General features: G+C 38.1%; 3 protein-coding genes and 1 pseudogene across 3 annotated transcripts; 1 reads left to right on the top strand and 3 right to left on the bottom strand.

The window, feature by feature from the left end:
* The first annotated feature begins 11,626 nt into the window (after positions 1 to 11,626).
* Positions 11,627 to 14,888, top strand: LOC150049370 (ADP-ribosylation factor 4 pseudogene; annotated as a pseudogene).
* Positions 14,889 to 20,248: 5,360 nt separating this feature from the next.
* Positions 20,249 to 21,121, bottom strand: LOC150049369 (arylamine N-acetyltransferase 2-like). Its single transcript, XM_090353792.1, has one exon. The coding sequence runs from the start codon at positions 21,119 to 21,121 to the stop codon at positions 20,249 to 20,251; it is 873 nt and encodes a 290-aa protein (XP_090209918.1).
* An 11,959-nt stretch (positions 21,122 to 33,080) lies between these two features.
* Positions 33,081 to 38,202, bottom strand: LOC150049368 (arylamine N-acetyltransferase 2-like). Its single transcript, XM_090354240.1, has 2 exons — positions 38,118 to 38,202; positions 33,081 to 35,162 (listed from the first exon to the last, which is right to left on the bottom strand). Exon 2 carries the CDS (start codon positions 35,154 to 35,156, stop codon positions 34,284 to 34,286), a length of 873 nt encoding a protein of 290 aa, XP_090210366.1. The 5' UTR covers positions 35,157 to 35,162; positions 38,118 to 38,202; the 3' UTR covers positions 33,081 to 34,283.
* Positions 38,203 to 41,187: 2,985 nt separating this feature from the next.
* LOC150049367 (arylamine N-acetyltransferase 2-like) lies at positions 41,188 to 44,160 on the bottom strand. The gene is made up of 2 exons (XM_090353791.1): positions 44,078 to 44,160; positions 41,188 to 42,345 (listed from the first exon to the last, which is right to left on the bottom strand). Exon 2 carries the CDS (start codon positions 42,340 to 42,342, stop codon positions 41,470 to 41,472), a length of 873 nt encoding a protein of 290 aa, XP_090209917.1. The 5' UTR covers positions 42,343 to 42,345; positions 44,078 to 44,160; the 3' UTR covers positions 41,188 to 41,469.
* Between the last annotated feature and the right edge of the window lie 27,929 nt (positions 44,161 to 72,089).

Below are 72,089 nucleotides of genomic sequence, written 5' to 3'. Positions count from 1 at the left end.
TGGCTGTCCTGTTTTCCATTGCTTCTAGCAACAAATGGGAGTTCTTGTGGTACTTAATGCATGCCAGAATTTGGTGGTCTCTGTCTTCTAGCTGTTGATCACAAGAAACAAATGTGTGTGGGTCATTTCATTGTTTCTTTCCTTAGCATCTTCCTAATGATATATGTCTGAAGTACCCTTCATATATTTATTTTACATTTGAACATCTTCCTTGGGCAGATATCTGTTCAGGATTTGTACACATTTTAATAAGAACACATTTCTGTTCTTCTTGTTGAGTATGAGAAGTTCTTTGTATATTGTGGATGGCAGTCCTTCAGCAAATTTTTTCTACAGATATTTTCTTCCCAGTCTCTGACTTTCCTTGTCATGCTCTTGACAGTGTCTTTAACAGGGGAGAAAAAAATAACTTTAATAAAGAACAAGTGACCAGCTTAACAATTCTAACACACACACACACACACACACACACACACACACACACACACACACGAAAAGTTTTTGAAAAGATTACTAAACTGACTTTCATTAAAATTAATATTTTTAAATTAACTAATTGGAATCCATTAGTTGATTGAAATGTCTATAATGTTTTCATGAAAAAGTCATTGCCAAACTTAAGGTCATCTAGATTTCATTCTATTTGATCATTTAGAAATTTTAGAGTGTTGGCATTAGGATGGCTCAAGGACTCTTTGCTTTTCATGAGATAATTGGAAATTCACATTGAGTTGAAAAATGACATCGACCCAAGACAGGGGGTGGGTGGGGGGGGAGGGTGATGGGTACCAAGACATGTGAAAGGGTATCAATGTATGTGAATTAATGCACCTTCTATCTGGCAAATATCATGTAACCCTTTTATTAATTACAATAAAAAATTATAAAAAAATAACAAAAAAGAATACAGAGTAACCTTGCATGCATATTCCTTAGTTTCCCCAGGATAACATCTTATGAAATTATAGCACAGAATTACAGCCAGGATATTGGCATTGCCTCATATTCAGGTTTTCAAGTTTTACTTGTATTGCTTACGTGTGTGTGTGTGTGTGTGTGTGTATAAACACACACACGCATGTGTTCAGTTTTGTGCAATCTTATCATATGCATAGGTTTCAGATATAGCACCACAGTCAGCATATAAAGCACTGAAGTTGCCACAAGACTTGTTTTGTGTACAAATACACTGCTGGAGAAATGGACTCACACAGTGATAACCTTCACTTAATATCATTAAAGGTGTATCCAAGTTGGTTCTACATATCAATAGTTTGGGCTTTGAATTTCTGAGCAGTAAGTGCTTCCCGGTGTGGGTCTATCCATTTTTAGATCAGTCACTTATTCTCCCTGCCTATTCACTACTTTCTTTCCCTACAGGCTTCAACCCAGTTTTCTGCTCTGGCCCATTTTCATGGGTTGGTTTAGAGCAGTTCAGTTATTTCTGGTTTTTATCTGTTATTGTAACAAGTTTCCTGTGAACATTTATGTACAGGTGTGAGTGTGTGTGTGTGTGTTTCTCTGGGATACATGCCAAGAGTGAAATCACTGGGTGTTATGCTATTTGCATGTTTAGTTTTATAGAAGCTGCCAGATTCTATTTTCAATAATAAAACTGTTCTGAAATACTTGCAAGTATAAAAAATGGTAATATCTTACTGAACATTATTTGTGTTATTTGCAGCACAAATAGCTTCTCATTGTCCTTTACTTTTGTAAGGCCTGCCTACGAAGTCCAGTAAACAGAATTGTGTTCCTCTCGCTGCTGTTCTTGGCAGGAAGAGGAGAGGGTGGAAGGAGGAAATGTGTAAGGCGGTCCATAGCCACAAGAGTGTAATCTGGAAATTCCCAGAACTCTTGAGAAGCTCCTGGAATTCTCACAAGACCAGGGGCTGTGTCAACTAAGTGATAGCCCTAAAGCACAGGGTTTTCTGTTTACATCGGACTTCCAGCTAAAATCCTACAATGCTTATTCGTCTGTTCTCTAAACTTTATGATGAAAGGTCACATTTCTTCAGATTTTTCCTTTACAGCTGAGCATATTAAACCTAAGTAACAAACTCAACTAACACTTTAAGACAAGAGAAATAAAGAAGATATGTAAAGAGGATAGACATAATGTTTTATTACATAGATTAAAATGCATCTATGACATACAAACCCTCAGCCTAATTTTAATTATGTTCTAAAATCTAAGTGCCAGTGATTATATATAGAGATTCCCTTCTTGAATACTTGTTTGTTAAATGTGTTATTTGAAATGTGATGTAAAAATCAATGTTAATAAATTCTTTAATAAAAAAAGAACAAATACAAAAAAATTTAAAAAGAAGATATGTAAAGAGGATAGATGACAATTTTAAATAGTTGCACATAATGTATGAATGGAAAAAGTAATTAAGTGGAGAAACATAAAACAAGTAACAGGTTTTAAATTTGCCAATGAAAGGTAAACCTTAAACTAAAATTGACAGTCAACATTAGCACAATAAAATAGAAATTATAATGTAATATATATCATTCACAGTAGTAGAAAAAGTTATAAATATATAGAATTATGTTTTCATCTTTAAATTTTTTATTATCCTTAGGTAGTTCTACAAAGAGGTTTAAATCGTAAAACTAACTCTTTGCAAAGAATGCATAGGAAAGCATTTGTAATTGTTATCCCTTTGCACAGCAACTTAAAGATAATAAAAATAAAATTTAAAAAATGTCTATGAACACATGAAGAAATGCTCAACATCTCTGGCCATAAAGGAAATGCAAATCAAAACAACTTTTAGATTCCACCTCACTGCAGTTAGAATGGTCAATGTTATTAGATCAAGAAATCTAATAACAACAGATGCTGGCAGGGATGTGGTCAGGAGAAATCACTACTGCACTGTTGAGCTCCCCTATGACCCAGAAATCCCACTCCTTGGCATTTACTCAAATGTCCAGAAACAAGGACATACTATAGCCACTAGCACAATGATATTTACTGCAGCAATATTTACCATAGTGAAGATATGGAATCAACCCAGATTACAGTCAGTAGATGATTGGATCAAGAAAATGTGGTATTTGTATACAATGGAATTCTATGCTGCCATCAGAAAGAATGACATTGCCCCCTTTGTAAGGAAATGGAAAGACTTGGGAAAAAGTCATATTAACTGCAGTAAGCCAGACCCAAAAGAATATAGGCTCAATGGTTTCCCTCATTTAGGCCCCTAGATGTGTACTCTAGCAGAGGATTACAGTAGCTCAAAACCTAGGTACATAAGGTCATATAGGATGAGACTAAATGAAAGGTACTCTAGGATATGGAAACAAGAGCTTTATCTTGAATGATTGTGGTTCTTAATGCACTAGGTTATTTCTCTTTTCCTTTGTTTCCCTTTGGTTAATCTCATATTGTTACTGTATCTGACTTTGTTACCTGATATATTGTATATACAATTTATTTGTTTATTTAAAATAGGAAAGGGAAAGGGGGAAAACAAGATAAGTGGGAGGAGTGGGGGAGGGAAATGGGGCCAAAAACATGAGAAAGGGTATCAATGTGTGAGACATAATGCACCTACTATCTGACGAATGTAACTGTAACCCCTCTATACATTACCTCGATAATAAAAAATGAAATAAAATAAATGTCTATTTAGAAGTTAGAATCATATTACCTAACTTGGAATGATTGAGCTATTGGCTTTTGCCACTCTGTGTGTGTGTGTGTGTGTGTGTGTGTGTGTGTGTGTGTGTGTGTGTGCATGCGCACGTGAGAATGCACATAAGTGGGTGCTGGGAAGTGACCCCTAGGGCTTTGTACATACTAGGCAGGCATTCTAACCCCGAGTTACCCCCACAGCATAGTACAAAAGCCCTTGGATGAGTAACATTCAGTTGACGACTTTGTGAAACTCTCACTTCTTTACACTTCAATCTGTAATGTCATAGAGCCACAACAGCAAGTCTAGATCTTTCATGTTCTGAATTTATAACCTATTTCTAAAATACACATAGTGGTGCAGATAAGTTATTTTTTTTAAACCAGAAGACAGTGTCCTAAAATAGACTAAGACATGTTATAAAGTAATAATTAAAATAAGTTTGACAGTAGGATAGAAACAAGAATACCAACCAAGTAAAAAATAAAAGATAGTTAATATATGAATTAAATTTGTTGCATTATAAAAGAAGAAGGCAGGGCTGGGAGTTTGGCCTGGTTATAGAGTGCTTGCCTAGCATGCATGATGACCTGGGTTCGATTCTTCAGTGCCAAATACATAGAAAAAGCTGAAAGTGGCACTGTGGTTCAAGTGGTAGAGCTCTAGCCTTGAGAAGGCACAAGGACAGTGCTCGGGTGCTGAGTTTAAGCCCCAGGATTGGCAAAAAAGAAGGCATAAACCACTGAGTAAAAGGTGGATTGTTTCTCAGAATATTGGACAAAAAGGATCAATTTTATAGATAAAATTGATTAAGATAGGTTATACTCATAACCTGACTTATGGAATTATAACATCTTTATACAACTACTTAAAAAATTAAAGTTACGGTTGGGAGTTTGGCCTAGTGGTAGAATGCTTGCCTAGCATGCACGAAGACCTGGGTTCGATTCCTTGGTACCACATACATAGAAAAAAAAGCTGGAAGTGGTGCTGAGGCTCAAGTGGTAGAGCTCTAGCCTTGAGAAAGTCCAAGGACAGTGCTCAGGCCCTGAGCTCAAGCCCAGGACTGGCAAAAAAAAAAAATTAAAGTTAGATCCTTGCCTTCCACTTTAAATGGTGACAATTTCCAGATAAATGGAAACATAAATATGAAAATAAAATTAAGAAGTAATAGAAGTAACCATATAAGAATGATTTTATGACTTAAGAGTATGAAAAACTACTGAAATGGGACCAAAAACAAAATTCAAGTTAATGTGAAAAATTATAGACCTGATTACATCAGAACTGATTCAATGATGATTAATTTGATAGCAGGTTAAGGAAAATAGCAGGTTAATGATTGATTTGATGGCAGGTTAATGAGTTCTGTGTCTAAAATTAAAAATTATAATTAATTTATTATAAATAAAATTATATTCATAATTAATCCAACTCAAAAGAACTAAATCAAACTAAAAATAATGATGAAAGGAATATAAAAAGGATTGTATATGGATTGGTGAGGGTGGCTCTTCATTTTGATGTCTAACAAACTTTCTTTCTGATGGGCCCACCAGTTGTTCTAAGTCCTTAGCAAACAAATTTCTTGGGAGGATTATTGGGCAGAAACTTTGTGCGAAATTTAGGAGGTTCATTTCTCCATGATTTCTTCCTCACGGTTTCTCCTTCCTCTTGGTCTACTCATTTGTGATTTAAACTACTCCAGTGTAGATAATAGGGAGTCATCTTCAATATCTCTATTATCTAATGCCAGCAGCCTGATGCAAAGAAAAAGAATTTAAGTACATTTGAAATTTGCAAAGTTCAAATAAGTTTATGTGCGATTTAAGTTTCAATTCATTTAGGTAATGAACTGATTTTCATAATTCAGAGTTAAATTAAGATTTGGTAATTTCAAATGATTATTACAACATTTACATGAGGAAGTATATGATTATACCCAGGAGTCTGTCATTTATAATTTATCATTTTGAGGTACCTGCAATTTAGATATCTGTAATTATTTCTCTAATGGGAAATCCCCTTCTCTGTTATATGAGTGATCTGGAATTTTTAAATTAAATGTCTATGTTTCAGATTAGCTTCATCAACATGGTACTGATGATTTCATCAATGTATAGGTCATATTGTTTTAATGAAGAAATTTCAGTGGAAGGAGAATTTGTCTTTTTTCTTATATTACATATATACACATTCACACATATGTAAGTATTTTAATTTAAAATTAAAATACGCAAGTAAATATATACATTTGACCATACAAGTGTATGAATTTGGGGCTTTACACTTGATATCCAGGCTCTCTATTGATAGCTTCTTTTGCTTTAATTATTGTTGGGATGAAGTCTCTGTCTTTTCTTCACCTGGACTGAAATTCTCCTGTTTGCTTCTCATCATAGCTAGGCTAACAGGCATGTATCACCCAGCCTAGAATTTTCTCCTTAGATGAGATCTCATAAACTTCTCTCCCCATTTATGTACACATGGAACTGGAATCCTCTCCATTCCAGCCTCACTCATAGCTGACAAGTACACACTGGTATGCCCGACGGGGGATTGAAATAGAGTATGGAGCAGTTTGTCACTGAGTGAGAAGAACCTCATTTATTATTTTACTAATTTCCTATGGTGTTATAACTCATTTGATGTTGGTTATTAAGCCCAAGGTAAATGTGCATCTACCTTGCAAGGTAGATTGAGAAGAGCCTGGAAGGTAGGGACAAAAGATGAGTAGGAATTGCTTCTAGGGACCTCCTAGGGCAAATTTGTTATCTTCAAGAGGACAAGGGCTGGAGTAACTAAATATGTATAGAATGACTACCTGGTTCATTATCTGTGGTTGGATTTTCTACATGAAATAGGATATTGGGCTCAAGAAACCTCCGATATCTCTTCTTGTAGGAAACTGAACTATCTGTAAACATTTTGAAGAAGACTTCTGAGAAAACTTGTCTCAGAAGAGGAGGAATATGGAGGTGTGATCATAGTTGGCAATTATGCTGGGAAAGTGCAATTTGTGGATGCCTTGGTGATCTTAATGTGTAGTCCTGGAGAGACACAAAGCCATTGTGCCCACTCCTGCCCACTCTTTTTAGGTTACCACAAGCTGGAAGAGTATAGAACTCCACTGTAAATATTGCCTGGAAGTGAAGAATAATGTGTGACACGGTTCAGAAGATGCTATTAGATCCTCGAATGTCCACAAAATTAGGCAGATTGCCTGGCTGCTGAATTATCACTGAAGGCCGGACTTCTGGTTTCTGAATTTTAGTTGTCAATCCAGAAAAAACTGATAGTCTTGTCTTCCTGTTTTGTTGCCATGGTTATTCTGATAGTTATTCATTTTGTGTGTTTTCATTCCTCCTTCCCCGGCCCCTTACCTCCTCCATACATCTCTTTCTTCTCTTCTTCTCACTAAAGGAATCAGAGAGGGTGCTTTCAAAGTAGACTATGTTTCGAAGGGAAAGGTCTACAAGTGGAAAAATTACAAGAAGACTTTCAGATTTTGCCTTCTCAGAAGGGCTATTACGATGGAACTAACAGACTTGAAATGGATGTTCAGATTGTGTGGCTGAATGTGCACTCTTTAACAAATACCAGTCAGGAAATATCTTTGGAGGTGATGTTGAGGTGAAGGAATTAATTTGGGAATACCTTGTAAGCAGATGAAATAAAATAACTCCTTGCTTTGTCAACCTTTGATCCATGTAAAAATCATAGTAATGGTTGTTTATGGTTTGAGCCACAGAGACTAGCTTCACCCATAGTAATTAGTCTGAAAGGTGTGTCCGTGTGTCTGTATGTGTGTGTGTGTGTGTGTGTGTGTGTGTGTGTGTGTGTGTGTGAGAGAGAGAGAGAGAGAGAGAGAGAGAGAGAGAGAGAGAGAGAGAGAGAGAGAGAGAGAGAGAGAGAGAGAGAGAGCAAGGGGAGAGAGAGAGGAGAGAGAATTACAGGAGGTGGTGGTTAATTTTATGTGTCTACTTGGCTTCCTGGATACTTGGTCAAACATAACTTTAGGTATTTTTGTAAAGTTTTTACATGTGATTAGCATTTAGCCTCAATAAACCAGATTGTCCTCCCTGATGTGGGTTATCTAAACAGGACAAAATGACTGCCCTAGCCCCCCAGTAAGGGAGAGAGTCCACTTTCAGACTTCATCTATCTAGACCTGTAGCAGTTCCTGACTGTGTAGCAGATTGCCTATGCCCACTGCCTGTAAAGTATAACATTGATTCTCCATGTTTGCACTTGGCAAATTTCGGACTTGTCAAGCTCTGTTACCAGTTTGGCAAATTCCTCTCTCTCTCTCTCTCTCTCTCTCTCTCTCTCTCTCTCTCTCTCTCTCTCTCTCTCTCTCTCTCTCTCTCTCTCTCTCTCTCTCTCTTTCTTTCTTTTCCCCTGCCTCTCTGTCATTCTGTCTCTGCACATAGTTACTGAGGTAACATTATTAATCTTGTTTCACAGACAAACTGATGCCAGCCAGGCTGTAGTAGAAATAACATTCAATCCCAGTGCCATCTGACTTTAAAGCTTGTGCCCTCACTGAAAATGAATCATAAATCACCAATCAGAATTCTATCATCAATCCAGTCTTTTTAAAGTATTGGCTTTCATTTCTAGCTTATGTCTTGCCTCTCAATCTCCGCCATGTCTCTCTGTAATGTTTATTTATGCATTTTGTTCGGAGACACAGGATATGTAGAGTCAGTAAGGGAGTTCTCAGTGGAGAAGTTGCGGGCATCTTTTGGTCTTTTCCTCACTGGAAAGGCTTGTATATTGAAGGAATCTGCCTACTCTGGAGGCTGCTCCCATACACTCTTGTCTCTGTAATCTAGATAGACACTGAAGGAACCACTCTCCAGCATTTCAGGGCTCAGTGTAACCTCTGTGAGGTTATCAGCTAAATAGTCTATTTGGTTTTCAAATCAAGGCATGTATAAAAACCAATTTGTCAGGCTAATAAATTCAATTCTGAGTCACAAAGCTCAGAGAGAAGATTGGATCTTTGAAATCTTATTTTTAAATGTTTCATCTCCAGCCCTGAAAGGAAAAGCCCTTTCCACCCCCTCAAGGGTGAGATTGTCTCATTTTTTCTGATTCATATGCATCCTTCAGATACAAGGTTTTTCATGGCTCTTCTCCTTTGGAATGTGGGCGTCCTTTTTTTTTAAGTCTCGGATTTGAACAAAAACTTTATATCCACAGTGCTTGACTCTTTGGGGGAAATCTATTTAATTTTACAAACAAGTTATCAAAGCATTCAGACTTGTACAATTTTTATTTTACATCTCTAAAAAATTATTTCTACTTGAAATTTGAATTTAGATACCTACACACCAATACCTGGAATAGTTAGAATTGTGAGTACTGTTTCTTGGTGGAAGAGTACCTATTTGACCAAAATACTTTTTCATTCATGTTCACTTTTGTAACATAAGGGGGAAATAAACATAAAACTAGAAAATGACTCTCCTTTCCAGGTTCTTTGGTTTGCTAAATAATGGATGAAAAGGATCTCAGATTATCTAAATGAAGGGAAGCAACAAGAAATAGTACAAAGATTTATGAGACTGTTAAATCATGAGGCCCACCACGGATTAAGTGGGCTTATTACTACCTCCACTGCTCTGCTTAAAATCTGATGAATTATGTCTTAGTCCAGATACCAACTTCACTCCTTAAAGCAAAAGGACACTGCTGCTTGTCTGGCAGCTCCTGTATATGAAGGAAGAGTTCACTTTTCAGAGAAGCTTTAGTGATTTTGAAAGAGCTTTTTGTCTGTTTAGGGAGACATGGGATTTGCATTCACTTCAACCACTCTTCACACCTTAAGATGAAGCTTTGAGATTTCTCCAGCCCTTAGTCTTCCCCACTTTGTAGAATGAATTTGTGCCTCTACAGCTCTCAGCACCAATGCCTGACATGGCAGGGCCCACAGATGTACATACCATGTCAAATATTGTACATATTTTATGGTTTCCATTTACAATATTCCTATAGACAGAAGCATCTTCCTTCCTTATTTCCTTGGCAGTTATAATGGCATATGTATGTGGGTGAATATACATCTACATATATAAAATATATCATTATAATATCGGATATATTTGTATTTGGTTATTTGAAATTGGATAGGGAACAGGGGAAAACAAGATGAGGAGTGGGGGGGGGAGGGAAATGGGGACCAAGACATGTGAAAGGGTATCAATGTATGGAAATTAATACACCATCTACCTGGCAAATATCATGTAACCCTTCTATTAATTACAATAAAAATATATGAAAAAGAAAAAATATATCATATATATAGTATATAGTAGCAGATTTAGTATAACATCTGATTTTGGTTTTCTTTATCATATGGTACTTATATTTTTATTTTATTTTTTGAGGATCATCTATATACTGATTTTCATAGTGACTGATTTATTTATTTATTTGTTTGTTTGTTTTCGTGGGTCATGGGGCTTGAACTTGGCCTGGGTGCTGTCCCTGAGCTCTTCAACTCAAGGCTACCATCCTACCCCTGGGCCTGGCATTGTCCTTCAGCTCTTCAGCCTAAGGCTACCACCATACCCTTAAGCCAACCCCCACATCCAGTTTTCTAGAAGTTAGTTGGAGTTAATTGAGTCTCAGGTACTTTTGTGCCTGGGCTGGCTTTGAACCTTGATCCTCAGATCTCAGCCCCCTGAGTAGCTAGCATTACAGGTGTGAGCCACTGTGCCCAGCAACTGTTTTAATTCATACCATATTAGGTCTCCTTTCTACATATCCATACCAATACTTTTTTCATATATTTTTATTGTAATTAATAGTAGGGTTACATTATATTCACCAGCTAGAAGGTACATTACTTCATAAACATTAATATCCTTTTGATAATAGCCATTGAAACAGGTAAGAAGTATCTCACTGTAGTTTCAATTTACATTTCTCTGATGATTAGTGATAGTGAAAGATTATTTTTAATAAAATGTTTGTCATTTATGTTTTGAGAAATGTCTATTTATTGCTCATTTGTTGGATTATCATTGTTATTATTGCTATATAGAGGTTTGTTTTGAAGTCTGAGTATAATTTGGTATTAGTGCCATATCAGGTCTATGATTTGCAAATATTTTCAATTGTTAAATGATCTAAGAAAATAATTACCTAAAAGTCATTGCAACCCACATATTATAATCAGAACATAAAGTACACTGTGAAATTGTTGAGCATCCCGGAAGCTGGTCTGGTTCTCGAAGGGGATAGATAAGCTCTGGTTGCTGCGAATAAGAACGTCACTTTCTTCAACTTGAATTACAGTCTATTATCCTTGCATTCATCTTGCTTTTAGAAGTATCTGAGCATTTTTGGAACTGAATACCACTGATTTGTTTCCTGTGTATTCTTTTGTTTCTTCCCTTTTCTCCTTCCTTTCTTGTTTCTATAATAATTGCTTTTTGAAGGCAAAATGTCAAGGAGTATTAAAGGATGAAAGTTTGATTACTGAATGATTTAGGTGATGTAATACATATAAGAAATGTTACTATATTAAAAATCTCTGGGGAGCCTTCTCGCCTCCTCTGGCCTTTATTCAAAACAGGAATTGAAAGCATTACCTTATCAAATCAAATCTCTCAGGATGAATCACCTCTATATAAATATTTTCCTGCACTGAAGGAAGAGGGTATTATAGGCAAGGGAGAAAAAACATGAAATATTGCTAGGACAAGAAGATTAGATGATGGTCAGCCTGCCTCAGAGGTGAACTCTGAGCAGGGATGTAGAATTCTAATTGTGGACAAATGACCTTACTCTCTTACAGGACAATCAAATAATGAGACAAATACAGACCTCCCACCACCATGCGAACTTCACTAGCTATCTAACTACAGAATTTGTCCTGATCTCAGACTAAGTATTTGGAACATTGCAGCTTCTAGCTGTTAACCAAAAATAACAAGTTAGTGTCCATTTTACTGTCAGTCATGTCCCCAGCCAACAATATGGCCTCATTGTCACACTTTCAGGTGAAACCATCACGGATACTCCCACCACTGTTTCTAGAATTCCCTTCCATGTACCAGACCTGTGATCTCACTAATTAGCTCTGTCTTCTCAAGCTTAAAAAATGGTCTTGGACAAGCAAAGTTCAAGTTTATATTTCAAGTTTCGAACTTGTTGCTAACTTCTAATGCCTTGTTCTTAACTCTGCACTAGACATCAATACCTGAGACTCCTGCTGGATTATGTCTAAATCACAGTGCTTGCTCAGTCTGCCCCAAAGCAGCTTCTCTTCCTTGTGGACCTCATCAGCTTCTTCTCTGAGTCACCTACAACCAGAAATGCTAAAGGAATTTACCTTTAATATTTCATATCTCCAGCAGACCTCAGTCTAGGACTGGACAGCAGTCCACCATAGTGTGTCCTGTACTGCTTCCCTGTAGATTTCCACCACTAACCACCTGTTTCTGAAAGAAGTATACAAACACAGAAGGAGATAGTATAGCAGTAAGGTGAGTGGGAAAGTTATCTGGCTTTGCTTCCATACCGCCAGACCCCTCCTCGCATATTTTCAACCTAAGTCAATGACATTGCCATAGAGAAAGAAGAAACTTGATGTCATAGTTTTCCAGGCATCAAATCCTGTAGATCATTCTTCTTAAATAGTTCTTTTTTTTGCCTTCAAATTAGGTAGGTAGTTCCTTAGAAAGACAAAATCAAAGTTCAACTTGCCTAGAAAGTGGGTACTGGAAAGGGGTCGGATTGGGTCAATGCTTGGTTGGGAAGGATGGGTGAGAATGTTGTAAGGAGTGACATTGACCAAGGTGCATTGTATTTCTAAACTTCTTTATTAAATGGCAACTCCTTTGTACAACTACTTAAAGATAATAAAAAATTTAAAAGTTATACCATATGTAACTTTAACCCCTCTATACATTATACATTATCCCAACAATAAAATATAATTAAAAGGACAAAAATATAAAGAAAAAGTTGACAAGGGGCAAGTTGACAAGTTGATGCAATTTGAGAAGTAAAGATACTAACTTCCACTATTTTCCTGGGGGCAAAGGATAGGAATAAACATACTGTGATCAGCGACTGATTCTTAGTGGAGAATATGTCTCTCTCCCAGGAAGCTGAAAATTCCTCTGGGTTCAATGTCAAGGCCTGGAATATAGGGAAAATGGACCTTTCCACTGTTTTTCATCACTCAGCTTGCTGGAGAAGCCAGGATTCAATGACAGCAGAACTGGAGAAAAGATGGAGGCCAGGAGGCTCCGACGGCAGGCCTTGCTAATCCAACCTGGGGAGATGTTTTAGTTTGGTTTGTCTTTTTCTGCTGAAAGGAAAATTCCATTAATGAATTGAACATGACTGTTTCTGAGAAGAACAACCTAAGATTCTGTGTGAGGCAATACACCTAAATCCCCAAACAAACTCCTGGCACAGCTTTCACCAGTGATCTGTGAGTGCTTTAAAACCACCCTGTGGATTTTAGACCATAGGCTGTTCTCTCCTTGGTCCCAGAATTACCTGTGGGCTCCATGAAACCATGTTGCAGCCTCCAAGAAGAGGAGGAAAAGACATCACTCTTGAGGATCCAGAGATCACAAAGGCCCCGCAGTAGCTGTAAAGAACAGGAAATAGAACCGAAGAGGAGTAGCCTTAACAATTAAAAGCTGGTGGAAAGAAAAAGAATGGCAAACAGTACAATAGAAAACTTCTTGTTTCCATTTCTTAGCATGCATTTTGATGAGCATCATTTTATACGATCATACTTACATAGCTATTTAGCTCTTGTGATCCTCTCCTAAGAATATCCTCCTTTGTTCTTAAATTTATCATCAGGATGATGTACAGAGGAGTTAATGTTACGTAAGTAAGCTAGTGAATATATTTCTTCTCAAACATTGTTAACCCCTCCCACATTTTTCTCCCACTTTTCCTCCCTCTACCCCTCCCCAAATTGTAAAGTTCATTTCCAACATATTGTCTTGTGATTATCACTGTTAAATTAGTTCACCCTTTGTCCTTTGCCTCATCATCTTGTTCTTCCCATCCTTTCCCTAATTCAAATAAATGTATATTTAGAGTGCTATTTAATTAATCATATCTAAGTGTAATTATTTGTCTTTCACTAACCACTGGGTTTTCTTGTAGATTTATAGGCATATTCTAATTATTACAAAGGAAGGGAACCATGCAGCCCATGTTTCTTTGGTTCTGGCTTACTTCTCTTGGTATAATTCTTCCCAAGTCATCCCCTTTCCTTACAAAGGGGCAATGCCATTCTTTCTGATGAAAGCATAGAATTCCATTGTGTATATAAACTTTATTTATTGCTAGTTTTGATTTCTGTATCCTTGGTCTTGTATATAGGTTTATCTGATTTGGGGCATGAAAGGGGAAGCACAGAAATAGTGGGACAAAAGATGAACCAGTCTAGAACGGATACTCACTAGACACTGTTGGAAATGAACTATGCAACTTGGGAGTGAGTGGGGAGGAGTCAGGAAAGGAAGACTGGGAGAGGATAAAGGAGGAGGTGATACCGTTCCAAAGAAAATGTACTCATTACCTGAATTCTGTAACTGTAACCCCTCTGTATTTCACCTTTACAAGAACATGTTTAATTTTTTTTTAAATGAGGCAGAGCAGGTCTCTTAACGCCAGGGCTGGACCCCTTCTCGTGCCCATCGCAAGTGCCACCCCCAGCATTGCCCCACCATCTCCTCTCTCTTCTCCTGCTTCCTCGACAAGAACCAGCTGCACATTCTGATGGCTGGATTGGATGCTGTTGGCCAGATGAGCATTCTGTACATACTGAAGTTAGGAGAGAGAGTCACCACCATCCCTACCAGTGGTTTTGATGTGGAAACAGTAGAATATAAGAGCATTTGTTTCACAGTCTGGGATGTTGGTGGTCAAGATAAAAAGTAGGCCTCTCTGGAGGCATTACTTCCAGAATACCCAGGGTCTTGTTTTTGTGATCGCCACTAATGATCGTGAAAGAATTCAGGAAGGAGCAGATGGGTTGCAGAAAATGCTTCTGGAAGACGAGCTGCAAGATGCAGTCCTGCTGCCTTCTGTGAACAAACAGGATTTGCCAAACACTCTGGTCATCAGTGAAATGACAGATAAATGAGGTCTGCAGTGTCTTCGTAACAAGTCACTTGTGCTTCCCAAGGAGCTGGTCTGTATGAGGGACTTGACTGGCTGTCAAATGAGCTTTCAAAACTTTAAGTGAAAATGGATACATAGCCAAGGACATGTTTGATATAAGTGCTCTTCACTTGTTACAACAAAATTACTTTGCATCTTGGTTATTAAACAATATGTGAGACTGGTTTGGGCACAATATTACAGCCTTTGAAACTTGTTTTGTTGCCAATTATTGTCTGCCAAGTATGATATTGCTCTTTACCAATATGATTGGTTTTAAAAAAAATTCTTCTTGGGGAAAAAAATAGTATCCTTTTAATTTTACTTCCCTTAAGCTGAAATGCCTGCACATAGTTAATGTGACACCTTTAAATTAAATCTGGTTTTTGAACCCACCACAAATAATGTTTTAAAGTTATCCCCTTTCTACTCTACCAATATCTTTATCATTCCTAGGACAGTTTGCTGATTTAAAAATGTAGCATTCCATTTGTATTTATTTCTATCCCTTGCCAAAAAAGGTTTTCTTTTCTTTCTTTTCTCTTTCTTTATTTTTTTAATTAAAGAATTTATTAACGTCATTTAAAATATGATGTAAAAATCAACACGTTTAACAAACAAGTGTTCAAGGAGGGAATCTCTATTTATAATCACTGGGACTTAGTATTTAGAACTTAATCAAAGTAGGCTAAGGATTTGTATGTCATAGAAACATTAATTTATGAAATAAAACATTATGTCTATAGAGTCATAGGTTTTTATGTCTATATAGTTATGTTTGTATTTCCATTACCATGTCCATAGCTTTGGGTATGCAGTTATTGAGTCCTTGCTCTTGTACTCTTTGGATTTAATAGCCACATATTAAGGATGCCATGCGCCTTTTGTTCCTTAGGTCTTGACTTGTCTCACTCAACATGATTCGCTCTAGATTCATCCACTTCCCTGTGAATGCCATTATTTTATCTTGTCTGTTGGCTATGTAGAATTCCATTGTGTATATATATATATATACACCACATTTTCTGTATCCATTCATCTGCAGTAGGGCATCTGGATTGTTTCCATTGCCTGGCTATTGTGAATAGTGCAGACATGAACCTAGCTGAGCAGGTGTCCTTATAATATCTTGGGTCATGATGTTTAGGATAGATGCCCAGGAGAGGTATGGCGGGATGGTAGGGAAGGTCTATTTTCAGTTCTTTAAGGAACCTCCACACTGCTTTCCAGAGTGGCTGAACTAGTTTACAACCCCACCAGCAGTGCAGTAGGGTTCCTTTTTCTCTACAACCCCACCAGCATCTGTCATTGTCTGAGTTCAAAATCTTGGCCATTCTTGTTGGGGTAAGGTGGTATCTTAGGGTTGTTTTTATTTGCATTTCCTTTATGACCGTAGATGATGACATTTTCTCATATGCTTTTCTGCCATTTTAATCTCTTCTTCTGATAAGTCTCTCTTTAGTTTCCTTGCCCATTTAGTGAATGGTTTATTGGGTTTGGGGGGACTAGTTTCTTAAGTTCCCTGTAGTTTTTTTTTTTAATACTGCTTGTACCAGCCAGGGAACTATTCCAAAACACTATTCAGTCTTGCACTGAGGAAATTTTTTTTTCCTCCCTATTATTGACTCCTGGCCTCTGTCAGCCATGCTTACTTTGATGTGGCTTGGATTTGATAGTTAATTCTGTTCTGGTTGTGAAGAGTTCATATTAGATTTTTTGTTGTTGTTGTTTTGTTTTTTGACAGTCCTGGGCCTTGAACTCAGGACTTGAGCACTGTCCTTGGGCATATCTCAAGGCTAGAGCTCTACCACTTGAGCCACAGCACCCCTTCCAACTTTTTTTTCTATGTATGTGGTACCGAGGAATGGAACCGGGTCTTTGTACATGCTAGGCGTGCACTCTACCACTAGGCCAAACTCCCAGTCCCATATTAAATGTTTTTTTAACAGTCAGCAGATTGTCTTCTTTTATATTGTTATCTTTTTTATGTTACATGTTGCTTTTGGTATTAGCCTGACTCTGCCCAGTGTGTAATAGTTCTGCTGATGTGTTATTATTTTTTGGTGAATATATCTTCATGAAGAATTTTTGGAAATTTCATCAAAATCAATGAATACATTTTCTTCATAACCCATTTGGAATTATTCCTAATAAAATGATAAAATACAAAAAAATGGAAAAATGAAAAAAGTAGGTGTATTTTACTTTAGCTTTGGACTTGCTTGAGATCCCTTTCATCTATTTTTTTCATTTTGGAATGAAAGCATATTACTCTATGTTGATTCAATACATGCAGCAATCAGATAATAGTTGAAGAGGAATTTGCCTCATGTTACCTTCCAGTTATGCACATGATTGGACAATATTTCTGTGAGATTTGAGACTATATTTTGACACTAGAATGTGTTGAAACTTTTTTTTGCATACAAGAAGGACATGAGTTTTGGGAACCAGAGGGCAGAAATGTATGGGATGAATTGTATGCCCTCAAATTCATGTGTTAAGTCCTTATAATACTACCTCAGGACATGCCTATATTTGGAGAAAGGTCAAAGGTAAAATGAACTTCGGTAAGAGAAAAGTCATTTATAAACCAAGGAGAGAGGCCTTAGAGGAAATCAGCCTAGCAACCTCTGGATCTTGGACTTTAACAGAACAATAATAAGTTTATTGTACATGCTGTTCATGTCTCTAAATTTTTTTATTGTTTTCTCCACCCAGTGTGTCATATTGTGCCCTAGCATGCAAAGAATACCAATTAGAAACTATGATAGAATTTACAATGTAGCCAGGACTTCTGGATTCTCAGCACAATACTCTCGAGGCTTCACACCTGAAGCTGTTGTGGCAGCCTAAGTTATTCATGAGACAATGCATCAGCTTTTGGTCTTGGCTCTGCTGGGAGACAGGATCAGAGTTCCTCTGGGGTTCACTCATCTTCTATTGTCATTTCAAAGTCATCTGCTCAGGGACTTGCCCTGCCCAAATCTCTCATCTCTGGAAGAAAGCATTGTCTCTCATATTTGTGAAACGGCAAGGTCTTGTAGGTTATTTCTGAGTTGCTCCCACAGGAGTCTTGAAGTTCAGGCTTGGATGAGGTGGTGTTGATGAGGTTAAAAAAATACCAACCGTGAGTGTGCTTTAGGGACACCAACGTGGTTATATCTTGTCGTCCAACCATATTCCCTACTCCTTGGCATCTGAGTTTGGAATAGGCATTTGTAGACTCCAGGATGGCACTACCATGGCCTCATCACAGGGCAATGAGTTGAATAGACTGCAGACACTTAACTCTAATGAGGAAGAATATAGCATTTCTTTTTTTATTATTGTAAAAAAAAATCCAACAAACATCAGCAAACCCCAGGAGTTAGCTACGTCAGCTAACCAAGACATTTGTTATTTATTTCAGTTAAGAACCATGGATGTGCAATTTCTTTCACTGGTAGGAGCAAGTCAGGTGCTTTCCTGACTAGTAAAGGAGGTTGGCACTAAGTAGGAATCAGATTTTGACACTTCCTAGATACATGAACTTGTATTTTGTGTCTTAAAACAAGTTCCTTTTGTCTTGCTCAGGAAAGTGTCCATCAAGAGGCAGTCCAGGCAGAAGTCTCAGGAATTCATCATTTTTCACCTCTGTTTATGTTGATTCTCCTCTTTGCCAACAGCTCCTAATCCACTTCAGCTCTCTGAAGCCTCAGGTTTTCCAGATATTTCATACAGTTGGAGATGTAAAATACATGACCTGTGACTTTTTGTTTGTTTGCTGTAGCATAATGCTTTGAAGTTGTGCTGTGGTGTGGCTAGTACATGTTTCTCCTTTTTCTAGACCAATCTGCTGTGTTGATTTCTTCACATGGGTTCATCACTATTCCATTTTGTTCCACGTGGTTAACACTCATTAAGTGACAATACAGCTATGTTACCCAAGAGTAAGTCCCATTCCCAGGGATTGACAAGGACTCTCAGCAGTGTGTTTTCTAGGATTGGAGTATGTCCTGAATGTGACCACAGGTATTGTTATGGATCCTCTTATGAAGTGTGTGCCCGCCCCCAGGTCCTTTGCCAGGAAGACAGAAGGAACTGAAATATCAGTTCCACCTTTCTATACACAGGCCATTTGGCTACCAACTTACCATTCTTGAGGTCCTAGTACAACATGGCCTATTCAAGTGTTCAGGAACCCACAAAAGAAGAGAAAGCACGTGGAATAAACAAATGCAAAGAATGGACAAACACCTTAAAACCCTCAGGACACTCTTCTCCATTCAATAATCATCACTGTCTAGTCAATATTCAGGTCTCCTTCAACCATTTTGGAGTCTCCTGCAAAATATTTTGCTCTTTGTTCTTTGAGTATAGGCTAGACATACTCAGGGAAAACTGACAGAAGTTGTTTAGAACATTCACCATATGAATTAACTTTACTGATGCATTGTGGCAAAAACTGCAAGGTTCTCCACAAACCCTTTCTTAATTTGTTCAGTGATGTTTGCTAGTGGTGGGATCTCTATCAGAGTATGAGAAAGTATTGTGTATTCATGAATAGCAGAAGTGAGTTGACATTGTCAAAAGAAAAGCAGAGGTAAATAAAGCCAACAAGTAAAGTAAGCAAAGGGGAATCATGTTCAACTGAACTGTATTTCTTTTCATCCTCCTGACGCAGGGCCGGTGTCTGGTTTACCTCTGTCAGGATCTTTTTAACATCAATCATGGGAAAATTCACGTGGAAAATTTAATCTTTGAATGAATATTCTTCATTTCTATTCCCTATTTTTCAAATTATTTTCATGAGTACAAATGCAGTAAATGGAAATCTGCAGTTTCAATTGTAGCCAGGATATTGAAATAAAAAAACTGAAAACCTGAAATCCTAAGAAGCAGGAAAGTGAAAATTCATGTTCTGAAGTGCAACAGTGCTCTGTGATCTTGAAAGTCCTGATGTTGATGCGACTAAGATTTCAAGAGGAGAAGAAAGCAAAACGAAAGGAGAACTTCTATTGGATTTCACCTACCAAAAAATTATGAATATTGTTCATTCAAACTTGTGTGGATGGATTTGAGAACATAATTGTGAAACCAATATTGAATTTATTTTTATCATCAATCACTGAGTCCCAAACCAAGCATATCGTGATTAAAATACTTTAATTATGATTAAGTATTTAAACTGTCATATGTATAAAATATATACATATATATAGTTAGCTTAATTTTTAAGCTGATACTCTTATAGATGATTTATACTTGAATAGATGATTTCATTACTCAGTTTTCAACATATCACAGTATCACAGGCATTAAGTAAACCATTGGATTTGGGGGTGATGATTATACAAAAGCATATTGTTCATTTGTCTCCTTTTTTTACACATTTTAATTTTGTTATGATTCCATTTAATTATCTGAAGTAACATTAAACACCACAAGTCGTCATGATTCTAAATGGTAAAATATTGTTCACCATGTTTGGGCACAAGCTTTCCCTCCAAAGAAATACCAAATATAGTTTTAAGTAGTTCTTCTATTTCTTCTTCTTTTACAGTCTCAAACACTACCAGATCTACATTGTCCTTATAATTAAATTTTCTGTAGGTGAAGGTGTAGCCCACTAAAACATAAACTCCTTCTAAGGTCTGCAAAGAACAAAATGATGTGTTCTTCAACAGAGATGTGGGAGATTGCTGAAGGTAACTATTCACTGACTCAAATTCTTCCATTTCTCGAGGTTCAAGAGTAAAAGAAAAAAGTTTCTGATATTTCATCTTGTCAAGGAGTTCAGAATTGACAAATTCTTCATTTGGCACATATTGTTCTGTTCTGATTTGGTCCAGGTACCAGATTCCATTCTCTTCTGTCAGTCGGAAGACGGAAGGCACCTGAGGCTGGTCCTTTCCAGAAACCAATTCCAGAGGCTCCCATATCTGGTAGGAGCAGCCAAATGCAGCATCAACAATGTAGCTTTTGTCACTGAGGGTCACATGAAGTAAAAGGTGAACCATGGTGCTGCTATACTTGCTGACTGGGGGGACATAAACATATGCTCCCAATATTCTGGTCTCAAAACCCATTGTGGTCAGAACCCAGTAGAGAAGCTGATTGGACTGGAGACACCACCCACCCCGGTTCTTCCTCACAATATCCTCAAAAACATCTTCCAAGCACATATTCATGGGAAGTCCACAATGAATATTAAAGTTTTCAAAGGGAATGGCTTGGATATGATGCTGAAGAATGCCAGTTAATGTTTCCAGATCCAATCTATTCCTAGAGTTCTTATAGCCGATTTGGTCAAAATATGCTTCAATGTCCATGGTTCTCTGAAACAAAACTAACCAAAACAAGACAAACACTAGTACAATTTTACTTGGAAATCCAAGTGTAGTTAATCAATTACAGATATGGGAAAACAAATTGAAACACATAGCTACAAACATTGTATATTTAATTTTGTTGGTTTCATGCTAAATAAATGTTTAGGATTTGAGTTACTCAAGTTTGGTTTGGGATGCTTTTCAAAAACATAATTTGTAGTCTGGGGCCAGTGATTGTCACTTGTAATCCTAGCTACTCAGAAGATTCAGATCTGAGGATCATGAATTGAAGCTAGTCTGGGCAGGAAACTCCATGAAACTCTTATCTCCAGTAAACTACTCAAAAAAGCCAGAAGTAGTGCTGTTGCTCAAGTGATAGAGTGCTTACCTGGAGCAAAACAAAGCTCAGGGATAATGCCGGGCCTAGAGTTCAAGCCCCAGGACTGGAAAAAGAAAAGTCTTCTGTTTTTGCCTGTGGTTAATTGTGGACAATAATCCTCCGATTATGTCTTTTTCATTTCTGGGATTACAAGCATGTGCTGCCATGAATGGCTCATTATTAACTGTTGCCAGAGCTAGCTCTAATCTGTGATTTCTTCCTCTTCAGTGGTACGAATTATATAGATTGAACTATAATGCAAATTTTATTTGGAAATTTTATTTCTTTTGAAATACTGTTGTATGTTTTAATGTTTGTTCCCTCCTCCACCTTGTATATAGTTCCTCTCCATTTATCTCATCCTCACCTCTTCTATCCCTTGTATTTTTTTTTAAAGATAAAGTGGAATTTAGTAACTACAGGTCCATTCAAATTCTATTTATCTTTGTTATGGAATTTATTATTAATGATATACTATGCCCAAAAAGTTCATAGATTATTGTGACTAAACATAAGAATTGTTTCTTAGTAAAGCAAAAATGAAAGCTCACTGAAAGCAGTATCTACATTCTGTTTTTGCAGCCTACTGTACAATGAAACCATTTCCTTGAACTTGATCATCAGCACAAAAGAAGACTTAAAAAGTGGCAGAGTGAACACTTCAAGGATCACACAGAATTCTCAGAAAGGTGTTTAACCATTGTTCCTAGGTTGATTGTCAGCTTTAATTCATAAGTAGGATATTTCTTTTATGTGATGCACATTCTAGAAATAAAGGAAGGGATGGTTTTCAAAAGAAGGCTCAACATAGCTTTGCTTGAAACAAAGTATACTTTCTGGAACAAAGGTTATCAAGAATATTGTAAACGGGACATACATAGGGAAAAGACTTTATGAAGTTACACAGGAAAGGGTTTGGAAAGGACCACAGTAGAAATTGGTGGAACTAATGGGTTCTAAGTCTGCAGGTGGTGGAGGCTACCAGAAGTAGGCCCGAAAATTTTCAGGAACAGCAAAGAGCCATAAACCATGGCCCGTCTTCCCAATTGCTATGGAAGTATGTACAAAACACATGAAAGACAAGTCATAAATCTTCACTCAGGATTCTCTACACATTGCAAATAACACAATGCAGCAAAACAAAACATTTTGAACCTTGAGGAAATTCTTGATCATCTACTACAAGAAGAGCAGGAAAGTTAGGAGCTTGCTCTCTCTGGTATTACCTGGCTCCTTTGCTACACACAGTGTTGGATAGGAAAGATGATAGACATCATTGTTTTAACAATCCAAGGTAGCAATCTAGTAGAAGAATTTTCCTGAAATGTCAATGTCGGTTAATAATACCTACAAAGCTTCACAACAACCCTTTCAAGAGGTCACCAAGTATTACCTCCTATTGAAAATACATTTTAAAGAATTTAAATTACTAGTTCAATTTCTTGCTGCTAGTGTGTGATATGGTGGACTGAAAAAAAGCATCTGTTACATTCACCTTTAGTCTACTAATTACTGGCAGTATTAGGTTCCAGTATGTGTCTCTGTTCAGGAAGAGAAATCTGAAACAGAAAAATCTGAAAATCAGTGATGAGCTAGAATCCATTCTCCTGCATTCCATTTTGAGATGGAATAAAAGTACAGTGCAAATCAGGTATGGCTTCGCTTACCTGCTTATCTGGTGCTGCAACCTGAGACCACACTGGTGTCTGTCCTCTCTGCTCCCAAGTCTGCAGAAGAGATGCTCTTATTGTCTTTGGAAATTGCCCCACACCACACGATTATATCATCAACAGAGGAATCTCTGTAGAAATGCTCTGTGGCCACAGGCTGCCCTCTACCTCTTTTCAAATACTTTCTGTGAAAAACAAAATACAGGATTTACATCATTCTCATGCCTCTGGCAGGGAAAGGCATGACTTTAAATTTCACATGATTCTTGTTGTCTGTGAACCAGAGGCCACACTTCCCACATATGTTGTGGAAAGATTTCTTCCAGATTTAGTTACTGAAATAATGGAAGCTTTGAATGGCATTTCTAGTTTGTGACAACTCTCTTCATTAAGTGTGTGTGTGTGTGTGTGTGTGTGTGTGCGCGCGCGCACGCGCCCACGCACGAGCACGCATACGTGGGCACGTGCATGCTTGTGCAAGGGATTGAACTCATAATCTAGATGATGTACCTCAACTTTTTCACTCAAGCTTACCACTCTACCACTTTAGCTATACCTCTACTTCCAGATTTGGGTTGGTTAATTGGAGATAAGTGTCTCATGGACCTTACTCGGCTAGCTTTGAACCATAATTCAGATCTCTACTTCTTAAATAGTTAGATTACAGGCAAGAGACACCAGAATTTGGCACATTCATTTCCTTCAAAAGCCTGTATGTTTTCATTTTTCTTTTACTTTTTGTTACCACACGTGGGTTCAGAACCTCTACATGGAAGCCTAATACTTGAAAGAACGGTAACAGGAGAAAAAAAATGAGATTTACTGTGGATATTCATAACAAGCAAGGAACAAGATATTTGCTATCTAGCATCTGCTTCTTTGGGGAGGTGGGGAAATGTCATGAAAATCAGGTAGAACCTATTTGAGAAACCAATGTTTGACTAGATGGCCAGCAAATACAGCCTGTACCGGTGATGGCAAATTCTTCATATGACATTCTAATTCTAGTCAGTCCAGTGTGAAGTGAAGTCATCTCATAAAAAGAAGAGCAAGGTCTTGGGGATAGAGTGAAGGTCATGGTCTAGGAATCAGAGAACAGAAACCAAGTCCCTAGTTCCCTCCTTACCTTCACACATATCTACCTCCTTGCCAAAGTCTGGTGTTCAGCCGTGTTTGTGATGCTCTTGTGCCCTGTAGTAGGATTTTGTTTTACTTGTGTTTTTGAAACATCGGGGTATAATTCATGCTGCTTCTTGGATGAATCCTTTTATTCTATATCCTAAAACCTTTCTTCATAGAGGAACGGTTCCAAAATGGTTGATCATAGTCACCTACCAGCTCCCCATTTCCTTAACAATCCAAAACAAAATCTCAAGGACATGGCTACAAGAACTCTGGGTAATTTACAAAGGCAAGAGTACATACCATAAAAAGAATAGATAAACAGGAGAAACTCAGAAATATCAAACTTGATATTTATGAAAGTAGCAAAGGAAAAACTTTGCTTGAATAGAGCTCAGAGAGCACTGAGATAAAAGTCTGTGATAAGGCACTAATCACAGAAGCAGACAATCTATGTCAAGTACTTTGTGATCCATCCTGTCCCTTTGCTTCATTCTGTTTAACTATGTGGCAAAAACAAATTACCTGTGACCACAAACCCATACAACCACTGCTACTTTGCAAACAGCCTCTGGTGTGCTAGAGAATAGCTGGTTAGTCTTACTGCAGATGATCCAGAGGAACATAATGCCTTTGAATTCTCTTCCCAGGGCAAGGTGTGGATATGAACAACCTTAATCAGGCTCGCTCTCAATGAGTAGCCATGCATGGACTCTATTATCAGTAATCTTATCTGCTGACCCATATACAGGGAACCTTATGAGAGCCAGTGGTCCAGACAGCTCCATCTTCACAGCTGATCCATCCTCTATAGTTTCTTCTACTTGACAGGACCTGACCCTCTTCCTGCAGCCATAGTCCCTGACCTAGAACCATAGCTGACCACCAGAACCAGGTTTCATCCAAAAGAGATGCATTAAATCCTTATCCCATATGGGGACAAGAGGACATACCAGAAAAACCAAGTTGAAAATGGAATACCAGAGACTGGTGACACATGGATGAATGAAAACATTCAAAGAAAAATGAAAGTAAAGAACAAAGGAAACGTCTAAGTACACCAAGACTCCACTTAAAAGACAAAAAACTGTGAATGATAGTGACAGAAGAAGTGAAATCTAAAGACATAAAAATCATAAAGTAGCACCAGAAAATTTCCTTAATCTTGAGAAAGAGATAGTCATCCAGGGATAGGTAGCTTTTGTGACTTCAAATAGTCACAGTTAGGAAAAGTTTCCTTTAAAGGATAATATAGTTGAAATGTTAAATATACAAAGAATTATTGAAAGTTGCAAGAGGAAATCATTAAGCCACATACAAGTCAAGTCTATCAAAATCAAAGCATATTTCTAAGTGAAAACAAAAGCTCAGAGACTAGAAAATTAGTCCAAGCACTAGAAGAATATAAATGCAACCTAGACTACTGTACCTAGGCAATCTGTTCTTCATAACTAGATAAAAAATACAAAACTTCTATGATAAACAGAAACCAAATGAATTCACAAGTACTCAGACAGCACTGCAGAAGATATCTGAAGGAATCTTAAGACTTTTGGAAGATCAATACAGTTATGAAAATATGTGATAATATATCCCTAGAAACAAAGAAGGATTAGAAAATTATAAATTATTCCAAAACAACAAACTGACAGGAACTACTAAATCTGTTTTATTAATTGCTCTGAATGTCAATGGTTTTCTAATCAGAACACAGATATGGAGATTGGATGGAAAAAAAAGAACCATCAATTTGTTTCCTACAGTAAATGAACTCAAGATTAAAGTGAAAGGACAGGGGGAAAGGCTATGTCAACAATGGAACCTGAAAGGAAGCAAAAGCAGCAATACTCATACCTGAGGAGGCTAACTTCGAACTAAAATTACTCAAAGGAGAAAGGTCACTATTGTTAAAGGGAAGAATCCATTGAGAGGAATATAATCATTGTAATTTATTTGCACTGAACGACAGTGGATCTAATTTCATAAAAATAAACACCAGCAGACATAAAATCAAGGATAGTGGGTGACTTCAGCACTCTACTCCATTAGTAGATAGGTGGATTATCCAGACAAAAAAAATCAATAAATAAAGATCAGAATTACCTGGCAACCAATATTGAATTAACAGACATCTACGGACGATTCCACTTGGCAAGTATATAACACAAATTCTTAGCAGCCCACAGGTAGACCATAGGTTAAGACATAAAACAACATATAAAATTGAAATAACCCCCTGCATTTTATCATGCTTCAATGGACTAGAAGTAGAAATAGTGATTAATAACCAAACAAAACAAAATGAAATATATAGCACGGAACTCTTTGCAAGTTAAGTGAGCCATCAAAAAAAAATAAGGGAAGAAATGAAAAAGGAGGATTTTATTTAGACCTAAAGAAAAAATAAAGTCATAAATAAGACTGTGAATGTAAAAGATGAGATATTTTTAAGGTGGGGTAGAGGAAATGAGAGGACAAGGAGACAGTGAGAGGGATAAATACAATCACAAAGTAAAACACAATCACTGCATTTATGACACTGTTGATGCCGTGGGCTACCATTTTGGCATCTACTGGCCTAGTTCATTCCTCAGGTTTCCTGTTGCATAACCTGCAACTCTCTATCCGAAGGCTTCCCACTGACATATGCTTAGGTGGGCTGGATAAACATGCATAGTAACTCCATTATTGCAACCACTCAGCAAGGAATGGTGCAAATTGGGCACATATCCTCATTTTCTATCTCAAGTGGGATATCTCTGAACTAGGAGCAGCTCAGCTTCTCACTGTTGTCCAGAGTCATACTCCTTCTTCCACTGGTAATCTGACAACCACACACCTTTTGTTAATTTTCCTGCTTCCTTAATACTTTTAATCCATCCTTCCTCCTCACACCCGGCTTCATAACTACCTCTTGCTAGAGTAGCCTTCCTCAACCAGTTTCCCCAACTCACATCCCTATCTCTGCCAAATGCACAGGCAACATCATAACCTCTTTTCTTTGTAAATGTTTCTTCATCTCATTCACATTTCCTTGGAGAGGAAGCCTTATGTCATAAATTGGCATTTTATACTATATCCCTGACATTGAAATCCATACATAGAAAGACAGAGTTATAATGAAAAGCAAACCTTTAGATTCTGTAAAACAAACGATGCATTTAGTGCATGAACAGCTGCTATCATGATTTCATCAAGGAGGAAGCAGGCAGCTAACAATTGAAACAGTGTTTTGAGCTAGAGAGAAAAAAAGATGGAAAGAAAATTTCCATGAAATGCTCACCTACCACCGAAGACATTGCTCACTGTATCCCTTCATTGCTTTAGCCAATATTCACTGAGAGTTTACTCTAGATCTGCCACTGAATTATGTCTCTAATAACCCCATTTTATCCTGAGGGATCAGAGCCATAGATTTAGCCTGTGAAAAACACCTTAGTACCTACAACAGTTTTTCCTCTAATGGGAAAACATGGAAGATATAAATGTACACTTTTCCACCTGTAGATTTAATAATTTTAGCATAATCTGGTAGTGAGCAGGTACTAGGAAAAAGGACACATAAAATATATTACATGCCTACGGCATGGGCCATTAAACTCAAAAGTGGCAATACAGATGAATCTCATTGAGCTTAAAGAGATTGCAGAAAGGGCTTCAATGGGAAAAGAATTTGTCCAGACACTATGGTTGAGAATAGAGGGAACATCAAGCAAAGATAGTCTCATATTTACATGAAGATTTCCAGATAAGAACCACCAGTACTTACTGCTATTTGAGCAATATGTCACACCTCCAAACTCCTCTTCCTGGGGAAAACGATTTATCCAAGGAAGATGAAATATTAGATAGTATAGTAAGGGCTCGTGTGTGTGTGTGTGTGTTTACACACCAGTGAAGTTGAAAGTATTGCTTAAACTGGGATGGTAGCAGTGGGAATCTAATCTAATCTAATCTGTTGTCAGGAAATCAAAATTGTATTTGATTCAGAATAAGGGGTAAAAGGTAGACTCTGAAGATTTGTATGCAGCACTTCTGACTGTAGGTTACTGTGAGAATGTGCTGCTATTAGATGAAGGCTGATTAGGAAGAGGACTGATTTGGGGAAGACTAAAGAGGGGCTGATAATGGCTAGTCTTGCTTACAGATGACAATAAAATGGACTTGCATCAGCAGGCTGTATTCAGAGAAGTTGCTCTCTAACTGGTGACTTTAAACCTTAGGTGACTCCTGATTCTCTTTTCTAAGCTCATTCCTGTCCACCTGTAGCCACATGCTCATGCCCATTTTTTCCTTTAGTCATGCATAGACAAGGAGCTCGGTGAGAGGTGTAATGTCTCCAGGCCCCTCATGGCGAGGTCAAGGTGAGCTATGGTTAAGAAGTAAGCAGAGGGTTGGTAATGATATGGCTGTGTTTCAGTGACAGCTTCTTGTGCTGGTATGTCTTTAGTGGGTTTTATTCTTTAAGCTATTTTTGGTTTCCTTAGGTGTGTGAGAAATTTATGCTAAGATAGCCTGCTGAGAGCTGGCAAACCATTCTTCATAATTTTGCAACTGGATTCTGTTACTCCCATGTTTGTATTATCTATGCATTAATTCCATCCATTCATTCCAACATGAATCAGAATTTCTTGTGATATGTAGTTGTGGACCACATCACCATCTTACTTCCCCTATCTCATGCGGCCTCATGGAAAGATGGTGATGATACACTGAAGATGTTGAACTCCTTTCATACTTCTTACTTGTGCCTCTGTAGGTAGACAAAAGATCAAAGATACTATACTCACATCCAACCCTGAAATTGTAGGCCAGATGGGAGAGAATAATGGAAGATGTGACACTGATCAAGACCCATTGTAAATATAAATGGATTTTTAAATTGAAATCTCTTTGTAGAACATATCTATCTATCTATCTATCTGTCTGTCTGTCTGTCTGTCTGTCTGTCTATCTATCTATCGTCGGTCATGGGGCTTGAACTCTGGGCCTGGGAGCTGTCCCTGAGTTCTTCAGCTCAAGGCTATATAGCTCTACCACTTGAGCCACTTCCCCACTTCCTGTTTTCTAGTAGTTCATTAGAGATAAGAGTCTCACATTCTTAGTGCCCAGGATGGCTTTGAACCATGATCCTTCTGAGTACCTAGGATTACAGATGTGAGCCACCATATCCAGCTTAAAAATACTTTTTGAAAAGGTAGGTCTCCTGTGAATTCTTTTTAATCTGGTTATGTAGGAAGCACCTCTTTGTGTATCTTACTCTTCTGTGTCTTCTTACCAAACTATGAACCTGAAGGATGGAGGTCCAGTAGACCTATATCCTGAGGAGACAACATATTAAGTGCTTTGAGAATGGAGAAAACAGATGGAGGGAGCCCATGCATTTATCATAGTGGGCAAGAGGCCACACCAATGCTGGGTCTCCAGACTTCAGACTTCTCTTTGGGACAACACATTCTTAATTGTAGGAAACAAAGGTCACCAACTACCTCTATAAAGTGGCTTATAGTAAGGTTAGTAAGTTATTCACTTTATTACAGATAATATAGCAATACAGAAAATGTTTTTAGGCTTTCTGCAGACATAATTTCTGTTGCAATGGCTATACTCCCTTTACAGTGGTAGCAGATACAGACAATACGTAATTGAACACAGGACAATGTTCCAGTCAAACTTTATTTTCCCAAAAAGGGTACCACCTGGGTATGGCTCCTTGCATTAGCTTATATCAACTGCTTATTTAAGCACTGTTAGTAGTTCTGTAATATTAGCAGCTGAACCGAGTCCCTCATTTTATAATTTGGTTTTCTAAGGCTGCCATAACAACCAACAACAGACTGGGTAGGTTCAACAACAGAAGTTTATTTCCTCACAGTTTTGGAGGCTTCATGGCCAAGGTCAAGGTACCCACAGTGCCAGGTCTCTCGGAGGCCTTTCCCTTGGCCAGCAAGTAGCAGCCTTCCTGCTGTATTGTAACATGGCGTTCGGCTGTTTGCACACTCCTCATGTCTATTTTGTTTTCAATTTTCTCTCACAAGAACAATAGAATTCTGGCTAACGGCTCATTCTAATAGGTGCTATCTCATTGTACATACACCATTTCAAGTAGGGAGGGTTGAGCTTCAACTTAGGAATTTAGGAGTACATACAGTTAAGCCCATAACAGCAACTGGTGTTAACTGACCATTATCTTTAATAGCTAGCTATTCTAATTTGGGCAAATTGGTCTCTGTGAGTTCAGTATTTTCTTGTTGGAAACATAGGTAAAGGTATGTATTTTTTTCAGAATTTATAGAAGAATTGGTGTATGAAACAAAACTGAGTTTTTATTGAAGGCCTACACCACACCCTAAGGCAGAAAAGAGGAGCAGGCATGCATAAAGCAGAGAAGCATGGGATAGCGGGCTTATTCTGAGAATGCTGTGACTGTAGCAGGGGCTTCTGGAAGCAAAGTTTTTCTTACTAAAGATGAAGAAGGAATCAACAAACCTGTATCTCTAAAGATGGCACGGTTAGGGAGAAAGAGTATCAAAAATGGAATGCCCAATACATCTAAAATCTTCTACTTGACTACTGCTTTGCTCTAAGTAGCTTGAAATCTCAAGTTTTGCTGTGGTGAGCAGTTTCCTGTGAGTAGGTAACAGATGCAAGCATGTGAATGGGCTAGGATTTCTAAACGCACCTCTGATGTCTGTTGGATCATGGAAAGATACTACTGACACACCCTGCATAAGAATGGATTCCTTGCCCTCCAGCTGAGAATGTGTCAAGTAGGAGACTGACAGATTGATGGAGGTCAAAATTAGAGTCCATAATAACAAAGGCCAAATAACAAAAGGAAAATAACAAAGGCCAAATAGCCACATCTATTCATCTTGAAAATCCTTCCTGGCTGACAAACATAAGGAACTTCAGTCCATACAAGGAGGACTTTTTGCTACTGTATTCTTAGTCCTATATAGTCAAAGGAATGCTGAGGATTCACTTTACCTATAAATGAAATTGGAGTATTTGATTATAGTGACAGGGGAGGAAGAAAGAGAATTGTTTTGCAGTGCCCATCTGGGCCACACAATATCCTTTTTCTCTTACCCACGGTTGTATTAACATGCTTTCTTAGTAGTAACTGAAATTCACTTTCAGAGACTGGCAATTGGCACCTGTAATGAGTATATCGGAAGAATTTTCATGCTTAAAATTAAGAGTTTTGTTTATGTATCTACAACTAATTCACTAGGCTACATCTATTAGGATATTCTTTCCTAAAGGAACTCATAATATACTAGCAAAAACAGAACAAGTGAGTGGGAAGCCATTCTCTGGGGATGAGCTGGAGAAGTCAGATGGTAATGGAAGGAGTGTCATAGAACTAATGTCTTGCTTACCTTGTGTGTGGGGGTGGGGGGTGGGAAGAGGGTGGTACAGGTTTCTCCTGGGACATTGTTGCCTTGGAGCACTGAACTAGGAGGAAGTGCTGATGTTCCATGCCTGGTACCTGTGTGGGGAGGTGCCTAGCTCTGTTTTGTTGTTTAAGACTCCAGGATGCTTCCTTCCTCTCCTTAGCAGCATGGACCAGGAAAATCATGTCAGCAGCGTTCTCTCCGATCAGTTCCCAGCACTGGCCGCTGGCCAACTGATATTACTGCTGAAATGTAGCCCTTTTCAATTCCTCCACGATGGGTATTTAGTCTCCATTACTGTTTCACTCTTGGTCATGGTGGAAATGAAATAAGGCCAGGAGTGTGGCATAGGAGTAGAGTGCTTGCCTAGCAAGCATGAGCCTTGGGTCCAATTCCTTGGTACTACATACACAGAAAAAGCCAGAAGTGGTGATGTGGCTCAAATGGCAGAGTGCTATCCTTGAGTAAAAGTGTTCAAGGGAAGTGTCCAGGCTTTGAGTTCAAGCTTCAGGACTGCCCCCCCAAAAAGAAAAGAAAGTTAATAGTAATAACAACAATAATAATGGAAAAATTCAAAAACATTTCCTTGTATACATAAGATCTTGTTTTCAGAAGCTAACAAAGACAAGGATTCCTGGGTTACAACTTTTCCAACACCTTTGGAAAAACCATTCCTGCCTTGTGGGTAGGGGCTTTAGCAGGAAGTATGATCTCTTGTACAACCCTTTCCATGGGGGCTGTGCAGGATGAAGGTTTGTTGTGACAAAGGCAGTCTCCCATCACATCCTGATGTGCATATCTCCTTCTGGTGATAAATCACGCCTTTTGACCTCATGCATCATTCAACAAACACACTCTAAACCCAACAGTATATCAGAAGCTGCAGATCAACATTCATTTACTTATCAAATATTTGTTCCATGCTGATGTGATAAATACTAAATAAGGCCAAGTCTCTGCTTGCCATAAACCTGGTTGAACCCTTCCCCAGGACAAGAAATTTCCTCTGTACCACATACATAGAAAAAGCTGGAAGTGGTGCTGTGGCTCAAATAGTAGAAGTCTTACCTTGAGAAAGCCCAAGGACAGTGCTCAGGCTCTGAGCTCAAGCCCCAGGACTGGCCAAAAAAAAAAAAAATCTGAAACTAGAAGTTCATTGAGGTTTCTGTAAGTCCCCCTTCCTGCTGCTACAATGGCAGCTATCAATCATCTGATGGGGATCCTTATACAATACCCACATATGATTATGCATGAAGTGCGAATTATCACCATTGGTGAGTTCCTGATGTTCATATTTCAACAAGGATGAAGCAAGAAAATGACTAGTGTGGGAATTCAAGTCAGAGGGGAAAATTCAAGGTAGAAGAAACATGCATAGAATGCAATAATGCAAGATAGCAAGAGAACTTTTATTGAATGGTAAACTACTACTCCAAATATTGTGACTTGGTGATATTATTTATCTCTGCAATATTTTCAGCATTTATTCTAGATTTGGAACTATAAAAGTGATGACGGTTACATAAATCAGGTAAAGATTACATTTCTTTTTGGACAATGTGACCCCTTCCCTTATTCTTTCTGTTTTCATTAAATAAGTTTTTCTTTCTTTTTTTTTAATGTGTTTATGGTCATATGAAATAAGTTTTTCTAAATAATACAGACAACAAATAATTTAAAATAATTTTAGACATAATCCACTTAAATCTGTAAGCTGAACATTTTAAATAACAGTGTCCACATATTGTGAAAAAAAGGTATATAAAAATAGTGTCTATAGCTGGGCACTGGTGGATTACACCTGTAATCCTCGCGACTCATAGCTGAGATCTGAGGATGATGGTTCAAAGCCAGCCCAGGCATGATAGTCCATGATACTCTTATCCTTAATTAACATTAGACAACCAGAAGTGGTGCTGTGGCTCAAGTGGTAGAGTGTCTTGAGGTGACGAGCTTAGGGACAGCTCCCAGGCCCAGAATTCAAGCCCCATGACCACCACTAACAACGAAGGAAGGAAGGAAGGAAGGAAGAAAGAAAGGAAGGAAAGGAAGGAAAAATAGCTTTGGAAGAAATTACTAGCGTTGTCACTGCATTAGCAAATAATCATATACTCCTATATATTGGTTTCAGTATTTTTTGAGGAATATTAAGTTATGTAAAACAAATCTCATTCCTCATTCTTCTTTATAACATTCTCATCCTAATTCATCAAATGGAAACAGTTTTTCATCATTCCTTTTACTCAATTACCACGACACACGCTATATGAATTCAACAATAAATGAATGTGGGAAAGATTTTTATGGTTGTTAAGATAACTGCATAATGATTAAAATACTTTCACTTGCTCAATTTTGAAAAGTTTTGTGGTTATGATTCTTCAAATAACTCGTTTAGGGTTATTCCAATGTTTTTATAGGTAAATAGTAGAGGCAAAGAGGATAAAATTAAATGTTCAGTTAATCATTGATGAGACTGGTGAGGAGTACATCAGACTTATTCTAGTCCTTGTAATTGCACATGCTTGAGACTTGTATAATTAAAGTGCCAGGACACATCACGACACAGAAGACTATTGCTGCTGCTTTTTCTAAATTGTAAAATATAGATCACCATATCTGGGTGTGAGTTTCTTCTCTAAAGAAATACCAAATATCGTTTTCAATACGTCTTCTATTTCTTCCTCTTTCAATGCCTTAAACTCCACCAGATCTATATTGTCCTTGTAATTGAATTTCCTGCACGTGAGAATGGTCCCCACTAAACAGTGCACCCCCTCTGGAGACTGCAAGGAACAAAACGATCTGTTCATGAATGTAGATGCTGGAGATGTCTGGAGGAATGTGTTTGCAGATTCAAAATCTTCAATTGTTCTAGGCTCAAGAGTAAAGCAGTACAGTTTTGGATTTTTATTAGTTTCAAGGATGTCAGAATGAGCAAATTCTTCATTTGGGGTGTACTGCTCTCTTCTGATTTGGTCCAGGTACCAGATTCCATTGTCTTCTGTCAGTCGGAAGATGGAAGGCACTTGAGGCTGGTCCTTTCCAGAAATCAATTCCAGAGGTTCCCACATCTGGAAGGAGCGTCCAAAGGAAGCATCTACAATATAGTTCTTGCCACTGAGGGTCACCTGTACAAGAAGGTGGATCATGCCTGTGCTGTATCTTTTGGCTGTAGTATTATAGACATAGCCGCCTAACATTGTAGTCTTAAAACCCATTGTGGTCAGAGCCCAGTAGAAAAGGTGATTAACCTGAAGGCACCATCCACCCCGGTTCTTCCTCACAAGTTGATCAAAAGTGACTTCCAAATCCAATTCCATGGATTCTCCACAATGAATATTTAGGTTCTCAAAGGGAATAGTTCGAATCTGATGCTGAAGAATTTCAGTTAAAGTTTCCAAATCCAGTTTGTTCCGAGCATTCTTATAACCAACTCTTTGAAAATATCTTTCAATGTCCATGTTTCCCTAATCAAAGGACAAAAACAAGAATTAGCGCTACCGTTTTTTATACTTGGATTTAATGAAACTAATATCAGACTTTGAAATTAAGACATAAAAAGTTAATATATGGTAAGTGAAAAGTACCATATAGATATGTCAGTAATCAAATTACTTACATAGCTTGAATGGTTGCTATTCGTAGGAAACCCTAATGTAAAAGCAAAGCCATTCTAAAAATGAAGTTAAATATTTGTACATAGAAAGTGATCAGACAATTCATTTGTTGCTCCTGTAGAAGAGAATTCAAAATAATCCTAGAAAACAATCTGATATATTTCCCCAAAATGAAGCAGAAATCAGATCTGAGAAATAAAGAAGAGGATGTTCTTGGAAAAATTGATCTTAACATGCATAGCATTGAAGTATCTTTCTTATTAAGTAATTAAAATCCAAAATGCAAAAGAGAAAGTCTTCAATCATCTGACAGGGAAAAAAAGTATTTCATGAGGAAAAAATATCTATTTGGCAATGACTGTGGTCTACAAAAGTTGCAAAGTTTGGAGGGACTTTCATATGTTCAGTGAACATTGAATCAAACATAAATGAACTAGACAAATGCAACAACTCAGAGCTGTCCTGATGAAATATTTGCTCTCTAAAGGCCGATAAAGAAATAAATCAAAGGCAAACTAAGAAATAGGCCAGAGTGATGAGCTACCATGGGCGCTGGCTTCTTTTACTACAGAATGAAGATTAGAGAAAGAATGAACATTATGGCTACTGGACAGATCAGTTAAACTTATATGAAAATAGAAACAGGAAGTTAAAACCTAAATCTTAAGAGTGTGAAAGATTGGAAGTAAGAGGATTTAATTAAGCTATATAACGTGTGATTGTTGTTCTTAATGTACTATGTTATTTTGTTGTCCCTTGGTTATTCTCATATTGTTACAGTATCTTACCTTGTTATCTGGTATATTGTATATACGTTTATTTGTTTATTTGAAACAGGAAAGGGAAGGGGAGAAAACAAGATGAGGGGAGGAGGTGGGGGAGGAAAATGGACACAAAAACATGAGAAGGGGTATCAATGTGTGTGAAATAATGCACCTTCTATCTTGCGAATATAACTGTAAGCCCTCTTTTAATTACAATAAAAATATATGAAAAAATCTAACTGAGTATTATCAACATTGAGGCATTAAAAATGAAACTTAGGGACATTCAAATTATGAAAAGCTTCTTTCAGCAGATAGCAATTTTGGACATGAATTCCTATTGGGTCACCAGTTTAGTGTTCCATGGGAGAGAAGACTCTTTCAAAATGCTTCCAGAAACAAGAGAAAGAAAGTACATTTGCTTCATGAAAGTGGAAAGTCCTCAGTTGGAAATTGGTTGGCAGTTTCTTATCATTCAAGTCTCTGATTATCTTTGTACTGTTGGCTTATGGGAATATCAGCCTTGGGGTCATCGAGCCTCATGCTTACCCAACTAAAAATTATGTATAAGAACACTTAGTTACCTTTTGTCACTGTGAAAAAATACCTGAATAAATAAACTCAAAAGAGGGAGGATTTATTTTAGGTCATAGATGTAGCAGTTTCAATCTTGGCTGTCTCTACTTCTGTTGGTTCATGATGAGGCCAAACATCATGGTAATAAGTGTGTGTGGCAGGCATCTGCTCACCTCTGAGATACCCAGAGGCAGAGAGGAAAAGACGTATGGTCCAGTGGCATGTCACCAGTGACTACAAATCAGAAAGGGCTGTGGTGGAGACTTCCACACCTACTGCAAAGGTTTCTGAAAAGTCTAAATAGAAGACCATAGGGGGAGCTAGTGAGTCACTTTGATTTCTTTCTTTAGCCCCTTTCCTTTCCCTTCCTTTCTGCCACAGGAAGGGTACAACATCCAGCTGGGTTAACTCATTGCCAAGTGGGCCCTCTCACTGTGTGGAGGGCAGGAAGTGGATTTGCTGGCCATATCCAAATTTGATATTCAATGATCTGTTTAGCAGCACATCAGCTAGGGCAGGCCAAAGCAAAGGGTGGAGTGGGGGTGGGGGGAGAGTGGGGTGAGGGATAAGGGTCAGGGGATGGCAGTTCTAAAAGGACACAGCAGATACAGCTGGAGATGGTAAAGAAGAGTGACAAAAGTCTCTGGGCAGGAAATAGATTGTTGACTTTTTCTAAGTTTTTTGGAGTCAGGGTGAAATCAGCAGTTTTGAGAGTGAGGAAAAAGCAGGAAGGAGCATGAGTAATGAAAGGAGTATTTATCAGAACTGAACAAAGTAGTAGCACAGAGTTCCGGGCAACCAGCCAGAACCCAAGGGCAACCAGCCAGAACCCACAGCAAAGTCCAACCCAGAAATCCATGGGCCTCTGTTCCCAGGCAGAGTCTCCTCTCTCTGAGTTCTCTAGACTGTGTTTAGGAACAATTCTTTGACAAATAGATGATGATGATGATGATGATTTTGTCATTGACAGATCCTGGAGACTCTCCTTAAAAAATACTCTTCCAACACAAAAATAGAAAAGCAAAGAAAAACAAAACGAAAGCTCTCCTTCCCCTCCCCCACAGAAATCCTATATTTCAGCAGACATCATTGTTAAGCATGTGAAAACCCATTACGTTTTTTTCCCTTAAATACAGTTGTTAATGCACACATTCAATCTTCAAAGCAAACCTTTTAAATTGTTATTAGCTCCTATTTTACTGATAGGAAACAGAGTTTGATACAGGCTAAATGACTTATTGGGGTTCTCACTGGTGTTATGTGATAAGAGTGTGGCAGTCACCCAGACAGTGTAGGCCATGCATTTGTTAGACTCACAGGGATGCTAGAAGGCATTTGGTCCCAAATTTGTGCCTGCCAAACTTTCTGGACAACTTCGAACTGGAAGTTCAGAGCTGGGATAGAATCTAGTCTCCTGGATTAACCTCTGAGATAAAATGAAATCCCAATTTCAAAACACACTCACAGCAAATTAGTCCGGGAGGTATTCTTGTCAGGTCAGCAGAGCCGGCAACTACCAGGAAGTAGGTGGAGTGCTGTCCTCTGTCTCTTTCTCTTACCCAGAAGTATGCAGAAGTACTGTCATTGTCCAAATTGCTCCACCCCCCCCCCCCAGTCTTAGACTCACCCCAGGGATCTCTGGGAAATGTAGTTTAAGCATCCAATCACTCTGCCCTTGTGGATTTCCTCAACCAGTTCTTGATAAAATAAATCTCAATATTTTTAAATACATCTGATGACTCTTGTGCCTCAGGTTGTGAAGGGATTTTGTGTTTTACACAATTCCTGCTGTCTGGGAGCCTCAGCCAGATTTCTCATATGTGGTGTAGAAAGATAAGAGTTTAGAAAGGGTGCAGGAAAAGCAAATGCCGGATCTGGAGGAAGCATCCAAGAATGAACTGTTTTGTTCACACCACCGGCCTATGACATTTCCCATCAAATCCTCTCTAGTCTCATTTTGCTGGTTTTCATGATTCATCCTCCCTTCCTTTAACTCTCTGTTCATTGGCACCATAAACTGTACCTGAAATGTACATTGATGTACACTAAGAATTGTGTCTGAAGTGTAGCATGGGAGCACAACATGTGTCATATGCACTACTGATTGCTTTTGTTTTACACTTGTCATCTACTGGTCTGTAACGCTTGCTGATTCACGGATGTTTCCCTCTATTGTATTTTAAAACTGTTTGCATGACAGAATGCTGATGCTTTATGCTATCTCTTGGGCACCAACTTTCCTAGTACATCCTTGAAGCAAGCCTTTTCCTTAGTTTATTAATTTTAAACCCTCTCTGAAAAGGGACTCTCTCTACCCAAAGATTCTCTGGTGGCTTGTGCTGGGGTAATTTTAAAAGACTCACAATTTAAATCCCCCCCCACAAACAGATGAAAATAGTAAAAGCTATGTGATATGTGACCTTGTTTTCTATCTGCTCAACTGCAATTTCTCTGAGTATTCATGAACAGCATTGCATTTTGGTCTTCTTCAGAATAGCTTCTTCCCTTCCATCCTTTTCCTTTCTCTCCCTTTCCCTTCCCTTCTCTTCAACTCTCACTTCTCTTCTCTTTTTCTTTCTCCCTCTCTTGTTCTCTTTCCCTTTCTTTTTCTTCTTTCTTTCTTTCTTTACTTTTCTTTCTTTCTCCTTTCCTTATATTTCTTTCTTTTCCCTCCCCTCTCTCCTTCCCTCCTTCCCTTACTTCCTTTTTTTTGTGCTGTTTGGCACCAGGACTTGAACTCTGGGCCTTGTGCTTTCCTTTAGCTATTTTGTTTTTTACTCATGGCTGGCACTCTACTACTTGAGCTGTGTTTCCAGTTTAATATATTGATTAATTGGAGGCAGTCTTGAGGACTTTCATCTTTTGGATCCCAGCTTCATATGTAGCTAGGATTACAGGCATGAACCTTCAGCACTCAGCTGTCTCCACAATGGATGCACCATCAGACCTTTTTATGCATCTTGGTTCATAAAATTTGCATGTTGTAATATAGTATAAGTTCTTTTTTTTAGTTTTTTATTTTTATTTTTTTCATATATTTTTATTGTAATTAATAGAAAGGTTACATTATATTCACCAGATAGAAGGTGCATTACTTCACATACATTGATACCCTTATAAGTTCTTAATTAACATTCCAGTTTCTGCATTACTCTTTCCCTTATGATAATTGCAAGTTCAAGGAGGAGAATAATATTGAAATCAGTGTGATCTATTGCTAAAATCCACAATAAAAATATGAGTTATAGAGATGTAAAGATTCAGATCCTGAAGCAGAAACCATACTCAAGTCTTGGGCATCTGATATCAATATTTCATTAGCAAGGCAGATCACAGTGTGAACAGGATTTCAAGCAGAAATGAAATAAAGCAAAATGGAAAGAAACTATTGATTAAATGCTGACCTTGAAATAATTGCTGGCATTATTTATTTGTTCTTACATCAACATTTGTTTGTAGGCTTCTGAAAAGCAAAGTCTGGACTTCATGCATGCTAGACATACACCCTAACACTATTTTTGAGATTATTGCACTGTGTCTGGCACTGAATCTGTATTTAACTCATTTTACTTTGGTGAATCAAATCCATTAGCTTACTCAATACCCAAGCATGTGAACTAAGAGAAATAACCTCCTTTTTAAAAAACGATGTGTAGAAAATAGTAAAAGAATTCAGAAAAAAATAGGTGACAGAAAATCTGTCTTACAGAACTTACCAACTGCATAACATTTCTAAAATCTTCAAAGACTTGGATTCACATTAAAGTAGACAATGATATTTTAATATACTTCATTGATAAGCTCTTCCAGGTGATAGTTATTTTGAAATTTACAATAATTATTACATAGAAACACATATCATTTAATTCAGGGAGTTGAAAATTGAAAATGTCTTCCTGGATTAAGGAAAAGGATATACAAAAACACTCATGAGCAGGGCATGGTGTTTCACGCCTGTGATTCTAGCTACTCAGGAGGCTGAGATCTTAGGATCAAGGTTCATAGCCAGCCTGAGCACCAAAGGACCTGAGACTCTTATCTCCAAACCTCTAGAAAATGGGAAGTAGGACTTGGCTCAAGGGTAAGCTAAAGAGCTCAGCGACAGCTCCTGGGCCAAGTTCAAGCCCTATGACCCCCCAAAACAAAAACAAACAAAAAAACCCTCCATGGCTGCAGAAGCAATGCTGGAAGAAATATTGACATGTACACATTGACTCCTTTGACACCCCAAAGCATACTTCTACATACGTGGTTTATTTGAATCAACTTGTCTTGAGGTCTCTGACATTATTTGAAATCAAGGTCATGTCTCCTCCAATCGTGAGTTGCATTCCAATTTTGAGTTGTCAAAGCTTCAGTGTATAAACATTGGACACTAGATACATACTGATTCGATTTAGTGGAAAATTTTAAAAATCATTATTCTCTTCATTCAGACAGAACTATAATTTTTTTATGTAAATTCAACAGTAAACCTATCTTGGAAAGCATTCTGTCACAAATCCAAATCAATATGGTTCCCAAAATAACCACATCATCCTTAAAGCCCTTTTGTATGATCAATTTTGATAAGATTTATTGTTATGGTTTTTCCCCCCAAAACTTATGTCCTCATGTATGTCGACATTTTGATGGATGAAGTTTTCTATAGGGTTCTCTATATACAATGAGGAGATTCAGAGAATATGATAAATCAGCAGTTGATCACTGGTGATTCCCCAAGGATTTATTAAGCTATCATTTATAGTTTTACACATATATTGAATTTCCTAATAATAAAAGTTACATAGAGAATAAGAGCACTTTTGATCCTTATGCTAAATAGTAAAAGATTTATCACCATGTTTGGGTACATATTTTATTTCCAAGGAAATACCAAATATAGTTTTCAGTACTCCTTCTATTTCTTCCTCTTTCAGAGTCTTAAACTCTACCAGATCCACATTGTCCTTATAACTGAATTTCCGATGGGCCAAGATGGATCCCACTAAGCAGTAAGCCCCTTCTGAGGTCTGCACAGAACAGTATGTTGTGATTTTAAACCCAGATGTTGGGGATGTCTGAAGGTATGTATTAACAGTCTCAAAATCTTCAATTTTTCGAGGCTCAAGAGTAAAGGAGTAAATTTTTCTATATTTATTCTTCTCAAGGACTTTGGAATTCACAAATTCTTCAACTGGAACATACTGTTCTCTTCTAATTTGGTCTAGGTACCAGATGCCCTTTTGTTCTGTCAATTGAAAGACAGAAGGCACTTGAGATTGATCCTTTCCAGAAATTAATTCCAGGGGCTCCCACATCTGGTAGGAGCTTCCATATCCTGCATCAACAATGTAATCCCTGCCATTGATGCTCACCTGTAGTAGAAGGTGAATCATGTCACTGCTATATTTTTTGGCTGGAGAAATATAAACATATCCTCCTAACATTGTGGTCTCAAAACCCATTGTGGTCAGAACCCAGTAGAGAAGCTGATTAACCTGGAGACACCACCCACCCGGCTTCTTAGTCACAAGTTGATGAAAAATGGCCTCCAATGTCAGAGCCATAGATTCTTCACAATGGATGTTCAGATTTTCAAAGGGAATGGCTCGGATCTGATGCTGAAGAATTTCAGTTAATGTTTCCAAGTCCAATTTCTTCCTAGAATTCTTATAACCGATCCTTTCAAAATATGCTTCAATGTCCATGGTCTTCTTAGGCAAAGGAAATAAAAACAAAAAAACAAGTGCAATTATTACTGCTTTTGCAGGTGCATTCCTGAGATAGGATAACTATATTTAGAAAGTGTTTTTTTTTATTTTTGTTTTTTGCTGGTCCTGGGTCTTGAACTTAGGGCCTAGGCACTATCCTTGGACACTTTTTGCTCAAGGCTAGCACTCTGCCACTTGAGCTACAGAGCCACTTCCAGTTTTTTCTGTGTATGTGGTATGGAGGAATTGAACCCAAGGCTCCATGCATGCTAGGTAAACACTATTACTAGGCCACACTCTTGGGCCTAGATTGTATTTTTGACTATGAAAATATAAGCAAAGGTTATAAACATGTGTGTTGGTAATTATGTTTTCTTATTACATGAATTGCCATTCTTCTCCTACATTCACTAAACATTCTCAATAATGTGGAAGGCAAATGTCACTGTTTCTTCTATTATTTATGTCAAGCAGAAATTGAAAATTCAGATAAGATAATGGGCTGACTTAACACACAGCTTTGATCTTTATTCTTGGTGATGAATGAGACATCATCCAAATGACATTCCCTGAAATAGGCTTCTCCACAGTTCCTTATCAACACAGGAGAGTTAACACATTAGAGCATGTTTCATTCTCATTTTGATCCAGTTAATTCCCTCTTACACTAAGCTCCCCATTGATTCATTGACTCATTGATTCATTCATCCATTCAATAAATAGTATACTAAATACCAATTTGGTACTTGTTTCTGTTCTAGTGCTTGTTTGCTATTCTGAAATCTGAACCTGTAGTACATACACAAGATAAAGACATTCCAATGCCACATAGAAGTTAAAAATAAGAAGGTAGCCAAAGACAATCTACTTGATGTTGATGTTCCTAAAAAGGTAAACTCAAAAAAGTGTGATAGAAAAGAATATATATATATATATATGGACAAACAAATATTATCCCTCAAAAGGAAAGTAGAAAAAATTAACTCTGAAAATGAGAAGATTCTGAAAAAATCTAATTCTTCCTGTTTAATATTAGTGTATATATATATATTTCTGTTAAAACATTGGCCTTCAAAATGAAAGAGAATTATTGAAGAATCCAGAAGGGAAATAAAGTGCTTCATAAGAAACAGAATATCAGTTTGTTGACAGAATATTCACAAAAATCCATGGGTAAACTAGTGGAACTCTTTCTAAAAAGCACTGAAGGAAAATGCTGACCATAAATGTTACACTAACAATGTTTCATGAAATAAAAAAGGTAGACACATGTACAAAGGCAATATTAAACAGGAAAGAACTTGAGAAAGGTGACAACTTGGAGCTATCTGGACTGGTTGCTCTTCAACAGCTAATTAAAAGTTAAAAAAATAAAAAGAGGAAACCTAAGAACTGGAGAGGTCACTCTGAAGGATTTCTGGAAACACAGGCTCCTTTGAATTAGAATGAAGATTAGAAATAGATTGAGCATTGTGGAAATAGAAATAGGAAGTTACAATTAACTGTACAGATTGCAAAACACTTGTAAAATGTACTGAGTGTAATTTTCACCCAGATAGTTTAAGCCAAGCATTTGTTAGACTCACCAATATGCTAAAAAGATTTATAGTAGTAGGAATCAAATAGGTGCCACCCAAACTTTTTGAATACCCTAGAGCTTGAAATTCAAAATCTAGTGTCCTGAGTTCCCTTTTTGAGTGAGAAGGAACCCTCAATTCCAAAAGTTACTCACAGCAAGTCAGTTGGGGAGCTCTGCTTGTAGGGTGAGCAGAGCCTGCAAGCAGGATGCAGGTAGAATGCTGTCCTCTGAATTCTGCAATGAAACTGTTCTGGGGGGACTTTTCAAATTTGCCCATCCTGCCCCTCCCCTAGTCTATTAGAGTCACTTCAAGGATTTCTGGGAAATGTAGTTACAAGAGTTCCTTTTCTCATCTCATTGGAGGATTGTTGAGATTTGCATTACCCAGTATATCTCATGCCCCAGGCTGTGCAGAGTTCTCTTATTTCAAAGCTCCTCCTCTCTTGAGGCTGCATTTCCCAAAAGTGATGGTGTAACAATAGAGCTTAGAAAAGTGCAAGAACAGCAAACCCTACAGCAAGTTTTTAAGTTGGAATATTTTATTCACACTCCAAGTTTATGATACTATTTTCTAAATTTATTGTTACTATAAAGGTGATGGACAGAATGGTTATAATTACATGCAGCCGGGAAAGAGTACATTTCCCTTTGTGCAGTGTCTTCTACTCCCTCATTCTCTCCCAATCCCTCCCTCCCATCTCTACCCACGAGTTATACAGATCACTTTCATCAGTGTCCAGCGAGCACCACTGCTGCACTTTCTCATCCTTTCTCTCCTGAGTTTTGTACCTTACCCCACCCTCCTGAAGATATACATGTGAACACAGCACATATATAAGACATTCACCAAAAAATAAAAATTAAAAAAGAGATACATGTTTCCCTAACTTAGAGTTCATTTCTGGGAGAGAAAGAAAAAGAGAGATTTATAATAATATAAAGAGGCATTGGTACTTTGTCTCTCTCTCAAGAATATCTTCTTTTCATCCTACTGTGAGTATATAATACTCTCTTAGTTGGTTTTCCCCAAGACCTCTCTTTTTTCTCTTTTTCATCCTCATCCTCATTCTCTTCTGTCCCCAAATACACCATGGAATGTGCCCGAAACACATATGTGAGATGAAGTGTTTATCATTAAGTAGTGCTTGGTTTGTTTCTTTGTGGTGTGTGTGTGTGTGTGCGAATGCGCGCATGCACGCGTGAGCTCAGAGCCTCGTACTCTTGCTCATCTGACAATCTACTGGTTGAGTCTTGCCTTCAGTCTGGCATTCTGCTGGCTAATAAGAGATGGATTCTTACAGACTTAAAAAAAATTTAAGCTGGGCATAGTAGCTCACACCTATAATCTTAGCTACTCTGGAGGCTGAGATCTGAGGATCTCGGTTCAAAGCCGGCCTGGGCACAAAAGGACCTGAGACTCTTATCTCCAATTAAGCTCTAGAAAATGGGAAATGGGGCTTGGCTCAAAGGTAAGGTGGTAGCCTTGAGCTGAAGAGCTCAGGGATAATGCCCAGGCCCAGGGTAGGGCAGAGACCTTGGGCTGAAGATCTCAGGGGCAGTGCCCAAGCCCAAAGTTCAAGCCCCATGACCCACAGAATTTGGGGTGGGGGCTGGGAGGCTTTAAACCTGTTCCTCCAAGCCTGAGTAGCTAGAATTACAGGTGTGAGCCACTGTTGCCTTGCCTGCTTATGTTTTTGATTGACATTGCTCTATAACTCTTGGAGTCGCTTATGTGTTTTCTTCTACAGTATTATTTTAAAATATGTCCTCATGAAATGATTGATGTTTTGTCACCTACTGCCTAGTTTCCTACTGCATTTCCTTTCTCTACCTAAAGACTAGTCTGTGCTTGGGCAGTCTACATAGACTGACCAATTAATGTCCCTTGAGCAATCACTCAGGCAAGGCTGATGTGACTTGAGGGATAAGTAGCTCCATTTTCTATCTGCACAGTAAATGTGTGGAGCAATGCACCACACTGCCTACTGGTATTGGCCATTAAGATGGGGTTTTTTGCCCACAGGCCAATTACACACCTTTGTTGACTCTCAACCTTCCTTGTCTCATTGCCACTTTTCTACCTGTGCTTCCGGTGTTCACCACCACAAAAGTTAATTATTACGGATTGTTATCTTAGTGTGTGATTCTTTGGAACCGAAGCTGGTACTGTTTAACTTATGTTTGTACAGGTTAAGAACACCTGCATGTTCCTATCTCCCAGTTACTGGAAAGATGGATATGAAGGATTCTTTCGTAGGCATTTCCTGGAAATTAGCTTAGGAACTTTTCTGGGATAGGTACCAGGATTGTTATCTGCCTGGGGGCAGAGCATATGTATCTTTCAGTTACCTTAGCACCCCCAGATTTGTGTACTCTCATGGAGCAGAATTCCCACTTTCTGCATGGCCTGATGGTAGTGATCTGAAAATGTCTGCCAAGGTCAGGTATCCAAGCGTGTAAGAAGCTCACAGTTTTTCTGACTTCCTCTTCTTCGATAATTAATGAATATGAACAGCTCTTTATTATTGTCCTTCAATTTTTCTGAGCAGGATTTGCTTACATAGTTAAAATGGACCTGAAACTCACTGTTCAATTTTCAATCTTTTGGCCTCTGCTTCCTAAGAACTGGGATTACAGATGCACATCCCTATCCCTAGGTCTCATTTCCATTTTGGGGGGTTAAATGGCCATTTTCGGGGACTTCTGCTGAATTAGTCAGAGTATGGGTTTCACGAAAGGTAAATTACAAATCCTGTGTAGCAGGAACATTTTGCCAATGTAAATTAGAGGAACTCAGGGAGTGCGAAAAGCAAAAGGAAACCAAACAAAATACCCCAAACCCAGGAAAGTTAGGTCCTGGATCACTTCTGATAGTGTATTGGAGAGACATTGTAAAATAAATACTTAGAAACTATATTTTTTTTTGCTAAAAAGGCCAATCTCTCTTTTTAAAAAAATTTTAAAAATTATCTTTAGGTAGTTGTTCAAAGCATTTAACAAAGTTATGATCAGTGTCAACCCATTCCACATTTCACCCATTGCTTCCAATCCATGCCATCACCCATAACTGAAAGCAATTTTACATCTGTTTCCTTTACTCCTAAGTCTTTCCTGCCAGTGTCTAGGAGGATAAGATAGCTCAGTTAACATAAGGTTGAGGCTGAATATGGGAATATGAGTAACTCATTTCTTGGGAACCAGATTACAACATCTAGAATACCTTTTAATGAGTTGAATAATTGAGATAATGATTAACCAAAACATGCTTTCCCTGAGATATTCTAACACAATCCTGCCCCCTGTTTAAACTTCAAGTTCGTGTTTTCAGGATGAACAGATAAGTGATTTACTTGGTCTCTTCCCATGGTGTAGCCATGCTGTGCTATAAATCTATATTCTGTCCTCTGCTAGTCATCTTTATTTGGCATATGGAGTTTATTCTATGTTTTACTAACCATGAGAATGCAAATTTATGGATTTAAAGCCAGCACAGGCATATATTTTGCTTTATTAAAGAAGTATTATTTTTCAGTAAATAAGGCAGACACATTGGGGGACAAATTGTGAGGGTGAAGAGGAGAATCTCCAGAGACTGGAGAGATGTTTGAAAGAAGTGACTCTGCTAACAACATGAATGTCCTTTTGGACTGGATTTTGAAGTCTAGTTCTAGATCTAGCAATTAAAAGGATTCCTCAGATTCATGAAGCTATTTTAGAGCTTTTACTATTTACATTTTTATTAGTGAAATATGATTCACCTGACTTGACAGTACATAAGCTAAGTTTCCCCAGTGTGATGGTTCATCTTGTTGACTTGATTGGATTGAGCGATACCTCAAAGATTAGCAAAATGTACTTCTGAGTGGGTCTGTGAGGGCATTTCTGGAGATGACTGGCATGTGATAAAGCAAATGAAAAGTTGGGGAGATCACCCTGAATATGGATAGGCCCTCTGGTAAGCTGCTGGCCCAGATGGGACTAAAACAGAAGGAAGAGCAATATCTAAGGGCAGATTCACGCTATTTCTCTGCTTCCTGGCTGCCATGAGGTGAGCAGCCTCCTCTCCTACATGCTCCCTCCCACCACTGGGAAGTTTTCCTTCCCCTCATGCCCTAGGCAATGGATGAAGCTGGTCACTGACTAAAAAACGTGGGTCTAAGTACATCCTTGTTTCTCTCAGGCATTTGTCTCATGGATAAAAAGTCTAATACACACAGTTAATTCTCGCTTTCCTTTGTGTTTAGTTCCTTTGGCTACTGTGATAACTATCAAAAGCTCTGAGGAGCTTTTGAACTCATGGTGTATAACATGTATAGTTTGAAGAAAAGTGATACACTATTGGTCTGGAATCAGAGGAAAGCCTGAAACTCATGTACAGAAACTTTTAACTGGTGAGATATTAGAAGATAAATCAAGAATTGAAAGTAGAGTGGAGCACAGTGGCTCACGCCTATAATCCTAGCTACTCAGGAGGCTGAGATTGGAGGATCAAGCCAGCCCAAGCAATACAAAGGTGCTTATCTCCAATTAATCACTAGAAAATGGGAAGTGGGGCTATGGTTCAAGGGTAGGATGGTAGCCTTGAGCTGAAGAGCTCAAGGACAATGCCAAAGCCCAGGAGTAGGGTGTGGCCTTGAACTGAAGAGCTCATGGATAGAATAGTTTGGAAAATATGTAGCTTACATACTTACCTGAATGATTTTGTTTTCTCTGGAAATGCCTTAAGGGAATACATGGAAAAGTAGGATTTCTGTGTTGTAGAGTCTGCACATTTCAGCCTTACTAGATACAGGCAAACAGTCATTCTGTAAGAATATATGCCAGGACTGCCTTTCACACATAGTATAATATAAAATTATATGGTAATTGCAGTAGCAATTTATGCTAGATAATTGCTTTACATGCAGGGAACATCAAATTCTTCATAGTTTTATCAAAAGAGGTAGTTTTTCTCTTGGAGCAAAAAAATAAAATAAAATGAACAATATTAACAATAGCAAGCCTACTAAAGCTATTCTCCTATACAAATTGGGAGGGAGGGTAATATTTTCCTTGTTTACATCCCAAACAGATGGTGCCTATGTCCTTGAGAAAGACCTTCCTGGGTCACAAAACTGAAAAGTGGCTAACTTAGCTTCTAAAAGTTTAATGCAGATTTTAAAGGAACAGAAAAAGAACACACAATGGAATATTTTCTTAAATAAAGCTCTAAGAAGCAGAAAGTGAAGAAGTCTGTATGTTCAACAAAAGCAAAAGCAATTAAGCCTCTTTTTTTTGAATTTTCCTTTGTCCTTGGAAGAGTAAATGTAATAAATATAATCTCATTGCCCCCCCCCCCACCCCTGCTCCGCTTGTCCCAGTCTCTTGCCAGGATTCACTATTGACTGAATCCCAGTGGAAGGCCGAGGTCAAGGGCATGGCTTAACAAGTTACATACATTACAGCCTCTTGTGGTCAATAGATGGTAGAAAAGTTAAGAGAAGCTGTCTGGAACCTAGTGAAGCATGAAAGATGAGAAAGGAAACAATTGCAACATGAGTGCATAGAAATGTGAAATTCTTTGACAAGTGAAATAAGATTTGCAAAACAATATCCATTTAGATATAAGGATGGATTTGTTAACAGTTGCAATAAATATTTTCAGAGTGAAAAGTGGAGTACACTAGTTCAAGTAGTGAATAAAATGCATGGTATAGCCAGGTACTGGTAGCTCATATCTGTAATTCTAACTTCTCAAGAGGCTGAGGTCTGAGGATCACAATTCAAAGCCAGCCCACACAGGAAACTCTGTGAGACTCCTATCTCAAATTTGCCAGCAAAAAACCCAGAAGTAGAATTGTGGTCCAAGTGAGAGTAGAGCATTTGTGCTCAAGTATAGTGCCTATAGCCCAAGTTCAAGTCCCAAGATTGGCACACAAACACAAAATGCATGGTACATTGGTTGGCACCTACTAATCATTAGATCAGTGATAATTACTTTGGATGAAGACATTCTTGTGTTGGAAGAAAACAGGGAAATAGGAAAGCAAAACTGGTAGGTAATAAGCAAAAAAATAAGAGAGATGATGCTATTTTATTTCTAACAAAAAGAAGTATGCAAAGCAGAGAGATGAGGTTGAGTGAGAGCCACTAAGGAAAATGACTCAAATGCAAGAAATGGACAGTGATGGATTAATGGATGGGTGATTGACAGAAAGTCTGTGGAAAACTCTTTCATAAGCACAAAGGGAAATAAATAATTTGTTGAACACATGCCTTGTATTTTGTTCTCCATGACATGGTAAGAAAGGGGAAAGAATCACAATGAATTACAAAGGTTTCAATTTTTGAAATAAATATTCTTCATAGATAATTGTTTCAAATCTGAAAGCATGGATGAATCCTGTATGAATGCTTGCCCTTAAAGAGTATTAGTATCCTAGACAAAATTCTTAGCAGTCATGGAATCTGGAGATCTAGAGTCTGATTCTAGGGTAAGTCTGAAATTACAGGAAGGTTTACAGTTCAGAGTCATAGGTGTTGGCATGGGATCTGAGACCAGGATTGATGATTTACAAACAGGTTTTATTGAAGTCTGTCATCAGAGTATGGAAAAACCAAGTGTTCACTTCAATCTCCTTCCCTCATGCATAAAGTTAGTTTTCTCCACACAGCATGCTCCAGAAACGTATCCTTACTTCTTTCTTCATCTACCTCTGTCAGGTGCTACGATCTGTCATATGCATTTTTAGCATCAGTGAATATATTTTTGTATGTGGACAGCTGTTGGAATTGTTGTCTCTGTGAGGTGACCTAAGCTGTACAGTCTATTCCAGCATCTTGCTGATGTCACCTTATTGATTGAGGAGACATTGAAATGCTTGCAAAAGAAATGTGACAGGCACCAAAGTATAAGAAAGGGTATCAATGTTTGTGAAGTAATTCACCTTCTATCTGATGAATATAATGTAACCCTTCTATTAATTATAATAAAAATATATGAAAAAAGGAATGTTACAGGCAGAGATGCCTTTGTTTATTTTTTTGTATTGCTAAAGTTTAAAATCTGATTTCTATTCTCACATAGCTCACTTAATTGAGAACTGGTATTGTTTATCATTTCTATAATTATCTTCTCTTTGGTAAAAATGGTATAAAACATGCATATACATGCTTACGAAATAGTGTGTTTTGGAACGAAAGTGTTTCTTTGAGATACTGGGGTATAATGAACTGGCTCAAATTCACCCTTCTCTTACTCTTCCTTTTCTTTTCTCTCTGCTCTTATACACTATTTAATGGATTTTACTATTCTATTTTCATGCATTTGTATAAAGTCCTTTGATCATATTCCCCAAATCTCATCCTCTCCTTTTGTGTTTCCCTTCCCATTAAACTAAACTTAAACTGTATTTTTTAATTTCATTTTTTGGGATTTTACTACAACATTTTTGACTAATACCGTGTTTCAGGACAGAGGAGATGTATTTTGCCAAGACAAGTTAATAAGTGTGGACCAGATGTTTAATGGTGTTCCAATTTATGAGGAGACAAATCTGGAGCAAAGATGGAAAAGAATGTGGAGATGGCTCTGCTCAGCTCTTGCTCAGCACAGCAGTTCTGTACAGAAGCAGGCCAACTCTGTCTCCAGCATATGTCCTGACCCTTGAATTGTCCAAACACTCTCTGGAAACAAATATTCCCTTTAAGCCTTTCCTCATTTACTCTCTACTTCTTTCTAGATGATCAAGATTCTAAACATGCATTTCTCCTCCTGTGAGGGATTTTATTATTAAATGTATTAATATATGTAATATACTTCTTGAGTTTAAAATAAGTATACCTTAAGGTTCCGATTAGACCTTTGGAGAACTGGCAGCTTTGCCTGACTCAATTCAACTCAATTTTGGAACCAAAGGCAAATAAATAATTAGCATTAAAAGAACTCACGATGCCATTTATTCCAATGACATGAGAGTATTATTATACTGGCTTGAGTCTAAATTTCATTCAGAATTGGAGGTTTCTACTGAGGCATTGTAAAGTGGAATTCTCAAAGGGCTAAGTAGATTGAGCTGAAAGACACTCCTTATTTATCTTCTTCATGCCTAAACTGTATACTCTATGAAGTAGCTAGCTTAAGAGCCATGACAACTTAGTAACTTCAGCGGAGCTTACAATACATACTGTATGTATAATGGGAGGTAGGATTTCTTGTCTACGCTTTTGTCTAATTTTGGGCTAACACTTGTACCAACTCAGAGTGTAGTAAAGCTGAGGCTACTGTAAATGTGCCTGCTGGGTTAGAAGGGAAGTGGGTATGTTTTTCTTTTTAGTTTTGCTTTCAGAACAGAGCTGCCTACTCATTTCCAAATAAGAGAAATGTGTGGAAAAGAGGCATATTTTTACTTGGGAAGGTTTCATTCTCTTCATGTGCCTGCTATTGCATTGGGAAGAGTGCTTTAGAAATGACAATTATTATATGTAAGGAAGGCACTGTTTAGAGGCAAGAGTTATTGAAAATCCCTAAAATGTTGAAAGTTTTAGGACATTTCTCTGAGTTCTAGCAGTTCCTTTCTGGTCACCAGTGAGAAAGGGACTATGGTATCTTTGATGATGGTTCAGAATTCGCTCAGTGACTTGTTCAGGTAGTCAGTAGCTGGATAGGCTGTTCTACATATGAGTGTCTTTTGAGAAGCAAAAGATGCTTACATTTAAAAGTGGTAGCTTGGCTTCTGGCGGTGGGGGGCGGGTCTCCTCTGAGGAGCTATGTGTGGATTCCACATTGGGACTAGACCAGTGTGACATTGGGTTTCAGGGGTCCTCACATGTTGATTTCTTGGTTTGGTCCCCTTCTCCACGCCGGGAGACACCTAGGGGTATGCAACGCACGCAGACTTTCCCCACTCCCATAGGAGCACTGACAGAGCCTGGGCTGTGAAGGGTATCCATCTGGATTAGCCACACGGTCAGTCAGTGGGTTCGGCTCACAAGCTGTTCCCACTGAATCAGCTCCCGGGCATGAAGACGACCTTGAGGTGGGCATGGAGCCAGAGGGCAGAGTGGGACAGGGTTCAGCTCCGTGCTGCCCCATTTGATTGGACCTGCTCGTCTGGAGCTGTAGGAAGGAGACTTTCCTACCCTCCCACTGCAGCCTGGGAAAGAAAGGGTAATTTTTGACTTCAGAGTGTGTGTGTGTGTGTGTGTGTGTGTGTGTGTGTGTGTGTGTGTGTGTGTGTGTGTGTGTGTGTGTGTGTGTGTGTGTGTGTGTTCTCCCATACCTTTTTCTAATTGTTTCTAGCTGTGAATCATTTACAATTTTCTCTAATCTTTATTTTGTTCTATTCCTTTTTCATGTAAGTTCTACTTTGAGAATATCTTTTTTATTTTTAGTCTAATCTGTTTTTTTATTTGTTTTCTTTTCTATGGCTGCTGGTATTATACATGTTATTCGAATTGGTTTTGACGGTATGTCTAGACCATTGATTTTAAATTGTGATGCTGGTTTCATTCTTTTCCCCCAAATAGTGCTGAGTACTAAGCCCAGCACTTTGAACAGACAGGTTGGGATTCAAAGGTTAGATGTTACAATGCTGAGATACCTTCCTATCCCAGATGAGCGAGATTATACCTTACTCCATCCACAGCCAAGTTCTGCTCAGACTTAGAAACTTCAGTATAAGGAGTAGAGAACAAGGATAGACAAAGTATGGCCATAAGTAGGAATGGATGGGGGACTCTTTCTGCTCGGGAATGTAGCAACCATTAAGAGAAGTAATACACCAGGTATGGACACTCACAGTAGAGGCATTATCTGTCATTGTCACACTCTTTCCTATTGCAGTGTTGGGAAACCCGGGGGGAATAACTCCAGAACATGCACCTTATAAGATCTGCTGTCTATAACATAACAGCCTGAACTGCCAGGAAGACTCCACTCATGTCAGATCCACAAAGAAAACATGTCCCATGGGTTCTGACACAGCATGCACAGAGTCAGCGCCCAGAAGTCTAGGAAGTCACAGAGAAGCAGCAATAGGACTGATTAGAAGTAAGTTCAACGCAGAAGAACAATACATAAGGGAACCTGGTACAGAGAAGGAATACCCCTTATAAGGCTCACATTTCCATGTGTATTAGATATTCAGTCCAACATATAAGCCTCAGCATGGCAGTAAAATAAATTTAAAACAAAGCAACCAAAGTCAGAGTAACATGACTGCTTCAAAACTTGACAACTCCATAGTAACAGATTCCAAAGATATGAAAGTGTACGAAATATTAGATAAAGAAATCAAAATATTGTGTTGAACTTTAACTTTGCCTTTCTAAGGAATTATATAATTTGAGTTCTCCATACCATGTTTCAGTTAATACATTTGTACACACTTTCATAGCACCAGATGTATTTGCTTATAAATTTATAAGCAAATTTTTAAGCTAACTTTCACATATAAGAGAAATCATGCATCCTTTTTTCTCTCTCTAGGCCTGATTTATTTCATTTAATACAATTTTGTCCAAGCCTTTTAATTTCTTTACTGATGGTAAAATATCATTTGGTAATTGAAAAGGGTGATGTGGGGTTCAGGACAAATGAAAAGGAAAAGAGGAGAAATTACAGTCAGGGATTCAATGTACATTCTACAATATTAAGAATGAGGGAAAAGTGGGTCAGAGAAAAGTTGGGTGAGAATGCTGAAAGTGGTGACACTGATCAAGATGTTTAACAAACCGTTTAGTGGCAGCTCTGTACAACTACTTATAGATAATACAAATGAAAACAAAATAATGAATTTCTAAAAAAAATACAAGGAGTTCCAATAGAATACTGAAAAATAATTTAATATAATAAAGAATAAGTACAGGATATAAATAATGAAGAGAAAGATTTTGAAAAAATCCAAAAGAATCTTGAAAATTAAAAGCTTAAAGTACAAGATTCATCCATCAACTAGACCAAGCAGTGGAAAGAATTTCAGATATTTTAGACATCATTTGGAAACTGGGGGATTAGTACATTCAAATAGTAACAACTGGGAAAAAATCCAGGAATTATGAACACACTATTAAAGACTCTTAGAACATAAGACACAGAATTGGAAATTTTGGGCATAAAAGATCCAGCTGAGATACACATGACAGCCACAGAAAGCCTAGTCTGTGGAATTATACCAAAAATGTTTCCAGATCACAGGGAGGATTTAAACACCAGGATGTAATAGCCATTCAGAACTCCAACAGGCCCACAGAAGAACTCCTCTCATCATAGTATAGAGTTTATGGAAGTGCAACTCATCTGCAAAGGCATGTACACAGTGGAAGTGAAGGGGCAAGACATTCTATTCCAAACAAATGGAGCTGAAGGAAGGGATATCTCCATTCATATCTGGCAGGCACTCTTTGAGACAAAATTACTAACAGAGTCAAAAGCCACTGCATATAAATAAATGAAACAACCCAACAGGAAGAGTTTGTGATTATGTATATATAATACATGACATGTATATAAAATGTTATAGATATGTATACCAAATATGCACCAAACTTCATAAAGCACACAATACTAGACATGAATGGCAGATCTAGATACAGTGATAGTGAGAGGAATTCAATATCACATAGTAACCTATAGATGGATCTCTCAAAAAAGTCAACAAAGCAATATCAAAGCGTTAAGCTGCACCATGGATCAAATGGTTTCAATAGACCTCTACACAAAATCCCATCCAACAGCAACAGAATACACATTCTTTTCAGCAGCCTTTGGAGCTTTCTCCAAAACAGGTCACAGTTTAGGCCGTCAAGGAAGTTTTTACAAATAGGAAAATGTTGAAAAAATGTTTTACTTTGTCAGAGCTTTGTGTGACAAAACTAGGAATCAACAGCAATAAAAGCTATAGAAACTGGACAAAAATCAAGACTGAACAATGCTCTTTGAAATAATTAGTAGAGCCTTGAAGAAATGAAGCTGGCAGGTGTGGGGGGGGGAGAGGGGGTGAAGAAGCCTTCCTAAAATCAAATACAAACCAAAGTACCATTCATCAGAACCTTTGGGGGCAAGGCAGTTCTAGGAGGAAAGATGATAATTAAATGTGTATATTAAAAAAAAATCAGATTTCAGGGCCGGGAATTTTGCCTAGTGGTAGAGTGCTTGCCTAGCATGCACGAAGACCCAGGTTCGATTCCTTGGTACCACATACATAGATAAAAGCTAGAAGTGGTGCTGAGGCTCAAGTGGTAGAGCTCTAGCCTTGACAAAATCCAAGGACAGTGCTCAGGCCCTGAGCTTAAGCCCAGGACTGGCCAACAAACAAAAACAGATTTCAAATAAAACTATGCAATGATTGGTTTAGAATATACAAATAAGCCAAGATCTAAACTATTACAAGGAGATAAACAATAGAAGAGTTGAAGTTAATGAAATGGAGACTAAAAGAACAATATAAAGGATCAGTAAAACATAGGGCTGGATCTTTGAAAAGATAAATCAGGTTGATAAACTCTTAGCCCTAACTAAGTAAAGGGGAGAGGGAGAGAGGAAGAAAATTAAAAACTTAATTAGAAACAAAAAAGAAGATATTACAATTGATGAATTGATGCCTGTTAAATAAAAATGAGCATTAGGTACTATTTTCAAAAGATATATCCTAGCAAATGAGAAGTCCAGAAGAAATGAATTTTCTAGACACATAATTCTCTACCAGAATTAAACAGGAAGGTATTTTTTGTTTTTTCATATATTTTTATTGTAATTAATAGAAGGGTTACATTATATTTGCCAGATAGAAGGTGCATTACTTCACATACACTGATACCCTTTCTCATGTCTTAATCCCCATTTCACTTCCCCCCACCCCTCATCGTTTTCCTCCCTTCCCTATCCAATTTCAAATAACCAAATACAAATATATCCAATATATCAGATAACAAAGTGAGATAGTGTAACAATATGATATAACCAAGGGACAGCAAAAGAGATGAGAGATAACATAATACATTGAGGACAATAATCACTCATATGGATTTTGTTTCTATATCCAAGAGGTCCTTTCATTTAGCATCGTACTATATGGCCTTATGTATCTAGGTCTTGCTCTATTGCAGGTCTCTGCTAGGAGAGCACTAGGTTTCTAGTGATTATGACAAATGAGGGAAACCATTGAGCCTATGTTCCTTTGAGTCTGGCTTACTTCACTTAATATGATTTTTTTCTGTCTTTCCATTTCCTAACAAATGGGGAGATGTCATTTTTTCTGACAGCAGCATAGAATTCCATTGTGCACAAATACCACATCTTGTTGATCCACTCATCAACTGAGGGACATCTGGGTTGGTTCCATATCTTTGCTGTGGAAAATAGTGCTGTAATGAACATCGTTGTGCTAGTGGATTTAGTAATGCCCTTGTTTCTGGACGGTTGGGTAAATGCCTAGTAGTAGAATTTCTGGGTCATAGGAGCTCTATGTTTAGTCTTTTGAGGAACTGCCATAGTGTTTTCCATAGTGGCTGAACAAGTTTGCACTCCCACCAACAGTGTAGTAGTGATCCCTCCTGGCCACATCCCCTCCAGCATCTGTTGTTATTACCTTTCTTGATCCTGGCCATTCTAACTGGAGTGAGGTGGAATCTTAGAGTTGTTTTGATTTGCATTTCTTTCATGGCCAGAGATGTTGAGCATTTCTTCATGTGTCTATAGGCCATTTTTGTTTCTTCTTCAGAGAAGACTCTCTTTAAGTCTTTGGTCCATCTTTTAATGGGATGGTTGTTACTTTGGAGATTAGTTTTGGAGTGATTCAATTTTTTGAGCTGTTGGTATATTTTAGATATGAGGCCTTTGTCCATTGTATGGTTGGTGAAGATCTTCTCCCATTCTGTAGGCTTCCTAATTAATTTACTAGCTATGCCCTTTGCCATACAAAAGCTCTGCTGTTTAATGCAGTCCCACTTATCCAGCCTTTCTCTGATTTGTTGTGATTCTTGGTCCTTATTAAGAAAGTTTCAACCTGTGCCAAGGAGGCTTAGTGTATCTCCTATTCCTTCTTGTAAAGTTTTCAGTGTGTCAGCTTTTACCTCAAGGTCTTTGATCCATTTGGAGTTAATTCTAGTGCAGGGTGACAAAGAAGGATCCAACTTTAGTTTTCTGCAGGTGCTTAACCAGTCCTACCAGCACCACTTGTTGAAGAGGCTGTCTTTCTTCCATTCTATTTTTTTGGCTCCCTTGTCAAAGATTAGGTGGCCATAGGTCTGTGGTTTAATATCTGGGTCTTCAGTTCTATTCCATTGGTCTTCAGGCCTGTTTTTGTGCCAGTACCAAGCTGTTTTGATTATTATAGCTCTGTAATAGAGTTTAAAGTTTGGTATTGAAATTCCTCCAGCGCTGTTCTTTCTGCTGAGAAGTGTTTTTGCTATACTGGGTCTTTTATTATTCCATATGAAATTTTGGATTGCTTCTTCTATTTTTTTAAAGAATGACATTGGGATATTGATGAGTGGTGGGTTGAATCTGTAGATACCCCTTGTCAAGATTGTCATTTTCAAGATGTTGATTCTTCCAATCCAGGAGCGTGGGAGGTTTTTCCGTTTCCTCAGTTCTGCTTTAATTTCCTTTTTCAGGGTTTTAAAGTTTTCATCAAAAAGGTCCTTTACATTCTTAGTTAAGATAATTCCTAGGTACTTTATTTTCTTTGAGGCTATTTCAAATGGAGTTGCTTTCCTGATTGTTGCCTTGTTCCTCTCACTGTTGGCATAGAGGAAGGCAGTTGATTTTTGAGGGTTAATTTTATACCCTGCTACCCTTCCAAAGTTTTGAATTATCTCAAGGAGCTTGGGAGTAGAGTCTATAGGATTCTTTAAATACAGGATCATGTCATCTGCAAAGAGGGAAAGTTTTACTTCCTCTTTCCCTATTTAGGTCCCCTTTATGCTTGCTTCTTGCCTTATTGTACTGGCTAGGAATTCTAATACTATGTTAAAGAGGAGTGGAGAGAGTGGGCATCCTTGTCTCATTCCTGATTTTAGAGAGAATGGCTTTAGCTTTTTGCCATTAAGTATAATACTAGCGGTGGGTTTGTCATACACAGTCTTTATTATATTGAGGAATGTTCCATGGATTCCTAGTTTCTCCAGAGCTTTTAACATAAAGGGGTGTTGGATCTTGTCAAATGCCCTTTCTGCGTCTATTGAGACAATCATGTGATTTTTGTCCTTGCTCCTGTTGATGTGTTGAATTATGTTAATTGATTTGCGTATGTTGAACCAGCTTTGCCTCCCTGTGATGAATCCTGTTTGATCATAGTGTATAATTTTTTTGATAAGTTGTAGACGGTTGGCCAGTATTTTGTTGAGAAGGTTTGCATCGATGTTCATCAAAGAAATAGGTTTATAGTTCTCTTTCTTTGATGAATCTCTGTCTGGTTTGGGGATGAGGGTTATACTGGCTTCATAGAATGAGTTTGAGAAAGAGCCTTCATTTTCAATTTCATTGAGCTTGAGGAGTATTGGTGTGAGCTCTGTTTGAAGACCTTATAGAATTCAGCTGTGAATCCATCTGGTCCTGGGCTTTTCTTAGGTGGAAGTTCTCTTATTGCCATTTCTATTTCAGTGCTTGAAATAGGCCTGTTTAGTTGGGTCAGTTCTTCTTGGTTCAGTGTGGGTATGTTAATATTGGCTAGGAATTCATCCATTTCTTCTAGATTCTCAAATTTGTTGGCGTAAAGGTTTGAGAAGTATTCCCTCATGATACTCTAGATCTTGGTAATTTCTGTCATGATATTACCATTTTCATCTGTGATTTTGTTAATTTTGGTATGCGCCCTTCTTTTTTGGTAAGATTTGCTAAGGGTCTATCAATTTTGTTAATTTTTTTGAAGAACCAACTCCTTGTTTTGTTGATTCTTTCTATAGCTTTTTTTGGACTCCAATTCATTTAATTCTGCTTTGATGTTAATAATTTGCTTCCTCCTACTGGGATTAGGGTGGGTTTGTTGCTCTTTTTCCAGGAGCTTAAGGTGACACATTAAATTGTTGATTTGTGATTTTTCCAATTTGTTATTGTAGGCACTCAGAGCTATAAATTTTCCTCTGAGTACTGCCTTTGCCATGTCCCAAAGGAGCTGGTATTTTGTGTGCTCCTTTTTGTTAAATTTCATAAACTGTTGGATTTCTGTTTTGATGTCTTTGATGATCCATTGGTGATTCAACAATGTGTTGTTCAATCTCCACGAGTTACAGGGTTTTTGTTGGTAGAGATGGGTGTTCAGTTCTAATTTGATGCCCTTGTGCTCTGAGAGAGTGTAGGGAATAATTTCAGTGTTTCTGAATCTGCCCAGGTTTGTTTTATGCCCTAAAATGTGGTCTATTTTGGAAAATGTTCCATGTGCTGCTGAAAAAAAAATGTATATTGTGTTGTTGATGGGTGGAATAATCTGCAGATGTCTGTTAGATCTTGTTGGTCTATACAGTTGTTCAATTCTAAGGTTTCTCTGTTGAGTTTATGCCTAGTTGATCTGTCCATAGGTGAGAGTGGTGTGTTCAAGTCACCAACAAAATAAGAACACCTAAAAATGCAAATGAAAAGGGGTAGAAGAACAAAGAAACAAAAGGGTATTCAGTTTTTTGGGGGGAGGGGAGCAGGATAGGAAACTTGTGTCTCCACGAAATTCGGGATCCAAACACTTCACAAAGTCTTTTTCTCTTGTGATTTGGCATCTCCCACTCAACATAAACAGGCAATGGAGCAGTCAGTGGCAAATCCAGAGGAGAACCTTTCAAGTGTTGTACAAATGCAATTGATAAACCTCACTAATGAACAGTGTGAAAACATAGAAAGAGATAAGGGAGGAAGCCATAGCTAAACAAAAGGAAACCATAAACAAGGTGATATGTGAAAAAGGGGAAGGCATAAAGGAGGCCATAATAAAGGTTTTTCAAAGAAAAATGGACGAATTCATAGAATCCACAAACAGGTTAGACAATGCAGAAGAGAGAATTTCTGGGATTGATGATAATTTAGTTGTTATAAAGAAAGAACAGAAAATGAGTCAATTCAAATCTAGGAAATATGAGAAAATGCTACAGGAGGTCCAAGATACAATTAGGAAGCCTAATTTAAGGCTGATTGTTATTGAGGAGGGTCTGGAGAAAGAGGTCAATGGTATTGGAAATATATTTTAGGGAATCATCTCAGAGAACTTCTCAAATATCCAGAAGGGCAGGCCCATCCAGATACAAGAAGCTTTTAGAACCCCAAACAGACCTGACCAGAAAAGGACATCCCACCGCCACATTATAATCCAACCTGGATCAATAGAGACTAAAGACAGGAAGGTATTTTTAAAAAAGCCAAATAGGTTATTAAAAAAAACCCAAGCAAGAGACTGTTGGGAAGCTTTTTAATACTGCTTCAAAGTACTAGACAAAACCAGCACTGAATTATAGTAGTAGACTCATTTTATGCCAACTTCTCTTTGGGAGTTTTATGCCAAATCATGTTGCCCTGACTGACTGATCAAAGAAAACCTGATTTCATGTATTTAGCCCTTCCTTTAGAGAGTGAGTTTAGGCCAGAGCCATATCTGAGATTGTGGTTTAGATGCTGGTAATACGGACCAAACTGTGGATGGTCTACTAGTGTTGGTAATACTGGTAACGTGTTAATAGAAAGGAAAATTTGGTCAAAATGATAAAGCATTGCCGTTAAAGCCGAGATTATGCAGTCAGAAAGCTTTACGGTAAGGGTTGGGAAATGAGTGGTGGATGGAATCGGCTAGGAAGGCTGCTGGAGGGACAAGAATGAAAACAAGTCTTAACCTGTGAGTTACAAGTAAGAAAGATGGAGGGTTTTTACTGACAGCTGAAGTTCTAGTTAGGGCATAGGAAGAGTCACACACTCTGGAGAAAATGTTCCACAAGGCTTTCAGTTGTATGAACCACGTAATTGGGCTAGTAAATAAACCTAGTGATAATGATTCTGTAATGAGAAGTGCCACGGGGGACACAAAAAAGCAAATATAAGCTCATATTCTCACCCTTATGGAATTCAGTCCAGTTGGAATGCTAAGATAGTGATTATTTAGTAATAAGAACACAAAAATATAAATTCTCCCAAGAAGTAATACAAATGATAAAGGCCTAGGTATCTGAAAGATTAATCTTTTCGATGGTAAGATTTAAAATAGCTTTAGAAAGTTGTATCTTTTTAGACACCAGTAAGAACTTAAACCCAGACAGGGAAATTCCAGGCAGTTTTGATAGGTATACTTGAACTGAGATGGGAGAGGACTTTGTGAAAAACTGTGTAAGAAAATCAAGTAACAAGTCAAAAGCAGTGAGATATTTTGGAGAACAATTTTTATGTAGAACGCCGGGATTACTTGGTTTTGAATAAGGAAATATGACTAAGCAGAGTGGGGGTGGTGTTATGAAAAGAAAAAAAAAAAACTGGGGCTATTTCAGCCAAAATCAGAGAACACAACCGGTAGCCGTGGTTCTTAATGAATTATGGAACAGGAAGCATTTCCATTTGTTTGCTTGTAGGTGGCAGGATGACCAGTCTATTTTATGTTTTAGCTTTCTTGTTACTGAGAAATACACACAGGGATAATGGTTGAAGTACTGGGTTTTCTTATATGGCTATCCTGGGCAAGTGAGAAGAGCATATGATGTGGTGTTTTGAAACTGACTTGTCCTGGACCATACCAATTAGCTCACCTGTTCCTTTGTGTGGTTTGTTTCAGTGTTCCTAGAAGGAACTAAGGCTTATTTACTTGCTATGTTTCAGTGATCCTTTTCAGCATTACCAGCAAGCATGCAACATTCTTTGTGAAATAAAGCTGTTGAATCAATACTGTATTGATGGTCCATGGGCTTTTCATCTTGTTTTTACCTCATTTTCAGTCGTATTCCTGAATTTCAGGGTCTGACTACAGCAGTTCCTTCTTTCACTTTACCTCGCACCAAATGTACACTAATATCTTGGATCTAAGTATGGATCAGGAATATGGTGGATCAGGAGCAGTGAGTCTGGAATCAGGAGTCTGAATTCTAGCAAGTTCTCCAGGAAAGAAAGAACACTGTTTCTTAAATTATTGTTCTTGCTGTAGCAATGATATTTACAAATCGTTTCATATTATTTTCCCCAGTATTAGGCTTTGCAAGAACCCTGGGTGGGTGATGCTAAACTCAAGGTCATAGGAACCAGGGAAGAATGTTTATCCAAGTGTCAATCGCTACAGAGTTACATTGATGGTTACTCTTAGTTCTAGCAGTGACTATGCAAATGAGAGAGACACAAAATAAAACATAGCTGAGGATGGGTTTCTGCCCCCTGTCAATTTAACTTCAGCTTCTCTTTTCCAGGGATCTATGATAAGAAAAGACCCAAGATAAAGTGCTGTTGATTGATGTCTGTAATCCTGGAATGTTGTATTCTTTGTCTGTGGTGATTATGCATATTTTTTCTTTAAAGAAAGAATTAGGAACTGTTGGTGCTGAGAGAGTCTTGAGAAGGGGTGACATAAAAATTACTCCATTTCACATTTGCAAAACCCGAGGTTCCTGATGAAAGAGGTTCTGAACAACATCCGGGAGCATTGCAACTTTCTTCTTCACACATGTGTCTGGGTTTTACTCACATAAGCAGTCAGGTTTTTTGTATTGCCTGCATATGCTTACTTAGATGGTTACATAAGCACTGTGATGAAGAATTAAGTCCATTTATTCAAAAGAAAAAGATAAGCAAGGGAAATTAACAATCACAAGAGACTCAATAATAACAGCTTTAAACTAGATGCAAGAATTGTTACACTTTGGAAACTGTCAGGACGATTTCATCCAGCATTATTCAAGCTCTATTAGAAGCCACGATTTCTAAGATCATGCCACTTGGATCTAAGAAGATATATTGCTATTCAAAGGTTGAATAATAAGTCCAAAACCTTTGCAGAAAATGAGGCTGCAGCTGGGAATTTCTTCCCTGATGAAGCTCCTTTTCTGTCTCTGTCTACTGACCCCTAGTGTTTTGCTGAGTTGTTTGCACATGTATGTTTTAGATGAGCTGCATAGGAGACAATTAATTACCTATGAAATGACTATAAGTTTCAGCATGCTATTACTTAGCTGCCCACTCTGCATGAGAGGTAACATTGTTCTATTTGCTTTGCTCAGCTTTGCAAATCTTACCTGTCAGAGGGATTTGAAAAATGGTGCTGGCTGTCTTGATTTATTTATGAGAATTTCTTAATGCATTGAATGCTTAGAACCTCTTATGCATGTCACTCTCAGGACTCTGTTCTAATTGATGTGGTCTATGGCAGTCAATTATCAGCCCTTCCTATTCTATAATCTCAATAGGGAAGTGACTAGCCAGATGCTGGTGGCTCATGCCTGTAATCCTAGCTACTCAGGAGGCTGAGATCTGAGGATTATGGTTCAAAGCCAGCCTGGGTACAAAAAAAAAAATCAATGAGACTCTTATCTGCAATTAACCACCATAAAATTAGAAGTGGCACTGTGGCTCAAGGGGTGGAGCAGTAGCCTTGAGCTGAAGAGCTCAGGGACAGTGCTCAGGCCCAGAGTCAAGCCTCACAGTCGACAAAACCAAAACAAAGCAAAAAACCCAAAGGAAAGAGACTAGTAATTACTGAAATACAGAACTAGGTAGAACTTAGAAACACAGCATCTAGGCATCCCTGATCAGTTTACTACTCTGTGCGTGTATGTGTGTGTGTGTGTGTGTGTGTGTGTGTGTGTGTGTGTGTGTGTGTGTGTGTGTGTGTGCGTGCGCACGCGCGTATGGCACATGCATAGGGAGAGATATTAGCAAGATTGCGTATTCTCCAGAATTCATAGAATAAGAAATGGAGGCCAGAAGAAAAATGCCTTTTAATCAGTTGCTCTGATTGATGAGAACATGTGGACATACACAATGTATCCTCCCAGCTGGTTTGGCCCACAACTTTTCTGCACCATGATGCCGCCTGCACACAAAAATGTAAAATATCACCATGATATATGGTGAATATATGACAAAGAGAATATTTCTATGGACAATTTATGGCATGCTGAAACCTGTAAAATATTTAATGCTCTTGGGATTTGATATCCTCCTAATAGCTTGCAAGCAATTGGTACATTCTTTCCCAGAAGTTCAGAGTAATTGAGCTTCCATTTGTCGAGTTTTTCTGTGGTCACAGATTAAATCAAAAACCAGAAAGAAGATAAATGCATCTAAAGAGTATAACACCACTCATCAACAAACATTTTTTGACCTCATCTAGTAAACTCTTAAAGGTATTGTCAAAAATTAAAATCAATTAGTCAACCACAAAATGACATCTAGGCTTGTTAGGATTATAATCCAGGACAATTTTAATCAGGGCATAGTGGCTCATGCCTGTAATCCTAGCTACTCAGGAGGCTGAGATCTGAGGATAAAGGTTCAAAGCCAGCCTGGGGGCACAAAAGGACCTGAGACTTGTCTTCAATTAGCCTCTGAGTTGAAAGCCCTTTCCCATTCTCTGCTGGAATGGAAACCTCCGCATTTTCTGCAAATCCTATTTCCCAGCCTTGAGGTTTTACAACTGCTTACTAGATCACAGAGTAATTTGATGGGTTTTCAAGTTTGGAGCTTGGGCAAAAGGGGCAAGCAAGAGCTAGGTAGGCAGGAATGCCTCCATGGCACAGTGGGGCTAAGAGCCAGCAGGTAGCAGTTGCTCTTCACTAGTGAAAGGCCAGAGGCAATATTTTCTTTTTTTTCATATATTTTTTATTGTAATTAATAGAAGGGTTACATTATATTTGTCAGATAGAAGGTACATTAATTCACATACATTGATACCCTTTCTCATGTCTTGGTCCCCATTTCCCTCCCCCCACCACATCCCTCATCTTGTTTTCCCCCCTTCCCTATCCAATTTCAAATAAACAAATACAAATATATCCAGTATATCAGATAACAAAGTGAGATACTGCAACAATATGAGATAATCAAGGGATAGCAAAAGAGATGAGAGATAACAGTACATTAAGGACAACAATCACTCATTATATGGCTTTTGTTTCTATATCCAAGAGGTCCTTTCATTTAGCATCATACTATATGGCCTTATGTATCTAGGTTTTGCTCCATTGCAAATCTCTGCTAGGAGAGCCCAAGGTTTCTACTGATTATGACAAATGAGGGAAACCATTGAGCCTAAGTTCCCTTGAGTCTGGCTTACTTCACTTAATATGATCTTTTCTAAGTCTTTCCATTTCCTAACAAATGGGCAATGTCATTCTTTCTGACAGCAGCATAGAATTCCATTGTGTATAAATACCACATCTTGTTGATCCACTCATCAACTGAGGGACATCTAGGTTGGTTCCATATATTTGCTATGGTAAATAGTGCTGCAATGAACATCGTTGTGCTAGTGGATTTAGTATGTCCTTGTTTCTGGACAATTGGGTAAATGCCTAGTAGTGGAATTTCTGGGTCATAGGGGAGCTCTATGTTTAGTCTTTTGAGGAACTGCAGAGGCAATATTTCCAAAAGTTTAAAGATATTTAAAAAGTGAACCTCTTTGGGAAAGAAGGAAATAATAGAGAGGCATTGTAGTCCCTGGCAATTATTGGATGAGCAAGAGAAACAGTAGGACTGATGTCAGTGCGACTACAGTGGACCCACTATGATTTTATGGTCAGATAATCTGATTACTTTGACAGGTTTATTCGTTGATTATTTGCTTCCTGTCTCTCAGGCTGATTAAACTATCTCTTAGTAAAAACTTATGAGAGCCCTTTGCTGTTTGTATACAGAAACGTCTCCTTTAGGAAAAGGTTGAGAGACTGAAGTGGAAGAACTTGGCTAAAAGTTCCTGATCCTCACTCTGGGAGATAAAGAAAGACTTCCTTTACAGTGTACACTGAGAAACTCATTATTCAGAGTGACCTTTCAAGAACTGAAATTGGACCTCATCTGCAAAAATTAAACACTCCTTCTCTGATCTAAGAAAAGCAATGAACATTTTGGAAATATTTGTTGCCTGGCAACAAATACATACTTTCTTCTCTTAACTGCCAAAAGAAATGTTTGGAAGAAAATTGGCCATAAAAGCAAGTCAATAAAAACAAATCTGGTGATTCTTGGTGTAGGAGGAGAACAAATTCATACAATTTAACATGTCTGTGTTGTGTTTTTGTGTGAGTGTATGTATGTGTGTGTGCTTCTGTATATATCTGTGTGCATAAGTTGGGTAGATGAATAGCATTAGAGAAAAAGAGAAACTAAATAATCTATAATATGTATTTATTAATTCCTTAAGAGTCCAGGGCAGAGAGAGAATTCTGTCTTTAGAAAACAGAATATTCATGACGACCCAGCCCTGCAGGCTGGTTGACTATATGATCATTTGGGAATGAAGGAAAAGAATGAATAAAAATGCTATTCCTTTTATTTTTATTATTCAGAAAGGTAAGATTTGCAGAAGTACCAATCTTAGATTATTTCCTGTTACTATGATGAGACTGGGTAATTTATAAAGCAACAAGTTTATTTTGGCTTGCAGTCATAGAAGTTGGGAAGTTAAAAATTGGTTACTAACTCTGTTTATCTTCTAGTTTGTTCTTTGCACTGAGACTACTCATGGCCGAAAAGTGATGAGGCAGAAGGAGGTGTACAAGAGTGAGAACAAATACCAGGTTGATTTTATAACAAACTGGCCTTGTGATAACTAATCCAGGCTTTAGGACTCTACATTAATCCCATCTCAGAGGGGAGGAACCTAGGATCTGGGATGGTCCTATGACCTCTGTTGTTGTTCGACCTAGGTGTATATCATCTGATGAATGGCTAATGAAAATATCATTTATATATAATAAAGTTCTAGTTTTTCCTTAAGGTTCTATGCATACTTGGAAATTTCACGATGAAAACCCATACTATGCATAAGTTGAGTTTTTAAGAGCCTGGTCATCTGCAAATGGTTTTCTCTTGCAAATAGAGTTTAACTTCTGTTCAATTAAACAAAAAACAAAATATTTTAAACATCTCTTCTATTTTTCCATACTTGAAAAATAAGTACCTCCTTTCTCTACAAGTACTATGCTATAAGAGGGTATTTATTTGTATCTATTGTATGTTAAGCTTATAAGACTAAAATAGCTATTCGATTTTTAAAAAAACAACCTCATGACTACTCAGCCCATTTCTTTTTATAACTAGATGCTATTATATTTTTTAAAAAATGCAGAAAACTGTTGGTTTTCTGAATAACATATGGACTAGAAAAGCCATTTTAAAACATTGAGGATTAAATAACACTACTTCTTTTAAACTAGCATCTATTAATTGCACAAAATAATGGGTTTATTGTATTTTCAAGCATATGTACAATGAACTTGAATCACAACACACTCTCTTCTGTATTTCTTCCTCCCACTAGTTCCTCCCTTCTCTAAAATCATTCCACTTGTACTTTCATGGTTTTTATTTTTATTTCATGGTTTTTATATTTTTTATTTATTTTATTCTATTTTTTTGCCAGTCCTGGGCTTGAGCTCAGGGCCTGAACACTGAACACTTTCTCAAGACTAGCGCTCTACCACATAAGTCTCAGAATCACTTTTGGGTTTTTTCTATGTATGTGGTACCAAGGAATTGAATCTGGGTCTTTGGCCTAGTGGTAGAGTGCTTGCCTAGCATGCACAAACTCCCAGCCCCATTCCTATAATCCTAGTTACTCAGGAGGGTGAGATCTGAGGATCATGGCTCAAAGTCAGCTTGGGCACAAAAGGACCTGAGACTCTTATCTTCAATTAACCTCTACAAAATGGGAAATGGGGCTTGGCTCAAGGTTAGGGTGGTAGCTCCGGTACAGTGCCCAGGCCAAGTTCAAGCCCCATGACCCACAAAAAACAAAAAACATCCAGATTAGGAGTTTCAGAGGAGGCATATGTGACACTTAAATTCTGAGTCTGGCTTAATTTGTCATGATGATCTTCAGTGTATTCATTTTTGTGAAAGTAGCCTAACCTTGTTTTTCTTTGTAGCTTACATGTGCACTTACATGTCCTTTCAACATTTTCTTGCACTTTGTTATTGATAGACACCTTTGCCCTGCAGAAACTCTTCAGTTTGCTGCAATCCCATTTATCTAGTCTTCCTGTGGTTTATCCTCAATTCTGGATCTTAGAAATTTGCCCCATGCTTAGGTGCCCTAGTATTTTCCCTACTACTTCCTGTAATATTTTTATGCTATCTGGCCTTACTTGGAGGTCTTTGATTCATTTAGATTTGAATCTGGATGTAGCTTCAGCTTTCTGCATTTGTCTAGCCAGTTCTACCAGCACTATTTGTTGAAGAGTCTTTCTTCCATCCTCTATTTTTGGTTCTCTTACCAAATCAAATATTAGATGGCCATGGATCTGTTGGTTTATGTCTGGGTCTTCTATTCTGTTCCGTGGAACCTCAAGCCAATTCTTGTGGTAGATTTATTGCCAAGGCTTTGTAATAGAGTTTGAAGTTTGGTATTGATATTTGTCTAGCACTGTTCTTCCTGCAAAGAATTGTATAATACATCTTGACCAATTCTTTGATTGTTCTTTTAGTCTCAATTTTATTAATTTTAGCTCTGTTATGCATTGTTATCTTTGTCTGTACCTATTTAGAGTTCATCTTGTTTTTCTAAGATATTGAAGTACGTTAATAGGTTGAGACTGCTCTGACATTATTTTAATGTAGGCAATCATTACTATAAACTTCCATATCAGAACTGTGTATTGTATTGCAAAGGCTCAGATACATTGTGTCTTCACTTCCTTTTTATTATAGGAAAGTTTATCCTCCTGTATTTAGTGAATCAAGGAGCATTTAAAAGTTACTATTCCGCCCCTCTGTACATTACCCCCACAATTTAAAAAAAAGTTACCATTCCGGGCTGAGAGTGTGGCCTAGTGGTAGAATGCTTGCCTAGCTTGCACAAAACCCTGGGTTTGATTCCTTCATATCACATATGCAGAAAAAGCCAGAAGTAGGCTTGAGCAAAAGAAGCTCAGGAACAGAGTCCAGGCCCTGACTTCCAGTCCCAGGACTAGAAAAAAAAAAAAGAAAAAGAAGGAAGAAAGCAAGCAATCAAGCAAGCAAGCTATTCACAGCTTGGTACTGGTGGCTCTTACCTGTAACCCTAGCTACTTAGCAGGCTGAGATCTGAGGATAGAGGTTCAAAGCCAGCCTAGACAAGAATGTCTGTGAGACCCTTATCTCCAATTAACCACCAGAATACGGGAAGTGGACCAGTGGTAGAGTGCTAGCTTTGAGTGAAAAAGCGCAGGGACACTGTCCAGGATCCGAGTTCAAGTGCACAACTGACAAAAAAAAAGGAAGAAGTTACTATCCATTCCCTATGGTCATACAATTTCACTGATTGTTTGCAATAGGAGTCAGATCCACAGGCGCAAATCTAATTTAGTTGGAGGTGTAAATTGTAGTCCTGGCTTCAAATATCACCAGAATAGCAGCCATAACTCTAGAAAGAGAAAAGGGTACATGGATAGAACATCGTGAAATCAAGTCACATAGGATCACTGAAGCCTGTTGCCTTGACCTTCCAAAACCCTTGGTTTCTACCCCAGAAGCCCAGAAAGATTAGGGAAGAGCACTTGCTGCTTGGAAATTTCCTAAATTAAATCAGTAGAGGCAAAGATACCTCTGGCAAAACAGAGAAGACAATCTAAACCATAGCTTGAAAGCAGCCCTATCTCTGGCCTAACTTGTTTTAATTAGAGGGAGAGACATAGAAAGGGGGGGGAGAGAGAGAGAGAGAGAGAGAGAGAGAGAGAGAGAGAGAGAGAGAGAGAGAGAGAGAGAGAGAGAGAGAGGCAGTGACAGAGAGAGACCGAGAGAGAGACAAAGACAGAGACTGAGAGACACAGAGACAGAGAGACACTCAGAGAGACAGAGAACGAGACAGAACGAGAGAGACAGAGAACGAGAGAGACAGAGACAGGGTGGGGGGGGGACACCCCCCACACCTCTCCAGGCGTTTATCCACAAAATAAATTGATGATGGGGCAGGAATCTCAACAATAAAAATATTGAATGGTGTCTTTTATTGTTATGATTCTTTTTACTATTTTATCTCTGTTTATACTGTTCTTATTCACTTTAATTTTTTTTTTCCAGTCCTGGGCGTGGGCTCAGGGCCTGAGCACTGTCCCTGAACTTTCTCAAGGCTAGAGCTCTACCACGTGAGCCTCAGCACCACTTCTGGCTTTTTTCTATGTATGTGGTACCGAGGAATTGAACCCGGGTCTTCATGCATGCTAGGCAAGCACTCTACCACTAGGCCAAACTCCCTGCCCCACTTTAATTTTTTGACTAGCACCGAAGTTTTAACACAGGACCTTGAAGATAGACTTTGCTTGCTTGCTTGGCTGGCACTTCACCGCTTGAGTTCAATTGTAAAATTCAAAACAACCACAAGATGTCACTGTGAGCTCAGTTATATTAGATCGGAGCATTTATGGCATGGGACAAGAACGGAATGTTCCAGAGGTTTGTCTAAATCTTCCCATCAAGTCACCAGAGTCTCTGCTTAGTGGCAAAGATGAAATTGAATCTGAATTCTGAGCACTATGTCTAATGGAACAGAAGGAATTTTCCCACTGAGGTCTGGGTTGTGAACACACAATAACAAATTTGTCTATGTGAGGTTGGGGGGTTAAATCCAGGAAGGGTTTCCCCCACCATCCCAGCACATCCAAGGAGAGAAGATGGGAAGATGGAAAGTCCAGGCTGGTATCAAGCACCAAGTCTAAAGGGAAGTCCACGATCCATAGGCCACTGTGGAACCTGCCCGCATATTCCAAACCCCAACCAAGAAAAGAAAAAGATAAAAGAAATTTTGTAAAGAACAAAGAAAATTCCATTGATGTAAGGATATTTAGGATGGTGATTAGGGAAAGCCCAGATTCAAGTAGCTTTATAAATGAGAGTTTTCAAATTAATGGCTTAAAATCACAAGGAGAATGTTGTATCGTTTGCTGTCCAGGGAGTGTAACTGGTGCTGATAAGACTCAAGCTGAGCCAGGTGCAGTGGCTCACGCCTGTAATCGCAGCTACTCAGGAAGCTGAGATCTGAGGATCAAGATTCAAAGCGAGCCCAGGCACAAAAGGACCCGAGACTCTTATCTCCAATTAACCTCT

This window comes from Megascapheus bottae, chromosome 20 (genome assembly GCF_031878675.1).
Source record: "Megascapheus bottae isolate mThoBot1 chromosome 20, mThoBot2.hap1, whole genome shotgun sequence".
Classification (NCBI taxonomy): Eukaryota; Metazoa; Chordata; class Mammalia; order Rodentia; family Geomyidae; genus Megascapheus; species Megascapheus bottae.
This window is presented reverse-complemented; position numbering and strand designations above follow the sequence as displayed.

Bases quoted from the DNA above. Each gene is read 5' to 3' on its own strand.
- LOC150049369 (XM_090353792.1), bottom strand. From the start codon at position 21,121: ATGGACATTGAAGCATATTTTGACCAAATCGGCTATAAGAACTCTAGG.
- LOC150049368 (XM_090354240.1), bottom strand. From the start codon at position 35,156: ATGGACATTGAAAGATATTTTCAAAGAGTTGGTTATAAGAATGCTCGG.
- LOC150049367 (XM_090353791.1), bottom strand. From the start codon at position 42,342: ATGGACATTGAAGCATATTTTGAAAGGATCGGTTATAAGAATTCTAGG.